The sequence below is a fragment of the Zea mays genome, chromosome 4 (assembly GCF_902167145.1).
Source record: "Zea mays cultivar B73 chromosome 4, Zm-B73-REFERENCE-NAM-5.0, whole genome shotgun sequence".
NCBI classification, from domain to species: Eukaryota; Viridiplantae; Streptophyta; class Magnoliopsida; order Poales; family Poaceae; genus Zea; species Zea mays.
This window is the reverse complement of record NC_050099.1, coordinates 21990782-22062870: the sequence shown is the minus strand read 5'-3', so window position 1 is coordinate 22062870 and position 72089 is coordinate 21990782.

The window sequence follows — 72089 nt, the reverse complement described above, 5'->3', positions numbered from 1 at the left end:
AAGCACGCGATGGACGGACCACGACGTCGTCCGACTAATGCTCAGGTCCTTTACCGTTCTTGATCCTCATTTGGTGAATAATATTCGTGAGAATCCCAGGTACACCAAAATGTCGCCCGAAGAAGTCCTAGGAAAATTCGTCAGCGGGCGAATGATGATCAAGGAGGCAAGGTATGTGGACGACGCCTTGAATGGACCGATCAACGAGCCGCAACCTTTTGCTCTCAAAGCCACAGGGAACAAGGAGGCGCTACCCAGCAAGGTGGCGCAAATTGAGGCGGCCGGTCTTAATGAAGAAGAAATGGCCCTCATTATCAAGAGATTCAAGACGGTGCTAAAGGGTCGCAATGGACAGCCGAGCAAGACTAAGACCAAGGGGAAGCGATCATGCTTCAAATGCGGTAAGCTTGGTCATTTTATTGCTAACTGTCCCGATAATGATAGTGACCAGGAAAAGGGAAACAAGAGGGAAAAGAAGAAGCATTACAAGAAGGCAAAGGGCGAGGCGCATCTAGGCAAGGAGTGGGACTCGGATTGCTCCTCGTCCGACTCCGACAATGAAGGACTCGCCGCCACCGCCTTCAACAAATCAACCCTCTTCCCCAACGAGCGTCACACATGCCTTATGGCAAGGGAGAAGAAGGTATGTACTCGCAACTCTACCTATGCTTCTTCAAGTGAGGAAGAATCTAGTGATGAGGATGAAGTAGATTATTCATGTTTGTTCAAGGGCTTAGATAGATCTAAGATAGACAAAATTAATGAGTTAATTGATGCCTTGAATGAAAAGAATATACTTTTAGAAAAGCAAGAGGATTTGTTGTATGAAGAGCATGATAAATTTGTTGAGGCACAAAAATCCTATGCTTTAGAAGTTAAAAGAAATGAAATGCTTTCTTTTGAACTATCTACTTGTCATGAAACCATTTCTACTTTGAAAGGTGTCAACAATGATTTAAATGCTAAATTAGAAGTAGCAAATAAATCCAATTCTTGTGTAGAACATGTTGAAATTTGTACTAGGTGTAAAGATTTTGACATTAATGCTTGTAGTGAACACCTAGTTTCAATTTCCAAGCTTAATGATGAACTGGCTAGTCTTAATGCTCAACTTAAGACTAGCAAGAATGATTTCGATAAGCTAAAATTTGCAAGGGATGCCTATACAATTGGTAGACACCCCTCAATTAAGGATGGACTTGGCTTCAAGAGAGAAGCTAAGGACTTAACAAGCCATAAGGCTCCCATTCCCGCCAAGGAGAAAGGGAAGGCCCCTATGGCTAGTAATGTGCAAAAGAACCATGCTTTTATGTATTATGATAGGAGACAAACTAGAAATGCTTATAGGAGTTATAATGCTTTTGATGATTTTGACTCTCATGCCATGTTTGCTCCTAGTTCCTCTTATGTGTATGATAGAAATGTTACTAGGAGAAATGTTGTTCCTAAGAGAAATACTATTCATCATGTGTCTAGAAAGAATGCTATTCATGCTCCTAGGAAAGTAGTGAATGAACCTTCCACAATTTATTATGCTTTAAATGCTTCCTTTGCTATTTGTAGAAAGGATAAGAAAATTGTTGCTAGGAAGTTAGGGGCAAAATGCAAGGGAGACAAAACTTGCATTTGGGTCCCTAAGGATATTTGCACTAACCTTGTAGGACCCAACATGAGTTGGGTACCTAAGACCCAAGCCTAAATTTGCCTTGCAGGTTTATGCATCCGGGGGTTCAAGCTGGATTATTGATAGCGGATGCACAAACCATATGACGGGGGAGAAGAAGATGTTCACCTCCTACGTCAAGAATAAGGATTCCCAAGATTCAATCATATTCGGTGATGGGAATCAAGGCAAGGTAAAAGGGTTAGGTAAAATTGCAATTTCTAATGAGCACTCTATCTCTAATGTGTTTTTAGTAGAGTCACTAGGATATAATTTACTATCTGTTAGTCAATTGTGCAATATGGGATATAACTGTCTGTTTACAAATATAGATGTGTCTGTCTTTAGAAGAAGTGATGGTTCACTAGCTTTTAAGGGTGTATTAGACGGCAAACTTTATTTAGTTGATTTTGCAAAAGAAGAGGCCGGTCTAGATGCATGCTTAATGGCTAAGACTTGCATGGGCTGGCTGTGGCATCGCCGCTTAGCACATGTGGGGATGAAGAACCTTCACAAGCTTCTAAAGGGAGAACACGTGATAGGTCTAACCAATGTTCAATTCGAAAAAGATAGACCTTGTGCAGCTTGTCAAGCAGGGAAACAGGTGGGAGGAGCGCATCACAGCAAGAATGTGATGACCACTTCAAGACCCCTGGAGCTGCTGCATATGGACCTCTTCGGACCCGTCGCCTATCTAAGCATAGGGGGAAGTAAGTATGGTCTAGTTATTGTTGATGACTTTTCCCGCTTCACTTGGGTGTTCTTTTTGCAGGATAAGTCTGAAACCCAAGGGACCCTCAAGCGCTTCCTCAGGAGGGCTCAAAATGAGTTTGAGCTCAAAGTGAAGAAGATAAGGAGCGACAACGGGTCCGAATTCAAGAACCTTCAAGTGGAGGAGTTCCTTGAAGAAGAAGGGATCAAGCACGAGTTCTCCGCTCCCTACACACCACAGCAAAATGGTGTGGTAGAGAGGAAGAACAGGACGCTCATTGACATGGCGAGGACGATGCTAGGAGAATTCAAGACCCCCGAGTGCTTTTGGACGGAAGCCGTGAACACTGCTTGCCATGCCATCAACAGGGTCTACCTTCATCGCCTCCTCAAGAAGACGTCGTATGAGCTTCTAACCGGTAACAAACCCAATGTATCTTACTTTCGTGTATTTGGGAGCAAGTGCTACATTCTAGTGAAGAAAGGTAGAAATTCTAAGTTTGCTCCCAAAGCTGTAGAAGGGTTTTTGTTAGGTTATGACTCAAATACAAAGGCGTATAGAGTCTTCAACAAATCATCGGGTTTGGTTGAAGTCTCTAGCGACGTTGTATTTGATGAGACTAATGGCTCTCCAAGAGAGCAAGTTGTTGATTGTGATGATGTAGATGAAGAAGATGTTCCGACGGCCGCTATACGGACCATGGCGATTGGAGAAGTACGGCCACAGGAACAAGATGAACGAGATCAACCTTCTTCCTCAACTATGGTGCATCCCCCAACCAAAGATGACGAACAGGTACCTCAAGTGGAGGCGCTTGATCAAGGGGGAGCACAAGATAATCAAGTGATGGAGGAAGAAGTGCAACCGGCACCTCCAACCCAAGTTCGAGCGATGATTCAAAGGGATCATCCCGTCGACCAAATTCTGGGTGACATTAGCAAGGGAGTAACTACTCGATCTCGATTAGTTAATTTTTGTGAGCATTACTCCTTTGTCTCTTCTATTGAGCCTTTCAGGGTAGAAGAGGCCTTGCTAGATCCGGACTGGGTGTTGGCCATGCAAGAGGAGTTAAACAATTTCAAGCGCAATGAAGTTTGGACACTGGTGCCTCGTCCGAAGCAAAATGTTGTGGGAACCAAGTGGGTGTTCCGCAACAAACAGGACGAGCACGGGGTGGTGACGAGAAACAAGGCTCGACTTGTGGCAAAAGGTTATGCCCAAGTCGCAGGTTTGGATTTTGAGGAGACTTTTGCTCCTGTGGCTAGGCTAGAGTCAATTCGAATCTTGCTAGCATATGCCGCTCACCATTCTTTCAGGTTGTTCCAAATGGATGTGAAGAGCGCTTTCCTCAACGGGCCAATCAAGGAGGAGGTGTACGTGGAGCAACCCCCTGGCTTCGAGGATGAACGGTACCCCGACCATGTGTGTAAGCTCTCTAAGGCGCTCTATGGACTTAAGCAAGCCCCAAGAGCATGGTATGAATGCCTTAGAGACTTTTTACTTGCTAATGCTTTCAAGGTTGGGAAGGCCGATCCAACTCTTTTCACTAAGACATGTGATGGTGATTTGTTTGTGTGCCAAATTTATGTTGATGACATAATATTTGGTTCTACTAACCAAAAGTCTTGTGAAGAGTTTAGCAGGGTGATGACGCAGAAATTCGAGATGTCGATGATGGGCGAGTTGAACTACTTCCTTGGGTTCCAAGTGAAGCAACTCAAGGACGGCACCTTCATCTCCCAAACGAAGTACACGCAAGATCTGCTAAAGCGGTTTGGGATGAAGGACGCCAAGCCCGCAAAGACTCCGATGGGGACCGACGGACACACCGACCTCAACAAAGGAGGTAAGTCCGTTGATCAAAAAGCATACCGGTCAATGATAGGTTCTTTGCTTTATTTATGTGCTAGTAGACCGGATATTATGCTTAGCGTATGCATGTGTGCTAGATTTCAATCCGATCCTAAGGAGTGTCACTTAGTGGCGGTGAAGCGAATTCTTAGATATTTGGTTGCTACGCCTTGCTTCGGGCTCTGGTATCCAAAGGGGTCTACCTTTGACTTAGTTGGATACTCAGACTCCGACTATGCTGGATGTAAGGTCGATAGGAAGAGTACATCGGGGACGTGCCAATTCTTAGGAAGGTCCCTGGTGTCATGGAACTCTAAGAAACAAACTTCCGTTGCCCTATCCACCGCTGAGGCCGAGTATGTTGCCGCAGGACAGTGTTGCGCGCAACTACTTTGGATGAGGCAAACCCTCAGGGACTTTGGCTACAATCTGAGCAAAGTCCCACTCCTATGTGATAATGAGAGTGCTATCCGCATGGCGGAAAATCCTGTTGAACACAGCCGCACAAAGCACATAGACATCCGGCATCACTTTTTGAGAGACCACCAGCAAAAGGGAGATATCGAAGTGTTTCATGTTAGCACCGAGAACCAGCTAGCCGATATCTTCACTAAGCCTCTAGATGAGAAGACCTTTTGCAGGTTGCGTAGTGAGCTAAATGTCTTAGATTCGCGGAACCTGGATTGAATTGTAGCATACATGTAGTTATGCTTTTGATCATGTTCCTTTTTGCATTATGTTGCTTATTATGGTGCTCAAGTTGTACAAACACTCCCTGGACCTCACAAGTCCGTTGCAAAGTGATGCTCATGTGTAGGGGGAGATGTGTTACAACTTGACCCTTTGAGACTAACCATGTGCTTGAGTTTGATAATTTAGTCTCGAAGGAGGATTGAAAGGGAAAAGGTGGACTTGGACCATGAAAGACTTCCACTGCACTCCGATGAGAGGGTAACTAATTCCAAGTTCATCTCATGAAATCTTATTGCCATTTACTCTTAATTGAAGACTTTGGTGAGGCAATGGGGTTAACAGGCCAAGATTGATCCCGTTTTGGTGCTTGATGCCAAAGGGGGAGAAAATAAAGGCCAAAGTGATAAATGGATCAGCTACCACTTGAGAGATTTTGAAAATAGTAGAATAGAGTTTTTGTTTTGTCAAAAGCTTTTATTGTCTCTTATTGTCTCTATTTTCAAAAGTTGGCTTCTTGTGGGGAGAAGTGTTGATTATGGGAAAAAGGGGGAGTTTTTGAAATCCGTGGTCAAATTCTTTTGAAATGACTCTCTTTATACTTCAATATGTGTGTTTGACTTATAGATAGAGATTTGAGTTTGATTTGCAAAAACAAACCAAGTGGTGGCAAAGGATGATCCATATATGCCAAAATTGAATCAAAACCAATTTGAGTTTTTATTTGAAGTGATTTTGCACTTGTTCCACTTGCTTTATGTTGTGTTGGCATAAATCACCAAAAAGGGGGAGATTGAAAGGGAAATGTGCCCTTGGGCCATTTCTAAGTATTTTGGTGATTGAGTGCAAACACAAGGGCCTAAATGTGAAAATATGCTCATGGATGAACAAAGTGTAAATCACAAGTAAAGGTATGTTTCTAAGCCTTAGTACATTAGTTTTGTGTACTAACATCTTGTCTAAGTGTTAGAAACAGGAGAAAGAAGAAAAGAAAAGAAGTGGAGAGTGGCTGTGTACAGCCAAAGGCTGCTTCGGGCTGGGGCACCGGACTGTCCGGTGTGCACCGGACAGTGTCCGGTGCGCCAGATCAGCGCAGCGCAAACCAGCCGCTCTCGGGTTTTTCTCCGGCGACTTCGGCTAAAATTCACCGGACTGTCCGGTGTGCACCGGACTGTCCGGTGAGCCAACGGTCGGCCGGGCCAACGGTCGGCCGCGCGATCGGCGCGCGACACGTGGCCGAGCCAACGGTCGGAAGGGAGCACCGGACTGTCCGGTGTGCACCGGACTGTCCGGTGCGCCAGATCTGCAACGGTCGGCAACGGTCGGCTTCGCTTTCTATGGAAACAAATCGGGCACCGGACAGTGTCCGGTGTGCACCGGACTGTCCGGTGCGCCACGAGACAGAAGGCAAAGATGGCCTTCCAGATTTGTTCCCAACGGCTCCTAGCTGCCTTGGGGCTATAAAAGGGACCCCTTGGCGCATGGAGGAGCATACCAAGCATTCCTACAACTCTTCTAAGCACCAAGACATCAATCTCACGCATTCGTTTCATTGTGATAGCATATAGAGCTCTTGTGGAGTTGTGAACTCTTTGTGTTGCGTTGCGAGCTCTTGTTGCGACTTGTGTGCGTGTTGTTGCTCTGATTTTCGAGTCTTGTGTGCGTTGCTCATTCCCACCTTACTCCGTATTCTTTGTGAACTTAATTGTAAGGGCGAGAGACTCCAAGTTGTGGAGATTCCTCGCAAACGGGAAAAGATCAAAGGAAAGAAAAACACCGTGGTATTCAAGTTGATCATTGGATCACTTGAGAGGAGTTGAGTGCAACTCTCGTCCGTTGGGACGCCACAACGTGGAGTAGGCAAGTTTTGTACTTGGCCGAACCACGGGATAACCACCGTGTCAACTCTGTGATTGCTTTCTTGTGGTTATCGTGTTTTGAGTTCTCTCTAGCCACTTGGCCATACTTATGCTAACCCTTAACAAGTTTTTGTGGCTTAAGTTTTGAACTTTTACAGGATCACCTATTCACCCCCCCCCTCTAGGTGCTCTCACCTATTCAACGAAGATAGATGGTATGATGATTTTAATCATGATACCTTTACTTTTGATGATGCTTCTCCCTTGGCAGCATAATTGCAGGCTATCCCATGGCCACAATCCTACAAGCCACCCTAGCTACCCATGTATGATGGGCACTCGGACCCAAAGCAATTTTTGATGAGCTATGAGGCAACAATATCCTCATACGGAGGAAATGCAGCTGTAATGGCAAAGTCCTTCATCATGGCAATCCGGAACGTAGCCCAAACATGGTATTCTTCTCTTCGGCCAGGGACAATCACGTCGTGGCAGAAGCTCAAGGACATGCTAGTTACCAGTTTCCAAGGCTTTCAAACGAAGCCAGTCACAGCTCAGGCCTTGTTCCAGTGCACGCAAGACCATGAGGAATACCTTCAGGCGTATGTCCGAAGGTTCTTGCGACTGAGGGCACAAGCGCCCACATTGCCTAATGAAATTGTCATTGAGGCCATGATCAAGGGTCTTCGGCCAGGACCTATGGCTCAATACTTCGCCAGGAAGCCCCCACAAACTCTGGAGAAGCTGCTTCAGAAGATGGATGAGTACATCCGGGCTGACAATGACTTCCGCCAAAGAAGGGAGGAAGCTTACATATTCTCTGAGATGACCAGGGGCTTCGGAGGAAGAATCCACCCTAGGCATGTCAGATCAATCCACAACTCCAGCCAGAATGATGACAAAGGAAGCCAGCTTCAGAGGCCACAATACACCTCACAGTCTTCGGGGCAGCAGCAAAGCTCCTTCAGGCCGCCAGCTCCAAGGGGCAGAGGCGCCAGGAGCTTCGGAGGAAGATATGGGGATCAGCCCAGGAAAATTTATTGCCTATTCTGTGGTGAGGACAAGGGCCATACTACAAGATTGTGCCAAATCACTATTTTGTAGCAAAAGGAGATCGCAGAATCCGAAGCTCAGAAGAATCAGCCGAAGCAGGTCTTGCACACTGCTTCGTGCCACTCTCCTTACATACGAGAATATGTGGGCAATCACCCTGCAGCCTCTGTTTCTTCGGCTAGCCATTCACAGGCTTCTTGGCCTCAGCTTCCACCGCCACCACCACTGCAACCTACATATTCCCGAAGCCAGCAGCCAGAAGGGCGCCAACACTCTCAACAACAACGTGAATTCAGGGAGGAATCTGAAGCTCGTACAGTCAACAGTACTGTGCCAGAATCAAAGCACATTTATTGAGCGATATCCTACCTCTGAAATACTTTTATGTTCTATGTCATTTTGTTTTTAATAAGGAATAAGCAATGTAAATCTAGTTTTAAGTTCTTGTAATAATTTTGCTTCTATCGAGATGGAATATATCTTCTTCACAGACTTACGAAGCTCAAAAATCGCTGAAGCTCAAAAGTCGTTCCTAAGGGAATGCAGAGCTAAAAATTGCCGAAGCTAAGAAAAAGTCATTCCTAAGGGAGCGCAGCGTAAGTTTTGCCGAAGCTACAAAAAAGCCATTCCTAAGGGAGCGCAGTGTAAGTTTTCTGCTCAAAAGTCGTTCCAAAGGGAATGCAGAGCCAAATACCGCCGAAATATAAAGCAAAGAAGTTCAAAAGTTGTTCCTAAGGGGATGCAAAACTTATACCGCCGAAATAGAAGGCGAAGAAGTTCAAAAGACGTTCCTAAGGGGATGCAGAACTTACACCGAAAAATAAACGGTGAAGCCGAAAAATAAACGACAAAGAGATTCCAGTCGTTTCTAAGGGAATGCAGAGATTGTGTGTTCCAGAGTGGGAGTGTGAGTATGTGTCTTCGGCATCATTATCATTTTGCATCATATTATCACATCATTTCGCATAGCATCACATCATACATCATATCGCATCAATGACACAAGAATGGAATACAGAGCCGATTTTTGGAAAATATTGTCAAAGTTACATGAAGTAAGCTTCGAATTACAGCTTCGTCAGCCTTGACACAAAAGAGGGATCTCTCTTTCTGAAGCATGGATATATTTATTTTTACAAACTACGGATTTTCTTTGTTTACGAAGCATGAAAAGAAGGGAAAGTGTTTTTTCGCCGAAGGCTCAAAAACGGTATGTATGTAAGTTTCATGCATCGTAAAGAAATAGATTATAATAATTTACATGTTCGATCCAAAGTTACACACATCAAATATTACAACTTCATTACAATAAAAAGCACAATGTCCATTCTAGTGTCTCTTACATCGACCATTTAAAAATGTTTTTACAATAAGTGCTAGTCTTATTTCAGGATTTTCTCCGCAACTTCATTTAGCAATTTATTGATGACTTCGTCAACAATAGATTCAGCCATATTAATGATCTCCAGTGCTTCCTTCGTTTCTAGATCAGCCAGGGGATCAAACGGTTCCGGCGACAGAGATAATTCAGCTGAAATAGGAAAAAGTTAATCAGTCCGAAGCCATAAAAACCAATGCCGAAGCTAAAAGCCAAGAAACAATACCTATACGTTTTTCGCGCTCTGCAGTTTCTTCAGCTTGTCTTACTTCTATCCGGGCGTCATGGGTGTCTTTTTCACTTTTCTTTATAATTTCATGAGCCATCTCTCGGCCACCATTCACCCAGACTTCATTATAGAATTTTCCGCCCATCAAGGTTGCTTCAGCTGAAGGATCCTTTGTGTCGTCTGCGGAGAAGGCAGCTTCGGCCTGGGCCATCATCTTGATGTGATCACATCCCGCCTTCTCCAAGATAGCTGAAATCCCCCGTGCACCGGAAAATGCACAGACATCCCCGTGATCACTTAAGATTTCTTCGAATCTCTTGGCCTCTCCACTTATCCATTCAATAATGCCTTCGGGGTCGCCTCGTATGAAGTTTTCTTCGGTAGAGTAGGCGCCCACGTTGGCGAAACTGGTTTTTATTTTCTTCACACAGTCCAAGGATTTTTCAAAGCATCTTTCCTTGGATGTGCGAAGTTCTTCAACATTTTTCTCTAAATGATTTTTCCAATATTCGCTGATTTATCGGTTAGCTTCTGCAAGCGCACATTTTTCTTTAGCTTCGACCAGTTGCCTCCGAAGGTCTTCAATTTCAGTCTTTTGGGCTTCGACCTGGGCTTTGAAGCTAGCTTCATCTTCTTTGACTTTGTTAACCAGAGAGAATAAGATTTTGTCTTTTTCAAGACCTTCGTTTCTCAGTTTAATTACCTCTGAACGAAGGTTGTTCAGGGCCATTATATAGCCTTCGTCCTCTATATTTTTCTGTGCCCTAAGGGCATTACTAAGAATCAAGCCCTGCAAGTGGAGGAAAGAATAAGTATGACAAATAAAATACCTCATTTTCAAATTTATAGGTAGTTTTTATACCTTTACGCTATTGTATGCTAAGCTGTCAGCAAGTTCGTCCTTCGATAAAATCGAAAGACCGTCTTCTAGCTTCGGGAATCCGATGCTTTTACCTATCTCCCGGCAAACAGATATTTCTTTGTTATCCGGGAGACAGTACAAAAAATCTTCTTCGCCACTTTCATTAAATACGAACGCCCCCTTCGGATATTTCAATTTTTGGGCATAGTGTTGTGCTTCTAACATTTCTTCTTAGGATAGTACCTTTCCCGAAGCATGACGAATAACGTAGTCAATACTTTTGTTCGATGCTTTGGGACCAGGAGCTTCGATCTTTTTAGTCGCAATCCGCTCTGTTGATTTTTCCTTAGGGTCAGCACGCTCCATCTCAGTGGGCACTGAAGGCCCAGCTTCGGTTTCAGCCTGAATTGTTGTAGCTTCGACTTCTGCCTGCTTAGTATTAGCTTCAGGTTGCGCCTTAGAAGCTTCAACAACTTTCCTTGCAGGAGCGGGACTCAAGGTTCTTGTTGTTCCTAACACAACATCGAGCACATTCGCCATCCTTCTCCTTTTAGGAGTTACGGCAGAACCCATTTGTACCTTCGGTACTGTTGCCTCTGTTGGAGGGCTCAAAATCTCTGGCATCTTCTTTATTTTTTCAATTTTTGGCTCTTCAACCTTATCAACCTTCGTTTCAACCAGCTCAACTGTAAGCATCTTAGGCATTACAGCTGGCTCTTCGGTGCTCTACACAGTTGGAGCAGTTTCTTTTATTTCGGTAGCAGAAGAGGTCCCTGCGCCAAACTCAGGCACCACGGCCGGTTCAATGTAACGCGGCCGGTGGGTAAGAACCTTCACCTTTTTGCCCTTCGGCACAGGCTCAACTGCGGTGGCCGAAGCAGCAGTTTTCCTCTTTTTCCCTTGTCCTCGCAGCGGGTAGCAGTAATCAGGGTATACGAAGCCGATGGCATCAAAAACTATGTTCAGTCTTTTCTTTCCCCGACCTCCGAAGGCTGCGGACAGAGCATTATCTTTCGCCTTGGAATATAATCCAAGCAGTTCATCACTTGTAGCTTCGATACACTTCAGCCAGTCGTCGTTTGGCTCATCAAACTTCTCCCTGAATCTGAAGGTATACTTCAGCCGGACCAGTCCACCTTTGCTAGAGTCGGTGGTGGTCTCCTTCGGCATTTCCCAGCTGTCTACAAGCGGCCATACCCTGAAGGCTATATGTTCTTGAATTAAATCTCTTGTCCCAATAAAGGAGCAAACAGTGCTGAAGGCCCTTTGACACGCTTCGACTGTCTCATCAATTTCTATCTTCGGCCTTCCGAGGCCGAAGCGGGACCAGATGGGGTGCATGATGACTTCCTTAATGTCTTCCCTCGCTTTTAAATCATTCTTCACATAAAACCATTCTTCCATCCAAGCTCCGAGCCATCTCTTCTGAGATGTTGGCACCGGGTGGCTTGCATTGGGGCGAGCGATAAATCCATAACAACCGAAGTTGTTGTGGTACTGTTCTTTACCCATGGCTTTCGTCTCATATAGAAGTTCGTGCATACCGCAGAAGCACTTCGCGCTTGGCTCTAGCCCTTGACTCCTTACTGCATAGACAAAAATCCCCATCCTTATTATAGCTTTAGGGGTAATCTGATGGAGGAAGATCTGGAAGATTTTCAACACTTCAACTACAAACTTGCTCAAAGGGAACCGAAGCGAAGCCTTGAAGAAGCTTCGGTAAATTACAACTTCGTTTTCCTCAGGGGCAGGGACGTTGTTGTCTTCGCCAGCCCTCACAATAGACATGTCCCGAAAGTACCTTCTTCTCATGTTCTCAAGATGACTCTGTTTGATGGTCGATTTTCCGAAGATTGAATGACTTGGCCGCCAGGGCCGATCCTCAGAATCTTCATCCCCACTTTCCACATCATAGCTATCGCTGTCACCAGTATCTTCAGATAAACCTTCCAGTATCTCTTTAGTAATTTTCTCTGTGTTTGTTTTTGCCATCGACTCAACAAATCCAGCAACATAAGGATCCACAACCTTCTTCTCCTCAAACAACTTTGCCTCTTCGGTCAGCTTCGTTTCCACAACAACCTTCTTTTCCTAGGACATCTTTTCACCAGACATGGTAAAAATGCGTCTTTTAAACCGAAGCTCAGAGAACTTGAAAATCCAGTGAGCAAGGGCTAAAAGATTGAGAAAATAATGCAAATGGCAGAAATAGTGTATCAAATGCAGCTGGTGTGAGTCCATATTTATACGCCCAGTGCGCTGCAAATTGGAGGGCCCCGTTTGTCATTGATTATTGCTATTCTAGCAAAGGGAAGGTGTTTTTTAGACCTTCGGCTTTAGGTCTTCATCCACATCGTAGTCTGAATTCATTATCTTAACAAATTAATATTGCGAGGGGCTACTATTGGGGGCCTTCGTCTTTCGAATGTCCTCAAAAACATGATTTAACAATGTTTCCCAAGTGTAATATATGAACAGGTACCTTCGGACTCGGGTTAAAACAATACACGATGTCAAAAGCATGGTCGAGACGAAGGCTGATGTTGCTCCGAAGCTACGCACAAGGTAGCTTCGGTCCAATGGCGGAAAAAGGATCCGACTTAAAGGGGAAAAGGCTATCTAGTCCTCATTGGGTTGTCCATAAGTCAATAGTAAATATGAAGGGCATGAATGTAAATTTACACAGGCTGCGCCCTGTTCCTATAAATAGATGAACAGTACTCCCGTACTGTTCACGCTGACTTGTACTCGCTTGTGCGTCACGCTTGTACTTTTACCTTCTATCAAGCCAAAGGTACAAATGTAATCCTGTGTTATTCTGATTCATTCATGATTATATAATAAAAGATATATTATGATAGCATATGATTATCCATGTTGTTTCCCATGTTTCATATGCTTTGTCTTTCATTGATATATGCTGTGATTATGAAGGTAAGTCCTTCATAACCTTCATCCGAAGATCATTATATCCTTAGGGAAATAATGCTTCGAAGGACGAAGAGCATTAATCATTAATCTATTTTTGTGTTGCATTGTTCTTAATTCATAGCCTTTGAGAACAAGTCCCCAATAGTTGTGTATAAGGTATCGCCGCACGGAAGATTACCTGTTCCTAACGATGAAGATTATAACTTAGACCCAGACACATATGATGGAGAGTTCTTCCAAGAAGATGGGCTAGAAGGGCGATTTGAGATAGACTTAACCAAAGCTATTGGAATGGACGTAGATATTGAAAATGGTTGTTGATGAGGAGGATGATGAGGTGCAAAATGATAATGACTTAGTAATCCTTGAAGGCAATGACATTAATGACGAACTTGCGCCTTCCGATGGTGTTGACTATGAAATGGTTGATAGTGATGATGAGAGTTATGATCCGGCTAACCCCGACACATATGAAGATTATTTTTAATCGATGTAATTCTATATGACTTTTTATTTCGCACCTGTTTTTAAATACATCTTTTTATATGTGCTTATTTGTTTACTCTTAATTGCAGGTTTTTGTACAAATATGGTGGGCGGTTGGCTGAGGAGGACGAGGGGGAGGAGGAGCAGGACGACGGACGAGGCAGAGCAGGACGAGGCACAGTAGGCGGCGCAGCAGGACGACCTTGTCCAGCAGCAGGCGGCGTAGCAGGACGATGACGACCAGCAGCAGGACAACGACGAAGCTCAGCAGTCCGCCTCAGGTTCAAGGAGCGTCTACCTGCGAGGTCCCGCGAGTCTCCCTCAGCGTCCCATACTTCGGGACAGGCGACCGCTGATTCGGCCGTATGGGGAGAGGCATGTAACTTTATGTTCTTCATTCTTGTTCATATTATGTATTCAAAATCATAATATAAACTAATACTTTTTATTTATCACTTGGACAGGTCTTGGATGGTTGTGGATTATGCTGGGGGTCATCGTCGCAACCCCAATGGCATCCTCGGCCTGCTGTGCAGGGAACAATTCCCTGGACTGGTTGAGTACGCTGGAGTGACGGGCCCAGCCTACAGCTTCGACCACTACGCCGTCGCCCCCGATGCAGTAGACCGGGACGACCGAGAATTTAATAACAAGGCGGAGCAGGTGAAGCAAGAGCTGTGGGTAAGTCTTAGTATAATGTAAAATATGTCGCATTTGTTGAACATTCTTGAAATAATGTATGGATACATCATTTTTGTATGCAGGATTTCTTCAGATGCGAGGCTGGATACGAGGCTAGGGCGGATGTGGTGGCCACCACGAGCTGTAAGAAGCTCGTCATGGACATACACTATGAGGCCCGAATCTAGGCCATCGTCAGCTACCACGGCGCCGTCCTTGGGGAGAAGGTGACCAAGCAACAAGTCCGAACCATGTCGTTGACCAGGGACTAGTACCTGCAGGTAAAGTCATGCATGTTTGGTACCAGTACTCCATGCATGAATTTTATTTTATCTTCTCATATGCACTTTACATGTTTACTTTGTAGACGATTCCACATTGGTGCGCCGCACATCCTCTGTGCTGGGAGAAGATGGTGGATAGGTGGTGCTCGCCTAAGTGGGACGAGGCGCACAACGCTAGCCAGGAACAACGTCTAATGATGCAAGGTCCCTCCCACCACCAAGGCAGCCGGAGCCTAGGCCAATATGCAGAAGCATGGGTAAGCCCTCTTTTTTATTTAGGTATATACCACTAGATTAGATATTATTTCTAACTATCTCGTTGGTTTTCTTGCAGTCGGCGTCACATGGTGGCCGGCCATGCTCCATCTTCTCGGCCTATGCTATGGCCCATAAGGGCAAGGCGACGTCCGACGTCACCTACAACCCGGATGATGGGCCTGAGGCCTACAACAACCCCGCCGTCTACAGCCGCCTTCATGACTACACCGCCATGGCACAGGAGGTCCATGGCCCAGAATATGACCCGAGCATCGAGTAGATCGACCCCAATGTGCTCATGAGGGTCGGAGGAGGCAAGAGACATGGGCGGTACTGGATTGCCGACGGGGCAATCGACTCGTCCTCCACTCCCACTCTGTCTCAGGTGCGGGCAAGGAGCACGGGGTCGAGTCCAGCCATACGACCTCGGCACGACAGCTCACAGCTTCGCATACAACAACTCGAGGTTAGTGCTACTATAACTCGTCATTCCTTGAGTTATATACCTTCTCTTTGAGTTACTATAACGTTGGCTTGTAATATTACAGACCCAGCTAGAAGAAGAGAGGAGGGAACGCCTGGCAGATCAGCAGAGGATGGCGGAGATGTTTCAATACATGCAGAGCCTTGGCGCCGCACAGGGTTTCGCTCCGCCACCTCCATTGTTCCCTACAATGGACCCTGTTCTGTTCCATACTCCTGTGAGTATCAAAATTGTAGTTAGATGTTGGTAATGCATCTGGTATAACACATGCAATCTCTTCTCTGTGCAGGGCCAATCTGAGGCGGCATCCAACAACCCTCATGAAGCGCCCAGCCCAACGCAGCACCAGTCCAACCGCCCACCTCGATGAGAGTTATGTTTTTAGTGTTCAGACTACAAAAGTTATGTTGAACACTTATGTTAGAGCTTGAGACTTATGTGTTGATACTTCTAAACTTGTGTTGATACTGTTTGTGTTGAGAACTTGTATATTAATGTTTATGTTGGATATTTATGTCTGTGATGATATCTGCGATGTATATATGTGATATATATGATGTATCTTTTGTTTGTCTGGATGGAATAGAAAAACAAATTTCAAAGGTGTGTACTAGTCACTTTGCCGAGTGTTACACTCGGCAAAGAGGTGGTTTGCCGAGTGTCTGTGTCATAGCACTCGACAAAGAACCAAGACCTGGACACCGGTATAGGTTCTTTGCCGAGTGCGGTGGACGTGGCACTCGGCAAAGAGGAAGGCTTTGCCGAGTGCCCCGCACAACACTCGGCAAAGAACCTGACAAAGGGACCTGCTGACAGATCCTTTGCTGAGTGCTGGCCGACAGACACTCGGCAAAGAGTAAGTGTATTAGGAGACACTCGGCAAAGACATCGTCTTCGTCACTCCCGCGCTGTTGGGGGCCTTCATCTTCCTATGGTCCTCAAAAACACGACTAACATGTTTTCCAAGTATTATACATTCACAGGGACCTTCGGCCTTGGGATGAAGCTGTACACGATATAAAAAGCGCGGTCTGGGAGAAGGATGAACCAGCTCCGAAGCTACGTGTGGAGAAGCTTCAGCTTAGCGGTTGTTGGGGGCCTTCGGCTTCCGAAGGTCCTCAAAAACATGATTTGACAATGTTTTCCAAGTGAAATATGTGCAGGTACCTTCGGAATCGGGTCACGAGTATACAAGAGTATGGTCAAGACGAAGCTTGAGTAGGACGGAAGGCGATCGTGACGAAGGATAGGACGATCACGAAGCTATGCGCAGAGAAAGCTTCGGTATGACAGCAGAAAAGGGGAACCGACTTATATGATGAAAAGCCAAGTTAGACCTCGAAGAATCACTATAGAGTTATTGATAAATGTAAAGGGCATTAATGTAATTTTCCACGGGCTGCGTCCTGTGCCTATAAATAGATGAACAGTACTCCCGTACTGTTCATGCTGATTTGGCATTTTGCTTTTCGCATCACGCCTGTACCTTTACTCTTCGTCAATCCGAAGGTACATTTGTAATTTGTTATTATGATTCTGATAATGCAAAATAAAAGTAAATTGATGATAATATCTGTATTATTATTCATATTTCATATATGTATTCTTCTTCATCATCTATCGGACTTACGAAGGTCTCTTCTTTCATAACCTTTGTCCGGAATTCATTATATCCGAAGGGACATAATGTCTTGAAGGACGAAGGACTTTAATATTTAACACTTTTTATGTTGCCTTGTTCTTAACCCTTAGCATTTGAGAACAAGTCACCAACATTGGCGCCCACCTCCGGTGAACTCACGTCCATTTTTTGAGTTTTGAACATCTTCGGCAAGCATCACCTTCGTCATGCCGCCGAGGAAAGCTTCAGCCACAGGGGCTGCCACTCTGCAGCCACTGGATCCCAATCAGGATGTCCTTTCTCTCCGGGAGGCCCAAAGCCAGAAGAGGAAGGCCACCAGTCCAACGCCTCCGGAGGACGACTTGGATCAAGAAATCCAAAACTTTGAGATGCTCCATCAACAGGTCCAACGGAAGAAGGAAAAGATGGCTCGTCTAGCTAACCTACATAGGCAGATAGACGAAGCCTCTGAAGAACTTCGTCATCTTGCTCAAGATGACCAGAACCGAAGGCCTCCGCGCAGAGAGCTTCATCAGGAGGGCTTCTACAACGAGGATGACTGGTATGAAGATTTCCATCATGGAAATTTTGCTTTTGATGATTCTTCTCCTCTGTCAACAGAACTGTAGGCTACAGCTTGGCCACAGTCTTACAAGCCACCCCAGCTCCCCATGTACGACGGTCATTCAGACCCGAAGCAATTCTTGATGAGCTATGAGGCAATCATATCTTCGTATGGTGGCAACACGGCGGTCATGGCAAAGTCTTTCATCATGGCTGTCAGGAGTGTTGCACAAACCTGGTACTCCTCTCTTAGGCCAGGGACAATCACCTCATGGCAAAAGCTGAAGGATATGTTGATAACTAGCTTCCAAGGGTTTCAGACGAAGCCAGTCACTGCTCAAGCTTTATTCCAGTGCACCCAGGACCACGAAGAATACCTTCAGGCGTATGTCCGAAGGTTCCTGCATCTGAGGGCACAGGCACCAACAGTGCCCAATGAAATTGTCAATGAGGCCATGATCAAGGGGCTTCGGCCGGGACCTTCAGCTCAGTACTTTGCCAGGAAGCCTCCTCAAACTTTGGAGAAGCTGCTCCAGAAGATGGACGAGTATATTCGAGCTGACAATGATTTTCGCCAAAGAAGGGAGGAAGCATTCAGGTTCTCTGAAATGACCAGGGGCTTCGGAGGAAGATTCCATCCGAGGCACGTCAGGTCAATTCACAACTCTACTCAAAGTGATGACAGAGGGAATCAACAGCAAAGGCCACAGTGCTCCTCGCAAGCTTCGGGGCAGCAGCAAAGCTCTTTCCGGCCGCCAGCGCCAAGGGGCAGAGGCGCCAGGGGCTTCGGGGGAAGATTTGGGGATCAGCCAAGAAAAATTTATTGCCTATTCTGTGGTGAAGACAAGGGCCATACCACCAGGATGTGCCATGTTACCATCCAGAAGCAAAAGGAAATAGCAGAAGCTGCAGCGCAACAGAGTCAGCCGAAGCAAGTCATGCATACTGCTTCGTACCATTCGCCTTACATTCCAGAATACGTAGGCAATCACCCTGCAGCTTCTGTTGCTTCGGCAAGTCAACCCCAAGCATCTTGGCAACAGCTTCCACCGCCACCACCAATACAACGAGGTCAGCAGCCAGAAGGGAGTCAGCACACTCACCTTCAGCGGGACTTCAGAGAGGAGTCCGAAGCTCGCACAGTCAATAGCACTGTGCCGGAGTCGAAGCATATTTACTGACAAATATCCTACTTCGACAGCGGTTTTTTGCATTTTCGCATTTCAGTCTTACTTTCTTTTTAATAAGGAACAATTGAGGGAAGTTTAAGTGCTTTTTATCGTTTTTTAATCTCTTGTAACAGTTTCGTTCTCTACCATAATAAAAATATGTTTTCTCCATAGGCTTAAGTTGCCGAAGCATAATAATTTATGGTGGCAAGGAGGACCTTCGAATTATCAAAAATTTGTTCTAAGGAATACAGTGAAATTTTTTCGAAACAGCAAAAAGTCGTTCCTAAGGGAGCGCAGCGTAAGTTTTTTGCTCAAAAGTCGTTCCAAAGGGAATGCAGAGCTTACAGCGAAAAATAAACGCTGATTCCGCTGAAAGTAAAAGGCGAAGAAGCTCCTAAGGGAGGCTTACAGCGAAAAATAAATGCTGATTCCGCTGAAAGTAAAAGGCGAAGAAGCTCCTAAGGGTGGCTTACAGCGAAAAATAAACGCTGATTCCGCTGAAGTAAAAGGCGAAGAAGCTCCTAAGGGAGGCTTACAGTGAAAAATAAATGTCGACCTTCGGCAAATATCATTTTGCATAATATCACATCATTACATCATTTGCATAGCATAACTGAAAGGGAAATGTGCCTTTGGGCCATTTCTAAGTATTTTGGTGATTGAGTGCAAACACAAGTGCTTAAATGTGAAAATATGCCCATGGATGAACAAAGTGCAAATCACAATTAAAGGTATGTTTCTAAGCCTTAGTACATTGGTTTGTGTACTAATATTCTTGTCTAAGTGTTATAAACAGGAAGAAGAAAAGAAGTGGAGAGTGGCTGTGTGCAGCCAAAGGCTGCTTCGGGCTGGGGCACCGGACTGTCCGGTGTGCACCGGACAGTGTCCGGTGCGCCAGACCAGCGCGGAGCAAACCAGCCGCTCTCGGGTTTTTCTCCGGCGACTTCGGCTAAAATTCACCGGACTGTCCGGTGTGCACCGGACTGTCCGGTGAGCCAACGGTCGGCCGGGCCAACGGTCGGCCGCACGATCGCCGCGCGACACGTGGCCGAGCCAACGGTCGGAAGGAAGCACCGGACTGTCCGGTGTGCACCGGACTGTCCGGTGCGCCAGATCTGCAGTGGTCGGCAACGGTCGGCTGCGCCTGTTAAGGAAAGAAATCGGGCACCGGACAATGTCCGGTGTGCACCGGACTGTCCGGTGCGCCCGACGACAGAAGGCAAGGATAGCCTTCCAGATGTGTTCTCAACGGCTCCTAGCTGCCTTGGGGCTATAAAAGGGACCCCTAGGCGCATGGAGGAGAACACCAAGCATTCCTTGAGCACTCTTGATCACTCACACATCAATCTCGCGCACTTGTTCGACATTCTAGTGATTTGAGCTCCGTTCTAGTGTGCTAGTCTTTTGAGCTCAAGTCTGGGTCTTGTGTGTGCGTATTCGCTGTGATCTTTGTGTCGTGTGTGAGTTGCTAATCCCTCCCTTGCTCTGTGATTCTCTGTGAACATCTTTTGTAAGGGCGAGAGGCTCCAAGTTGTGGAGATTCCTCACAAACGGGATTGAGAAAAGAAAAGCAAGAACACCGTGGTATTCAAGTTGATCATTGGATCACTTGAGAGGAGTTGAGTGCAACTCTCGTCCGTTGGGACGCCACAACGTGGAGTAGGCAAGTTTTGTACTTGGCCGAACCACGGGATAACCACTGTGTCATCTCTGTGATTGGATTCTTGTGGTTATTGTGTTTTGACTCCTCTCTAGCCACTTGGCATAAACTGTGCTAACGCCTAATCAAGTTTTGTGGCTATAAGTTTAAGTTTTTACAGGATCACCTATTCACCCCCCCCCCTCTAGGTGCTCTCAATTGGTATCAGAGCCGTTCTCTTCAAGAAAGGGACTAACCGCCCGAAGAGATGGATCCTAAGGGGAAGGGAATTGTGATCAACGACAAGGAGAAGGAGTCCTTCGTCAACGAGCCAAGGGATGACAAGTCCAATGACTCGGGCTCGGGCCACAAGCGAAAAGATGGGAAGAAGAAGAAGACAAGACGCATCAAGGAGATCGTCTACTACGACAGCGATGAGTCCTCTTCTTCCCAAAAGGACGACGACCACGACAAACAAAAGACGGTTAACTCAAACTTTTCTTTTGATTATTCGCGCATTCCATATAGCTCAAATGCTCATTTGCTCCCCATTCCACTTGGCAAGCCTCCTCACTTTGATGGAGAGGACTACGGATTTTGGAGTCACAAAATGCGTACTCACCTATTTTCTCTCCATCCAAGCATTTGGGAGATTGTGGAAAGTGGAATGAAATTTGATAGCTCGGATAGCCCTTCATTCATTAATGAGCAAATCCATAAGAATGCACAAGCTACCACTGTTCTTCTAGCTTCATTGTGCAGGGATGAATATAACAAAGTGAGCGGCTTGGATAACGCCAAGCAGATCTGGGACACCCTCAAGATCTCTCATGAAGGGAATGACGTTACCTTGCTCACCAAAACGGAGTTGGTGGAAGGCGAGCTTGGACGGTTCGCGATGATAAGGGGCGAGGAGCCAACTCAGACATACAACCGGCTCAAGACCCTTATCAACAAAATAAGGAGCTACGGAAGCACGCGATGGACGGACCACGACGTCGTCCGACTAATGCTCAGGTCCTTTACCGTTCTTGATCCTCATTTGGTGAATAATATTCGTGAGAATCCCAGGTACACCAAAATGTCGCCCGAAGAAGTCCTAGGAAAATTCGTCAGCGGGCGAATGATGATCAAGGAGGCAAGGTATGTGGACGACGCCTTGAATGGACCGATCAACGAGCCGCAACCTTTTGCTCTCAAAGCCACAAGGAACAAGGAGGCGCTACCCAGCATGGTGGCGCAAATTGAGGCGGCCGGTCTTAATGATGAAGAAATGGCCCTCATTATCAAGAGATTCAAGACGGTGCTAAAGGGTCGCAATGGACAGCCGGGCAAGACTAAGACCAAGGGGAAGCGATCATGCTTCAAATGCGGTAAGCTTGGTCATTTTATTGCTAACTGTCCTGATAATGAAAGTGACCAGGAAAAGGGGAACAAAAGGGAGAAGAAGAAGCACTACAAAAAGGCCAAGGGCGAGGCGCATATAGGCAAGGAGTGGGATTCGGATTGTTCCTCCTCCGACTCCGACAATGAGGGACTCGCCGCCACCGCCTTCAACAAATCGGCCCTCTTCCCCAACGAGCGTCACACGTGTCTCATGGCTAAGGAGAAGAAAGTAAGTACTCGAAACTCTACTTATGCTTCTTCTAGTGGTGATGATTCTAGTGACGATGATGAAATAGACTATTCTAGTTTATTTAAAGGTCTAGATAGAATTATGATTGGCAAAATTAATGAATTAATTGATGCATTGAATGAGAAGGATAAACTCTTAGAGAAACAAGAGGATTTATTGTATGAAGAGCATGATAAATTTTTAGAAGCTCAAAAATCTCATGCTCTAGAAGCTAAAAGAAATGAAATGCTTACTTGTGAATTATCTTCATGCCATGAGACAATTTCAAAATTAAAGAGCATTAACGATGAGTTGAATGCTAAGATAGAAATAGCTAGTAAATCAACAACTTGTGTAGAAAATGTTGTTATTTGCAATAGATGTAAAGACTTTGATATTGATGCTTGTAGTGAACACATAGCTTCTATTGCAAAGTTAAATAATGAAGTGGCTAGTCTTAATGCCCAACTTAAGACTAGCAAAAGTGAATTTGATAAGTTAAAATTTGCAAGGGATGCTTACACAATAGGAAGACATCCCTCAATTAAGGATGGGCTTGGCTTCAAGAGGGAAGCCAAGAACTTAACAACCCATAAGACTCCCATCTCCACCAAGGAGAAAGGGAAGGCTCCTATGGCTAATAGTGTTAAGAAGAATCATGCTTTCATGTACTATGATAGGAGATATTCTAGAAATGCTTTTAGAGGTCATGATGTTTTTGATTCACATGCTTATGACTCTTATGCTATGACTGCTTCTAGTTCTCATGTTATGCATGGTAGAAATGGGCTTAGAAGAAATGTTGTTCATCAAATGCCTAGGAGAAATGTTGTTAGGAAAGTAGTGAATGAACCTTCTACAATTTATTGTGCTTTAAATGCTTCCTTTGCTATTTGTAGAAAGGATAGGAAAATAGTTGCTAGGAAGTTAGGGGCAAAATGCAAGGGAGACAAAACTTGCATTTGGGTCCCTAAAGATATTTGTGCTAACCTTGTAGGACCCAACATGAGTTGGGTACCTAAAACCCAAGCCTAAATTTGCCTTGCAGGTTTATGCATCCGGGGGTTCAAGCTGGATTATCGACAGCGGATGCACAAACCATATGACGGGGGAGAAGAAGATGTTCACCTCCTACGTCAAAAATAAGGATTCCCAAGATTCAATTGTATTCGGTGATGGGAATCAAGGCAAGGTAAAAGGTTTAGGTAAAATTGCAATTTCTAATGAGCATTCTATCTCTAATGTATTTTTAGTAGAGAGTCTTGGATATAATTTGCTATCTGTTAGTCAATTATGTCATATGGGGTATAACTGTCTATTTACAAATGTAGATGTGTCTGTCTTTAGAAGAAGCGATGGTTCATTAGCTTTTAAGGGTGTATTAGACGGCAAACTTTATTTAGTTGATTTTGCAAAAGAAGAGGCCGGTCTAGATGCATGCTTAATAGCTAAGACTAGCATGGGCTGGCTGTGGCATCGCCGCTTAGCACATGTGGGGATGAAGAACCTTCACAAGCTTCTAAAGGGAGAACACGTGATAGGTTTGACTAACGTGCATTTCGAAAAAGATAGACCTTGTGCAGCTTGTCAAGCAGGTAAACAAGTGGGAGGAGCGCATCACAGCAAGAATGTGATGACCACTTCAAGACCTCTGGAGCTGCTGCATATGGACCTCTTCGGACCCGTCGCCTATCTAAGCATAGGAGGGAGTAAGTATGGTCTAGTTATTGTTGATGACTTTTCCCGCTTCACTTGGGTGTTCTTTTTGCAGGATAAGTCTGAAACCCAAGGGACCCTCAAGCGCTTCCTCAGGAGAGCTCAAAATGAGTTTGAGCTCAAAGTGAAGAAGATAAGGAGCGACAACGGATCCGAGTTCAAGAACCTTCAAGTGGAGGAGTTCCTTGAAGAGGAAGGGATCAAGCACGAGTTCTCCGCTCCCTACACACCACAGCAAAATGGTGTGGTAGAGAGGAAGAACAGGACACTCATCGATATGGCGAGGACGATGCTAGGAGAGTTCAAGACCCCCGAGTGCTTTTCGACGGAAGCCGTTAACACTGCTTGCCACGCCATCAACAGGGTCTACCTTCATCGCCTCCTCAAGAAGACGTCATATGAGCTTCTAACCGGTAACAAACCCAATGTATCTTACTTTCGTGTATTTGGGAGCAAGTGCTACATTCTAGTGAAGAAGGGTAGAAATTCTAAATTTGCTCCCAAGGCAGTAGAAGGGTTTTTGTTAGGTTATGACTCAAATACAAAGGCGTATAGAGTCTTCAACAAATCATCGGGTTTGGTTGAAGTCTCTAGCGACGTTGTATTTGATGAGACTAATGGCTCTCCAAGAGAGCAAGTTGTTGATTGTGATGATGTAGATGAAGAAGATGTTCCGACGGCCGCTATACGCACCATGGCGATTGGAGAAGTGCGGCCACAGGAACGAGATGAACGAGATCAACCTTCTTCCTCAACTATGGTGCAACTCCCAACCGAAGATGACGAACAGGTACCTCAAGTGGAGGCGCTTGATCAAGGGGGAGCACAAGGTGATCAAGTGATGGAGGAAGAAGCGCTACCGGCACCTCCAACCCAAGTTCGAGCGATGATTCAAAGGGATCATCCCGTCGATCAAATTCTGGGTGACATTAGCAAGGGAGTAACTACTCGATCTCGACTAGTTAATTTTTGTGAGCATTACTCCTTTGTCTCTTCTATTGAGCCTTTCAGGGTAGAGGAGGCCTTGCTAGATCCGGATTGGGTTTTGGCCATGCAAGAGGAGCTCAACAACTTCAAGCGCAATGAAGTTTGGACGCTGGTGCCTCGTCCGAAGCAAAATGTTGTGGGAACCAAGTGGGTGTTCCGCAACAAACAGGACGAGCACGGGGTGGTGACGAGAAACAAGGCTCGACTTGTGGCAAAAGGTTATGCCCAAGTCGCAGGTTTGGATTTCGAGGAGACTTTTGCTCCTGTGGCTAGGCTAGAATCAATTCGTATCTTGCTAGCATATGCCGCTCACCATTCTTTCAGGTTGTTTCAAATGGATGTGAAGAGCGCTTTCCTCAACGGGCCAATCAAGGAGGAGGTGTACGTGGAGCAACCCCCTGGCTTTGAGGATGAACGGTACCCCGACCATGTGTGTAAGCTCTCTAAGGCGCTCTATGGACTTAAGCAAGCCCCAAGAGCATGGTATGAATGCCTTAGAGATTTCTTAATTGTTAATGCTTTCAAGGTTGGGAAAGCCGATCCAACTCTTTTTACAAAGACATGTGATGGTGATTTGTTTGTGTGCCAAATTTATGTCGACGACATAATATTTGGTTCAACTAACCAAAAGTCTTGTGAAGAGTTTAGCAGGGTGATGACGCAGAAATTCGAGATGTCAATGATGGGCGAGTTGAACTACTTCCTTGGGTTCCAAGTGAAGCAACTCAAGGACGGCACCTTCATTTCCCAAACGAAGTACACGCAAGATCTGCTAAAGCGGTTTGGGATGAAGGACGCCAAGCCCGCAAAGACGCCGATGGGAACCGACGGACACACCGACCTCAACAAAGGAGGTAAGTCCGTTGATCAAAAAGCATACCGGTCAATGATAGGTTCTTTGCTTTATTTATGTGCTAGTAGACCGGACATTATGCTTAGCGTATGCATGTGTGCTAGATTTCAATCCGATCCTAAGGAGTGTCACTTAGTGGCGGTGAAGCAAATCCTTAGATATTTGGTTGCTACGCCTTGCTTCGGGCTCTGGTATCCAAAGGGGTCTACCTTTGACTTAGTTGGATACTCAGATTCCGACTATGCTGGATGTAAGGTCGATAGGAAGAGCACATCGGGGACGTGCCAATTCTTAGGAAGGTCCCTGGTGTCATGGAACTCTAAGAAACAAACCTCCGTTGCCCTATCCACCGCTGAGGCCGAGTATGTTGCCGCAGGTCAGTGTTGCGCGCAACTACTTTGGATGAGGCAAACCCTCAGGGACTTTGGCTACAATCTGAGCAAAGTCCCACTCCTATGTGACAATGAGAGTGCTATTCGCATGGCGGAGAATCCTGTTGAGCACAGCCGCACAAAGCACATAGACATCCGGCATCACTTTTTGAGAGACCACCAGCAAAAGGGAGATATCGAAGTGTTTCATGTTAGCACCGAGAACCAGCTAGCCGATATCTTTACCAAGCCTCTAGATGAGAAGACCTTTTGCAGGCTGCGTAGTGAGCTAAATGTCTTAGATTCGCGGAACTTGGATTGAATTGTAGCATACATGTGTTTATGCCCTTGATCATGTTCATTCTGCATTTTGTTGCTTATTATGGTGCTCAAGTTGTACAAACACTCCCTGGACCTCACAAGTCCGTTGCAAAGTAATGCACATGTTTAGGGGGAGATGTGTTACAACTTGACCCTTTGAGACTAACCATGTGCTTGAGTTTGGCAATTTAGTCTCGAAGGAGGATTGAAAGGGAAAAGGTGGACTTGGACCATGAAAGACTTCCACTGCACTCCGATGAGAGGGTAACTAATTCCAAGTTCATCTCATGAAATCTTATTGCCATTTGCTCTTAATTGAAGACTTTGGTGAGGCAATGGGGTTAAAAGGCCAAGATTGATCCTGTTTTGGTGCTTGATGCCAAAGGGGGAGAAAATAAAGGCCAAAGCGATAAATGGATCAGCTACCAGCTACCACTTGAGAAATTTTGAAAAAAAAGTAGAATAGAGTTTTTGTGTTGTTAAACTCTTTTATTGTCTCTCTTGTCAAAAGTTGGCTTCTTGTGGGGAGAAGTATTGATTATGGGAAATAGGGGGAGTTTTTGAAATCTTTGATCAATCTCTTTTGGAATGACTCTCTTTATGCTTCAACATGTGTGTTTGACTTAGAGATAGAGATTTGAGTTTGATTTGCAAAAACAAACCAAGTGGTGGCAAAGGATGATCCATATATGCCAAAATTGAATAAAACTCAAAGTTAGTTTTTATTTGAAGTAGTTTTGCACTTGTTCCACTTGTTTTATGTTGTGTTGGCATAAATCACCAAAAAGGGGGAGATTGAAAGGGAAATGTGCCTTTGGGCCATTTCTAAGTATTTTGGTGATTGAGTGCAAACACAAGTGCTTAAATGTGAAAATATGCCCATGGATGAACAAAGTGCAAATCACAATTAAAGGTATGTTTCTAAGCCTTAGTACATTGGTTTGTGTACTAATATTCTTGTCTAAGTGTTAGAAACAGGAAGAAGAAAAGAAGTGGAGAGTGGCTGTGTGCAGCCAAAGGCTGCTTCGGGCTGGGGCACCGGACTGTCCGGTGTGCACCGGACAGTGTCCGGTGCGCCAGACCAGCGCGGAGCAAACCAGCCGCTCTCGGGTTTTTCTCCGGCGACTTCGGCTAAAATTCACCGGACTGTCCGGTGTGCACCGGACTGTCCGGTGAGCCAACGGTCGGCCGCACGATCGCCGCGCGACACGTGGCCGAGCCAACGGTCGGAAGGAAGCACCGGACTGTCCGGTGTGCACCGGACTGTCCGGTGCGCCAGATCTGCAGTGGTCGGCAACGGTCGGCTGCGCCTGTTAAGGAAAGAAATCGGGCACCGGACAATGTCCGGTGTGCACCGGACTGTCCGGTGCGCCCGACGACAGAAGGCAAGGATAGCCTTCCAGATGTGTTCTCAACGGCTCCTAGCTGCCTTGGGGCTATAAAAGGGACCCCTAGGCGCATGGAGGAGAACACCAAGCATTCCTTGAGCACTCTTGATCACTCACACATCAATCTCGCGCACTTGTTCGACATTCTAGTGATTTGAGCTCCGTTCTAGTGTGCTAGTCTTTTGAGCTCAAGTCTGGGTCTTGTGTGTGCGTATTCGCTGTGATCTTTGTGTCGTGTGTGAGTTGCTAATCCCTCCCTTGCTCTGTGATTCTCTGTGAACATCTTTTGTAAGGGCGAGAGGCTCCAAGTTGTGGAGATTCCTCGCAAACGGGATTGAGAAAAGAAAAGCAAGAACACCGTGGTATTCAAGTTGATCATTGGATCACTTGAGAGGAGTTGAGTGCAACTCTCGTCCGTTGGGACGCCACAACGTGGAGTAGGCAAGTTTTGTACTTGGCCGAACCACGGGATAACCACTGTGTCATCTCTGTGATTGGATTCTTGTGGTTATTGTGTTTTGACTCCTCTCTAGCCACTTGGCATAAACTGTGCTAACGCCTAATCAAGTTTTGTGGCTATAAGTTTAAGTTTTTACAGGATCACCTATTCACCCCCCCTCTAGGTGCTCTCAATAACATCATACATCATAGTGCATCAACAACGCAAGAAGGGGGGGGTCTCAATATTGATATTCGAAGATCGTTTTGAAGAAATAGTGACACAGTACAAACAATAGCCATTGAAGAGTTATATCTTCGTCAAACTCTGAGATGGAAAGATCTATTGATTATTGATTTTACGAGGATTGGCTACTGATTTTATGAGAACACGGATATTATTTACGAAGCATGAAAAGAAGGGAAGGTGTTTTTTCGCCGAAGGCTCAAAAACGGTATGTATATAATGTTTCATGCATCGTAAAGAATAGAACTATAAACAGCTAATATATTACATCCTAAGTTACACAATATTACACATGATTCTCAACAAACATTACATTTTAAATGTTTTTGCAAACAACATCTAATCTTCCCTTAAGACTACTTCTGCAGCTTCGTTTAGAAGCTGATCAACAACTCTATCCATGATGGCTTCGGCCATTTGTCTAATTTCGTCATCCCCCTTCGTGTGGGGGCCCGCAGATGACTCAGCAGGTTCTGAGGGAAGAGTAGATACGGATTTATTACTATTACAAACCGTGAACAAGTTCGAAAACAAAAAATTACAACAAAGAGTCAAAAACCACTAGTTAATACCTATTTGCCCTTCGGGCTCTGCGCTTTTCTCAGCGGCCTCTGCTACTTTCCTAGCATCATGAATGCCTTTTTCACTCTTTTGAATAATTTCTTGGGCCAATTCCCGGCCACCATTGTCCCAGATGTCGGTGAAAAATTTTCCACCAACCATGCTTGCTTCGGCCGAGGGGTCTTTTATATCTTCGGAGGATAAGGCAGTTTCGGATTGTGCCAAAGATTTTACATGTTCATAGCCTTTCCTCTCCAAAATAGTAGCAATCCCCCTGGCACCCGAAAAGGCACATATGTCTCCGCGGCTATTCAAAATTTCCTCAAAGGCCTCAGCTTTGTGATTCATCCATTCAATCGGGCCTTCGGGGTTACCCCTTGTGAAGTTTTCCTCGCTCGAGAATGCGCCAATGCTGGCGAAGCTAGTTTTTATTTTCTTAACGCATTCTATATATTTGTCATAGCACCTTTTCTTGGATGCACGAAGCTCTTCAACGTTTCTTTCTAAATGATTTGCCCATTGATCGCTAAGTTCTCGTTTCGTTTCTTCAAGTATGCGTTCTTCTTTAGCTCGGGCTAACTGTTTCCGAAGATCCTCGATTTCGTGCTTTTGAGCTTCAGCTTGAGCTTTAGAAGTAGCTTCGTCTTCCTTTATCTTATCCACCAATGTAAGCAGAATTTTGTCTTTTTTCAAGGCTTCGTTTCTTAGCTTGATAACCTCTGTTCGAAGGTTATTGAGAGCAATAGTGCAGCTCTCATCTTCAGCATTCTTTTGTGCCCTTAAGGCATTGCTGAGTATTAAGCCCTATACAAAAGAATGAATGGATTAACATAAGAACAAAAGACTAATTCAAAATTCATAAACTTCAAAATTCACAATTTTTGTACCTTCAGACTATTGTATGCAAGGCTATCCGCAAGATCGTCCTTCGTCATGGTGCAGAGGCCAGCTTCGAGCTTCGGGAACCCCATACTTCTAGCCATCTCCCAGCAGACGGATAATTCCTTGTTATCTGGGAGATAGTATAAGAAGTCGTCTTCGTCTGTGCCATTGAATACTAAGGCCCCTTTTGGATACCTCAGTTCTCGGGCATAGTGATTAGCTTCAAAAATCTCTTCTTTAGATAATCTTTTTCCCGAAGCATGTCGTACAATATAATCGAGGGCTTTGGAGGATGCTTCGGGGGCAGAAGTGCTAGTTTCTTCAACTAAAATTGGCTCTGTCATTTTTGTTTCTTCGGCTTCCAAGGATTTTACCTTGGTGGGTTCTGAAGGCCCAGCTTCAGTTTCAGATTGTTGCTTTGAAGCTTCGGCAACAAAGGCTTCAGTATGCACTTCGGAAGTTTCAACAATTTTCTTCGGAGTTGTGCTTGAAGACTTAATTGTCTCCAAAACATCCAGCACATTAACCATCCTTTTTCTTTTCAGGGTCACTGCTGGACCCTTTTGGCTTTTTGCTGCCTCAATTTTTGCTGAAGGACTTAAAATTTCTGATGTCTTTGTTTCTTCAGTCCTCGGTTTTTCTATTTTTTCTGTTGCTGGCACTTTGGCCAGCTCTTCGATTTTTGGCAGTGGAGTTGGTTCTTTAGCTTCGGTGGCCGAAGAGGTCTCACCAATAAACTCAAGCACTGTGGCCGGTTCAATATAACGTGGCCGGTGTGTGAGAACCTTTACCTTTTTCCTCTTCGGCGCCGGCTCGCTAGGAGCGGCTGAAGCAGTTTCCTTTGCAGAAGATGTATTCTTTCTTTTTTGACCCCGCGTTGGATAATGGTAGTCGGGGTAAACAAACCCAATTGCATCAAATACTCGGTTGAGTCTCTTCTTCTTTCGGCCTCCGAAGGCCGCTGATAATGCAGTATCTTCGGCCTTTGAGTATACCCCAAGCAATTCGTCACTTATGGCCTCAATACTTTTCAACCAGTCATCGTCTGGCTCAACGAACTTATCTCCGTATTTGAATGTGTATTTTAGCCTGACTAGTCCACCTTCGTCAGTTTCTTTAATGGTCTCCTCCGGCATTTCCCACTTTTCCACAAGTGGCCAACTCTGAAAGCAATGTGTTCTTGGACCAAATCCCTTGTCCCAATAAAAGAGCAAACAACGCCGAAGGCTCTCTGGCATTCTTCGGCTGCTTCATTCATTTCCACCTTCGGTTTCCGGAGGCCGAAGCGTTGCCAAATAGGGCGCATAATGATACCTTAATATCTTCTCGAGATTTCAGGTCATTTTTCACATAAAACCATTCCGTCATCCAGTCGCCGGGCCACCTCTTTTGAAAGGTTGGCACGGGGCAGCTTGACCCAGACCGAGCGCCGAAGCTGTAGCAGCCAAAATTGTTGTGATACTGTTCTTTACCCTAGGGTTTTGTCTCGTACAATAGCTCATGTATGTTGCAGAAGCTTTTTGCATTAGGTTCCAAACCTTGGCTCCTCACGGCCCACACAAAGATGTTCATCCTTATGATTGCTTCGGGGGTAAGTTGGTGAAGGTAGATTTCAAATATCTTCAGTATTTCCACGACAAAACTGCTCAAGGGGAATCACAGTCCAGCCTTTAAGAAGCTTCAGAATATCACGACTTCATTTTCCTCGGGAGTCGGACAAGTCTTCTCTCCTTAGTCAACCCTCACAACAGACAAGTCCCGAAAATATCTGCCCCTCATATTGACAAGATGATTTTCTTTAATACTGGATTTACCAAAAACCGCATGGCTTGGTCGCCAAGGTCGATCTTCGGAATCTTCACCACCACTATCCACATCATAACTGTCACTGTCACCAGTATCTTCATATAAACCCTCCAAAATCTCCCTAGTAATCTTCTCTGTATTAGTCTTTGATATTGATTCAAGAAAGCCCAGATGCATCTCCTCAGAAAGGCTTAGCTTTGAATCACCAACAGCCTTCTTATCTTCAGACATCTTCGTAAACGCTGAGAAAGTGATCTATAAACCGAAGCTTAAAAATCTAAAAAGCCAAGCAAGTGTTGTGGCGCGTAGGCTAAAAGTTGGGTGAGTAAAAGCAGATGGCAAGGAAGCGTGCCAAATAACTGGTGGTGAGCTCTTATTTATACACCTAGTGCGTTGAAAACTGGAGGGTCCCGCTTGTCAAAGACTGTTGCTATTCTAGCAAAGGGAAGGTGTTTTTTCGGACCTTCGGTTTAAAGCCTTCGTCCATGTCGCAATATGAATTTATCATTCCAGCAAATTAATATTGCGAGGGGCTACTGTTGGGGGCCTTCGACTTCCGAAGGTCCTCAAAAACATGATTTGACAATGTTTTCCAAGTGAAATATGTGTAGGTACCTTCAGAATCGGGTCACGAGTATACAAGAGTATGGTCAAGACGAAGCTTGAGTAGGACGGAAGGCGATCGTGACGAAGGATAAGATGATCACGAAGCTATGCGCAGAAAAAGCTTCGGTATGACAGCAGAAAAGGGGAACCGACTTATATGATGAAAAGCCAAGTTAGACCTCGAAGAATCACTATAGAGTTATTGATAAATGTAAAGGGCATTGATGTAATTTTCTACGGGCTGCGTCCTGTGCCTATAAATAGATGAACAGTACTCCCGTACTGTTCATGCTGATTTGGCATTTTGCTTTTCGCATCACGCCTGTACCTTTACTCTTCGTCAATCCGAAGGTACATTTGTAATTTGTTATTATGAGTCTGATAATGCAAAATAAAAGTAAATTGATGATAATATCTGTATTATTATTCATATTTCATATATGTATTCTTCTTCATCATCTATCGGACTTACGAAGGTCTCTTCTTTCATAACCTTTGTCCGGAATTCATTATATCCGAAGGGACATAATGTCTTGAAGGACGAAGGACTTTAACATTTAACACTTTTTATGTTGCCTTGTTCTTAACCCTTAGCATTTGAGAACAAGTCACCAACAGCGGTGGAAAATGAAATCGACTTAAAGGGGAAAAGGCTATCTAGTTCTCGATAGATTATCCTTAAGTCAATAACAAATGTCTAGGGCTTGGATTTAATTTTACACAGGCTGCGTCCTATGCCTATAAATAGATGAACAGTAGCACCGTACTGTTCACGCTGACTGGTATTCACTCACACGTCACTCTTGGACTCATACCTTCTGTTAAGCCGAAGGTACAAATGTAATTTACTGTTATCAATGTTTGTCCATGATGAGATAATGAGAAATGAATAACCTAACGATTCAATATGATTGTTCATGTTATTTTCCATGTTTCGTATGCTTCTACTTTCATTATTACATTCTGAGATGATGAAGGTATGTCCTTCATAACCTTCGTCTGAAGATCATTATATCCTAAGGGAGATAATGCTTCGGAGGACGGAGGTCTTTAACCATTAACACTTGTGTTGCCTTGTTCTTAATTCATAGCAGTTGAGAACAAGTCCCCAACATTGGCGCCCACCTCCGGTGAACTCATTCGACCACCTTCGGCAAAGCTGTGACCTTCGTCATGCCGCCGAAGAAGTCTTCAAGGCTAGGGGCTGCACTGCAGCCACTGGACATCAACCAAGAAACACTACACGAAGCCAGAAGCCAAAAAAGGAAGGCTACAAGTCCAACGCCTCAGGAGGAGGAGTTGGACCAAGAAATAAGGGACCTCGAAGCCATCCATCAACAGGTCCAGAGGAAGAAGGAGAAAATGCTTCGTCTCTCTGATCTACAGAAGCAGATCGATGAGGCTGCTGAGGAAATGCGTCACCTCACTCAAGATGACCAGGATCGAAGACCTCAACGCAGAGAGCTTCGTCAGGACAATTCCTACGATGATGGTGAATGATATGATGATTTCCATCATGGAAATTTTGCTTTTGATGATGCTTCTCCTCTGTTAGCAGAACTGCAGGCTACCCCATGGCCTCCATCGTACAAGCCACTCCAGCTCCCCATGTATGATGGACACTCAGATCCGAAGTAGTTTCTGATGAGCTACGAAGCAACCATATCTTCCTATGGGGGCAATATTGCAGTTATGGCAAAATTCTTTGTCATGGCAGTCAAGAATGTTGCACAAACCTGGTACTCCTCTCTTCGGCCAGGAACAATCACATCATGGCAGAAGCTGAAGGACATGCTGATCACCAGTTTCCAAGGGTTCCAGACGAAGCCAATTACTGCTCAAGCTCTGTTCCAGTGCACGCAAGACCACGAAGAATACCTCCAGGCGTATGTCCGAAGGTTCTTGTGTCTGAGAGCACAAGCGCCCACAGTGCCCAATGAAATCGTCATTGAGGGCATGATCAAAGGGCTTCGGCCAGGACCTATGGCTCAATACTTTGCCAGGAAAACCCCTCAGAATCTGGAGAAGCTGCTTCAGAAGATAGATGAGTACATCCGGGACGATAATGATTTCCGCCAGAGAAGGGAAGAAGCTTATAGGTTTTCTGAGATGACTAGGGGCTTCGGAGGAAGAATCCACCCTAGGCATGTCAGATCAATCCACAACTCCACTCAGAGTGATGACAGAGGAAGCCAGTTTCAGAGGCCACATCATAGCTCACAATCTTCAGGACAACAGCAAAGCTCTTTCGGGCCACCAGCTCCAAGGTGTAGAAGCGGTAGGGGCTTTGGAGGAAGATATGGGGATCAGCCCAGGAAACTCTATTGCTTATTCTGTGGTGAAGACAAGGGCCACTCTACAAGAACATGCCAGGTCATCATTCAGAAGCAAAAAGAGATTGCCGAAGCAGAAGCGCGGCAAAATCAGCCGAAGCAGGTTTTACATACTGCTTCGTGCTACTCTCCCTATATACCAGAATACGTGGGTAATCAACCTGTAGCTTCTGTTGCTTCGACAAGTCATTCACAAGCTTCTTGGCCTCAGCTTCCACTACCACCACCATTGCCACCTACTCATACCAGAAGCCAGCAGCCAGAAGGGCACCAGCACGCCCAACAGCAGCACGACTTCAGGGAGTCCGAAGCTCGTACAGTCAATAGCACTGTACCAGAATCGAAGCATATATACTAAGGAATATCCTACTTTTGATGTACTTTTATCTTTTATGCCATTTTATTTTTTGTGTGAGAAACAAGTAATGAAGAACTTAATTTCAATTTCTTGTAATAATTGTGCCTGCACCATAGTGAAATATATCTTCCTCATGGATTTACAAAGCTCAAAAGTCGTTCCTAAAGGAATGCAGAGCCAAAAATTATGATCCGAAGCTGCAAAAAAGTCGTTCCTAAGGGAGCACAGTGTAAGTTTTCTACTCAAAAGTCGTTCCTAAAGGAATGCGGAGCCAAAAATTATGATCCGAAACTGCAAAAAAGTCGTTCCTAAGGGAGCGCAGCGTAAGTTTTCTGCTCAAAAGTCGTTCTTAACGGAATGCAGAGCCAAATACCACCAAAATATAAGGTGAAAAAGCTCAAAAGTCGTTCCTAAGGGGATGTAGAGCTTAAATTCCACCAAAATAGAAGGTGAAGAAGCTCAAAAGTCGTTCTAAGGGGATGCAGAGCTTAAAGACTCAAAAGACGTTCCTAAGGGGATGCAGAGTCTTGTGTATTCCAGTGTGGGCGCGCGGGTGTGTGTCTTCGGCATCGTCATCATTTTGCATCATATCATCATATCATTCCGTATAACATTACATCATACATCATATTGCATTAATGGCACAAAAATTGAATACAAAGCAAACCTTCGGCAAATGCTTTGTCTAAATGAAGATGTGCTGAGGCACGAAGTAAGCTTCGGGAAATACAGTTTTATCAGACTTGCCATAGAAGGGGTCTCTTTCTTTATGAAGCATGAAAAGAAGGGAAGGTGTTTTTTCGCCGAAGGCTCAAAAACGGTATGTGTGCAAATTTCACGCATCGTAAAGAAATATATTACAGTAATTTACATGTCTCATCAATTGTTCCATACATCAAATGTTACAAAGTATTCTTACAATAAAGTTACAAAGTATTATTACAACAAAGTCTACTCTTCTCTAAGGATCTTTTCTGCGGCTTCGTTTAATAACTTGTTGACAACTTCGTCGATAATAGAGTTTGCAATGCTTATAACATCCAGTGCTTCCTTCATCTCCGGATTAGCCAGGGGATTGTACGGCTCCGGCAGTGGGGATAGCTTAGCTGTAGTAGGTAAACTATTAGTTCGAAGCCACAAAGTAAGTACTGAAGTTAAAATTTAAAAAATAATACCTATGCGCCTTTCGCGTTTAGCAGCCTCCTCAGTTCGCCTAGCTTCTTCTCAGGCGTCATGGGTGTCTTTTTCATTCTTTTTTATAATTTCGTTGGCCAATTCTCGGCCACCATTCACCCAGACATCAGAATAAAATTTTCCACCCATCAAAGTTGCTTCGGCTGAAGGATCTTTTGTATCGTCTACGGAGAAGGCAACTTCGGCTTGGGCTATAGTTTTGACGTGATCGCATCCAGCCTTCTCTAGAATAGCCGCAGATATCTCCGCGATCATTCAGAATTTCCTCAAAAGCTTCGGCTTCCCTGCTTATCCACTCAATAACGTCCTCGGGGTCGCCTCAGATAAAATTTTCCTCAGAGGAATACGCACCCACTTTGGAAAAGCTAGTTTTTAGTTTCTTCACACAATCCAAGGATTTTTCAAAACATCTTTCCTTGGATTCGCGAAGCTCCTCAATATTTTTCTCTAGCCTGACCTTCCACCATTCGCTGATTTGTTGGCTGGCCTTTGCGACCTCACAATTTTCTTTGGCTTCGGCAAGTTGTCTCCGAAGGTCTTCAACCTCGGCTTTATGAGTTTCGACCTGGGCATTGTATTTCGCCTCATCCTCCTTCACCTTGCTCACCAATGAAATTAAAATCTTATCTTTCTCCAAACCTTTGTTTCTCAGCTCAATTACCTCTGAGCGAAGGTTGCTGAGAGCTATTGTGCAGCTTCCGTCTTCGGCGTTCTTTTGTGCCCTCAAGCATTGCTAAGAATTAAGCCCCGCAAGAAAAAGAAAGAATTAAGCATGACAATGAAGTACTTCATTTCCAACTTTAAAGTTAATAGCTTATGTACCTTTATATTGTTGTATGCAAGGCTATCAGCAAGATCATCATTCGACATGGCCGAAAGGCCTTCCTCAAGCTTCGAAAATCCCATACTTTTGGCTATCTCCCGGCATACAGGTATTTCTTTGTTCTCTGGGAGACAGTATAGGAAATCATCTTCGTTAGTGCCATTGAACACTAAGGCCCCCTTCGGATATTTTAGTTTCTGAGCATAGTGTCTGGCTTCTAAAATTTCTTCTTTGGATAATTTTTTCCCCGAAGCATGTTGAATAATGTAATCAACATCTTCGGCCGGAGCTTCAGGGGCAGGAGATTTAGCCTTTTCTATCATATCTTGCCCCACTGCCATGCCAGTATCTGGAGTTTGTTGCTTAGCTTTATCCTTAGGCGCGGCAGCCTTCGTCTCAATGGGCACTGAAGGTCTAGCTTCGGCTTCGTCCTGGACTTTGACAACTTCGGCAACTTTCTTAGTAGGAGCAGGGGTCAAGGCTTTTGTGGTCTCCATGACAGCATCTAGCACGCTGTCCATCCTCCTCCTCTTGGGAGTTGCGGCAGGAGCCTTTGCCACTTTCGGCAATTCTGCCTCTGCTGGTGGGCTCAGAATTTCTGGCATTATCACTGTTTTTTCCAATTTTGGCTCTTTGGCCGCATCATCTTTGGCTTCGGTTGGCCCGACTGTAGGCACCTTCGGCACTACAATAGACTCTTCAGCGCTCCGAACGGCGGGAGCGGCTTGTTCTGCTTCGGCAGTGGAGGAGGTCCCCTCACCAAATTCAGGCACTACGACCGTTTCAATATATCGAGGCCGGTGCGTCAAAACCTTCATTTTCTTGCCCTTCGGCACAACGGTGGTGGCCGAAGCGACAATTTTCCTATTTTTTCCTTTCCTCAAGGGGTAGCAGTAATCAGGATATATGAAGCCAATTGCATCAAAAACACTGTTTAATCTTTTCTTGCCCTGACCCCCGAAGGCTGCGGACAAGGCATCATCTTCGGCCTTGGAGTATGTCCCAAGCATCTTGTCGCTGGTAGCTTCAATGCATTTCAACCAGTCATCATTTGGTTCGTCAAACTTATCTCTGTATCTGAAGGTATATTTCAATCGAACTAGGCCACCTTCACTGGATTCAGCAGTAGTCTCCTTCGGCATTTCCCAGCTATCCACAAGTGGCCACACCCTATAGGCTATGTGCTCTTGGATTATATCTCTTGTGCTAATGAAGGCACAAACATTTCTAAAGGCCTTCTGGCATGCTTCGACGTCACTTTCAATAGCCACCTTCGGCCTTTGGAGGCCGAAGCGAAACCAGATGGGGCGCTGGATGATTTCCTTGATATCCTCCCTTTCAATCAGATTATTTTTAACATAAAACCATTCTTCCATCTAGGACTCGGGCCATCTTTTCCGGTATGTTGGCACCGGGTAGCTTGCATTAGAGCGAGCAATGACTCCGTAACAACCAAAGTTGTTGTGATACTGTTCTTTGCCGGTGGCCTTCGTCTCGTACAAAAGTTCATGCATACTTCAGGAACACTTCGCGCTCGCTTCCAGCCCTTGGCTTCTTACAGCCCAAACAAACAAGCCCATCCTAATTATAGCTTCGGGGGTAAGCTGATGAAGAAAGATCTGAAATATCTTCAGCACTTCAACCAAAAATTTGCTCAATGGGAACCGAAGGCCTGCCTTCAAAAAACTTCGGTAAACAACAACTTCATTTTCCTCAGGAGCAGGGGCGGTGCTATCTCCTCCAACCCTCACAATAGACATGTCGCGAAAGTATCTTCCTCTCATGGTGTCAATATGACTTTGTTTAATGGTCGATTTTCCGAAGATGGTATGGCTTGGCCGCCAGGGCCGGTCCTCAGAATCTTCATCTCTACTTTCCACATCATAATCATCACTGTCATCAGAATCTTCAGACAAATCCTCCATTATCTCCTTGGTAATTTTCTCTGTATTTGTCTTTGCCATAAATTCATAAAAACCAGCAATAAAAGGATCCGCAACTTTCTTCTCTTCATACAACTTCTTCTCCCCAGTTATCTTCGTCTCCTCAGTCATCTTATTCTCCTCAGACATGGAGCAAGCACGTCTTTAAACCGAAGCTCGAAAATCAGGCAAGGGCTGATAAGTAAGAGTTAAAAATTTGAGAAAATAGCGCAAACAGCAGAAATGGCGTATCAAATGTTGCCGTTGTGGGTTCCTATTTATACGCCTAGCGCTTTGCAACTTGGCGGGCCCCGTTTGTCATTGACTTTCGCTATTCTAGCGAAGGGAAGGTGTTTTTCGGACCTTCGGCTTAAGGCCTTCGTTCACGTCGGAGTCTGAATTCATTGTTACAACAAATTAATACTGAGATGGGCTACTGTTGGGGGCCTTCATCTTCCGAAGGTCCTCAAAAACACGACTAACATGTTTTCCAAGTATAATAGATTCACAGGGACCTTCGGCCTTAGGATGAAGCTGTACACGATATAAAAAGCGCGGTATGGGAGAAGGATGAACTAGCTCCGAAGCTACGTGTGGAGAATCTTCGGCTTAGCGGTGGAAAATGAAACCGACTTAAAGGGGAAAAGGCTATCTAGTCCTCGATAGATTATCCTTAAGTCAATAACAAGTGTCAAGGGCTTGGATGTAATTTTACATAGGCTGCGTCATGTGCTTATAAATAGATGAACAGTAGCACCCTACTGTTCACGCTGACTGGTATTCACTTGCACGTCACTCTTGGACTCATACCTTCTGTCAAGCCGAAGGTACAAATGTAATTTACTGTTATTAATGTTTGTCCATGATGAGATAATGAGAATATAAATAACCTGACGATTCAATATGATTGTTCATGTTATTTTCCATGTTTCGTATGCTTCTACTTTCATTATTACATTCTAAGATGATGAAGGTATGTCCTTCATAACATTCGTCTGAAGATCATTATATCCTAAGAGAGATAATGCTTCGGAGGACGAAAGTCTTTAACCATTAACACTTGTGTTGCCTTATTCTTAATTCACAGCAGTTGAGAATAAGTCTCCAACACGCGCCGTGATGGCGGCTTTTCTTTGCTGAGTACTGGCTGACACTCAGTAAAATCTGTGCCGAGTGCCCGAAAAAGTACTCGGCAAAGAAGGCTTTGCAGATGTACTGTTCGCCGAGCCTTTTTTGCCGAGTACAACACTCGACAAAGCCTATGCCGAGTGTTTTTCAGGCTTTGCCGAGTGCTTTTTTTGGCACTCGGCAAAGAGGTCGATTCCGGTATTGAAATGAACTAAAAAATGGATAGATGTCTAAAAATAACTCCTTGATTTTTATAAAAAAATTGGTTGTGATATACTACCTCTGTTCTTGAATATTTATCGCCCGCTAGTTACTTTTAAACTAAACCGCGACAAATAAAAAATAACAGAGAGAGATTTATTTTCACGATAACTCATGTGTAGTATGCTAGTACGAGACACATGGAAAAAAACTGCTAGTTGTTAATTAAAAAACTGCACTGGTACTGTTTAGTATTGCATACACTATGCGATGAATGAAAAGAAGTCTTAACACGCATGTCGCATGTTATGTTTTCTAGAGTTAAGGAAATACTCCCTTCTTAAACTACCGTTTATATTATTTTGCGCTGAGCCAAACATTTTCAGTTCGATTAAGTTTATAGAGAAGCGCATAAAAAATATCACACACCAAGTAGACACACTATAAGAACATATTTCACTATACTATTTTGATATTATAAATGTTGATACTGTGTTCTTTAGTATACTTTATTAAATTTAACATGTTTTATTAAACTTAAAATAGTTCGACTTATGACATAACTTGAAATATTTTTAAGATAAAGGCAGTAGCTCCTTAAGCTGTCTCCAGCAGGAGACTGTAAAGGGTCCTGTACTCTAAATGTAGGGGACGGTCAGGTCCTTTATCCCTCCAGCAAGGAACTCTAAAGCGTTCTCTAAAATTTAGAGGATGACATGCGTCCCCTATCTGTAGAGGGTGCTCTATACACTGTACACCATTTTGTGTCTGTACGCTCACGTGGTGACGAGTAGTAAAAAATAATATAGAATGTCAAATCTAGTACACTGTTGATATAGGGGATGAAATTTAGGGGATATTGCTGGAGATGAAGAAGATATAGAGTACAGAATCTTTTAGAGAGTGCTGTAAAGGACAAAGAATATTCCTTTAGGGATCAAATTTAGGGGACGTTGCTGGAGACAGCTTTACATTTGTGGTACTGTCCTATTTACAATCAATCTTTTGTAATACATGTTTACAATGATAAAACTAACAAAGCGACTGTGAGAAAGTTAAAATCTATTTGGTTGAAACAGTTGTCAACTATAGATCCTGTAACATTATGATGGCTTGGCAATATAACACGAATGGCATCGTCATGGCCTCTTGAACAAGCTGACGTGACAGCATGCCAACATCGGCAAGGAGGCACTATGCCATGTCGTGGGGGACACTACGTCCGAAGCGCTATGCCCAAATAGAGTGGTTGTAATCATTCCCAGTCCAACATATACATGTATGGTGCCCTACACGAGTAGTGTGTATGTCGGTGACAGCAGCTAAAGTGATAGGTGTTGTAGCATCGTTTCCACAGGGATGAAGCCTCGTGGTCATCGAGCATCAAAGTAGGGGTTGACGAGATGTTGAAGGGCACAACGACATATGTGGATGGACATGGATATTAGGCATTGAGCCGATGAGCAACATTGGAGGGTTAACGAGAAAGAAGTACAATGGTTTAGGGACAGCTAAGCCACGTCTATAACCTCTGAAGTCAGGCGCAGGAAAGCGATGGCAACTCAAGCCATCGCTAGGAGGTCTCATCGGGTGAGATTCGAGCGATCGAGTCAAGTGGGGACCTTCAAATTGAAAATAAAATGATTTGAGCATATAAATAGTGGTAGTTGTGTAATATTTTCAAAAATCTAGACGACAAGAAGGAAATTCTGGATTGAACTAAAAGAAAATATAGATTTTCAGGAACCTATTCAACTACTATACCTCTTTGATTAAGATTCTAGATTTTTTACAGCGAATCTGTCTCGAAAAACTGAACCAAACAGATCTTTAGTCACGAAGACCAATCAAAGTTGGGCAAAAAAAAAAGGAAACCTCGGCTTCGAGTCCTGTTTCGTGGTAAAGTTATGTTACCGTGAAATTACTTGTTGAAACATTTTTTCAAAATTTGATTTCCATTCTCAACCAACAGATTGTTATTATTCACAAACAAGAACGATACTTATTTCGACTGTAGATAGGGCCGGGCACCGTGCGTGTGTACTGCTGCACATCGATTTGATCAGCCAGCGCAGCAGCTTCATTAGACAAGATCTGCACGCTTCCTTGTACCGTGTAGACGGATGGTTCGTTGGCGCGCCAGCGTTGGCCATTAATTCTACCGTAGCTTGTCGCGCATGCAATTGCAATGGCCGGGCGTGGGGGCTGTTCGGTGGCCATTAATTGAACTTTTGTAGGATTAAGAATGGTTCTTCACATTATTAGGCTATCTTTTAGGGATAGCAATGGGTCAGGTTCGGATTGGGTAGAGTAAATACCCACCCGTGATTATACCCGTGGGGATTATCCATATCCGCTCATGACTATATTCACGGGTAAAATTTTGTACCCGTGCTCGTACCCATTGGGTATCGGGCGGATATCGGGTATCCGTCGGGTATAGCAGCTTGGTGCATTCTCCCTAAATGAAGTCTAGTGCAATTCTGAGCGTCGCACATCGCCATGATCAACGGAGGCACATAATGTTGTTGCACAGTGCTGTCGTGTAGATGTAGCCCTGGACATGTGTTGCTAATGTTTTTTTTTGTTAATAAACTTCCAACTCGTCAAAATCGGAGAGTAGCTAGCATAGTCGTATGGTGTATTAACACTCTCTTAGCTCAAGTACTTGTACTAGATAGCACTGGTACTACGTACTGGCACTTTATCAAACGTACTAGCACTAGTACTAGAACTAGATCAGAAGCATCAGCAGACAGGGAGGGATGACAGTAGGATGAGCTGTCGAGGGTGGACGGCTAGCTAGCGTACTGGTAGGTTGAAAAATCTAAAATCACTATTTTCGGATATCCGTCGGGTACCTACGGGTAAGAAATCAAATCCGTACCCGACCCATAATAAAATCGGGCCGGGTACGGGTAAGACCCACGGGTCAAATTTCGTGCCCGAACCCGTACCCGACGGGTCGGATATCCGACGGATATCTGAACCCGCGGGTAAAATTACCATCCCTACTATCTTTAGTAGCTCTCCTATCTTATTCTTTGTCATACTTCCTATTTTAAACTTCACTCTACAAATAGTGCTATCTACAGTACAAAACAGTGTTTTGCATTATACATATGCACAATCTGCTGGACATAGTGTTAGTCCCATTCAAAAACGTGAATCTCCGGCCTTTTTCGTTAAGTCTTGTCTTTCAGTCAAGTATTTATTCCTAAGTCACTATCACCATAAGCTATTGTAGTGTCAAGATGATGGACTAGGGGGTTTGAATAGTCTATTCTAAATCTATATTGTTGGCTAACTAAAACAAACTAATTGGTATAGCCAAGACCATACCCCTCTGTTTATGTCATAAGCAACTTATAAGAGATCCTAACTAAAGAAACTTAAGGTGCAGAACTAGTGGGGACTTACCTAAACAACACTGGTTACCAAGACCATAGAAATCTATGTAACTAGTCAACTAAGCACAAGCCATCTCCTAAACACACTAGTAAGTGTAGGAAACGGGTAACACCTAAGAGGGGGTGAATTAGGACTTTTAAAACTTTCGCTAAACTAGGCCACAAATAAATCCCTAGAGCAAAACCTATGCAAATAATCAAACTAGAATGTGCAAACTAGGTTTTGTCTAAGTGTTGCTATCTCTACCGCAATGGCTAAGTTTAAATCTACACTATATAAGTATGAATACAAGATTGAAACTTAAATGCTTAATATAAATGCGGAAACTTTAAAGAGCAAAGTAGAGAAGCAAACTCTCGTGGATGACGCCGGTTGTTGGTCACTTGTTCTCAAAAGCTTCGGATCAAGAACAAGGCAACACAAATGTTAATGATTAAAGGCCTTCGTCCTTCGTAACATTATTTCCTTTAGGATATAATGATCTTCGGACGAAGGTTATGAAGGACATGACTTCATCATTTCAATATGCAAATATATAAACATGGACATGTTGGGGGTCAGCTTCATCGCCGAAGGTCCTGTAAGAAGAAATACATTTGGAAGATCAACACAGAAGCAACGCCGAAGCTACCATCCAGGGAGCTTCGGCATAGTGACACGCCTTGAGACGAAGGGTTGCACCAACTTAAAGATGAAAAGACCGATCGACCCATGATAATATGTGTCATGATTGTAACCAGTTATAAAGGACATGAATGTAAATCCACACAGGCTGCGCCCTGTGCCTATAAATAGATGAACAGTACCCATGTACTGTTCACGCAGATTTGTATTCACTTGTGCATCACGCTTGTGCTTTTACCTTCTGTCAAGCTGAAGGTACGAATGTAACTCAATATTGTTTTTACTCATTCATAATCATATAATAAAAGATACATTATGATGTCATATAATTATCCATGTTATTTTTCCATGTTCCGTATACTTCGTCTTTCATTGATTTATGATATGATGATAAAGGTATGTCCTTCACAACCTTCGTCCGAAGATCGTTATATCCTTAGGAAATAATGCTTCGAAGGATGAAGGACATTAACCATTAACCTATTTTTGTGTTGTCTTGTTCTTAATTCATAGCATTTGATAATAAGTCTCCAACATTGGCGCCCACCTCCGGTGAACTCACTTCCACTTTTGAGCTGATGGCTTCGTTCAACAACCAAGCCGAAGCACCTTTGGCTACGAAGCTAGTGCTTCCGATAACAGGCGGCTCAGGTTCAGAGCCGGCTAACAAGAAGCAGAAGGAAGAAGCACAGGGAAGGGTACAACATGTTGGGGTGCAGGGACCCTTCATCAAATCAAAATGGTCCCATATCCCAATCATCTTCTCCCAGGATGACCTTCAGCTCAAAGATTACCCTCACAATGATGCTATGGTCATATCTTGTGTCATCAAGTGATTTCCGGTCCATAATGTTCTGGTTGATACAGGCAGCGCAGCGGATATCATATTTGCTAAGGCCTTCAGACATATGCAAGAACCAGAAGATAAGATTCATGATGCTACACATCCTCTATGTAGCTTTGGAGGAAGGCAGATTGTAGCACTCAGCAAAATCACAATGCCAGTAACCTTCGACTTCGTTCATAACACAAGGACTGAACAGGTCGTATTTGACATTGTTGACATGGAGTACCCCTATAATGCAATCATTGGCCGTGTGACACTTAATGCTTTCGAAGCAATACTTCATCCAGCATATCTATGCATGAAAATACCTTCGGAACAAGGGCCCATTGGTATTCATGGGAGTCAAGAAGCTGCCAGAAAGGCCGAAGGAAACTGGATAGATTCAAAGGCAATCCATAATATAGATGGATCTAAAGCCTACGAATAGTATAGATACAAAAGAGAGAAGGCTGCTTCGGTGGATCAGCCGATGCCTATGCTTTTGTGTGAGGATATAGCAGAACAAAAGGTACTGTTGGGATCTCAGTTATTTGAAGAGCAGGAGAAGAATTTGCTAATATTTTTATTCAACAACAAAGATGTCTTCGCTTGGTCAGCCAATGATCTTTGTGGTGTCAACAGAGATGTCATTGAACATTCGCTCAATGTGGATCCATCTTTCAGGCCAAGAAAACAAAGGCTTCGAAAAATGTCTGACGACAAAGCTGAAGGTGCTCAGAACGAAGTAAAGAGGCTTCTTAGTGCTGGCGTTATCAGAGAGGTGAAATACCCAGAGTGGTTAGCCAACACTGTTATGGTGAAGAAGGCCAACGGTAAATGGAGAATGTGCATTGATTTTACAGATCTTAACAAGGCTTGTCCAAAGGATGAGTTCCCATTGCCAAGAATAGATTCTCTAGTAGATGCAGCAGCTTCGTCAGAGCTCATGAGTCTACTAGATTGTTACTCAGGCTACCACCAAATCTAGATGAAGAAGGAAGATGAGCCGAAGACTAGCTTCATAACCCCCAGTGGTACATATTGCTATCTTCGAATGCCTGGGGGGCTTAAAAATACTGGAGGAAGTTTCAGCAGAATGACAGCCACAGTCCTTCATTCTCAAATAGGCAGGAATGTGCTGACCTATGTTGATGATATCATAGTTAAAAGCACGAAGTAAGAAAATCACATTGCTGATTTGCAAGAGACATTCGCCAATTTCAGGCAAGCTGGTTTGAAGTTAAATCTAGAAAAGTGTGTTTTGGGGGTAAAGAAGGGCAAGTTCCTTGGCTGTCTAGTATCAACGAAGGGAATTGAAGCTAACCCAAGCAAGATTGAAGCTATCCTTCGTAATGAACTGCCAAGTACAAAGAAAGGGGCTCAACGGCTGGCAGGCAGATTAGCATCATTAAACAGATTCATATCTAGGTCAGCAGAAAGAAATCTGCCATTCTTTGAAATACTGAAGTCAGCCGAAGTCTTTCAATGGGGCCCGGCTCAGCAAAAAGCCTTCAAAGAATTGAAGCAATATTTGATTGATTTAACAACATTAACTCCACCTTCACCAGGGGCTCCATTGCTCTTATATGTTGCAGCTTCGCATTCTGCAGTAAGTGCGGCACTTGTGCAGGAGAAGCTAGATGGCCAAGTGAAAAAGCAAGCTCTAGTGTACTTCATCTCCAAAGTTTTAAGTCTGTCAAAGAAAAATTATACAGAATTGGAGAAGGTGTTATATGCTGTGTTAATGGCCTCCAGAAAGCTTCGACATTATTTTCAAGCATATTGCATAATTGTTCCTTCGTCACAGCCTCTGAACGACATTATGAGGAACAGAGAAGCTACTGGAAGGATTGGGAAATGGGCTGCAGAACTTAATGAATTCACCATTGATTATGTGCATAGATCCTTAATTCAGTCCCAGGCGTTAGCAGACTTCATTGCTGATTGGATGCCAGGGGCTCAGGAAGAAGAAATAAACAAAAACGTCGAAGCTTGGACGGTGTTCTGCGATGGATCCTGGGGAACCTTCGGTGCAGGAGCTGCTGTTGTCCTAGTGGCACCTTCAAAAGTCAGAACATGTTATGCAGCCAAGCTTGACTTTAGCTGCACAAATAATATTGCTGAGTACGAAGCACTTCTGTTGGGCCTTCGAAAGTTGAGGGCAATGAGAATAAGAAGGGCCATCCTGAAAACTGATTCTCAAGTCATTTCTGGCCATGTAGACAAAAGTAGCAAGGCAAGAGATCCGAAGCTTGAAAAATATCTGGATACAGTTCGAAGGTTGGAGGCTTCTTTCGAAGGTTTTTCTGTCAAGAATATTCCAAGAGGTGAAAATGAGCATGCAGATCTGTTAGCCAAATCAACGGCTCAGGTGTTTCCTCTACCTTCGGAAGTATTTTTTTGAGACAATAAAGGCACCTTCGGTTGAACTCATGGAGAGAGCGGTGCTTGCCATTTCTCCAGTACATAGTGAAGATTGGAGGACTGAAATTATATCTTTCCTCCAAGGTAATTGCCTTTCAGATGACGAAGCTTATAATAAGAGGATGGAGGCAAGGACAAGACTGTATGTGATAATAGGAGGGGAATTATATAAACATGGAGTTTGTTCTCCACTTCTCAAGTGTTTATCAAGAGCTGAAGGTGTTGAATTAATGAAGGAGATACATGTAGGTCTGTGTGGATCTCATATTGGGTCTAGGCCATTGCTAGGAGAAGTGTTTAGACAAGGATTCTACTGGCCGAAGGCAGCTTCAGATGCAGCAGAGTTAGTTCAAAAATGTGAAAATTGTCAAAAATGTGCAAGAGACCAGAAACAACCTTCATCTCTCACTCAGTTAATACAGCCCACCTGGCCGTTGCAAAGATGGGGCCTGGATTTGCTAGGCCCACTTCCACCAGCGCAAGGCAATTTGAGATATGTTGTGGTGGCTGTAGAATATTTTTCTAAGTGGATTGAAGCGAAGCCTTTGGCAACAATAACTTCGGTTACAGTCCATAAATTCTTCTAGCAGAATATTGTTTGTCGCTTCGGCGTGCCGAAGGCTATAACTGTGGACGATGGAACACAGTTTGATGCCAAAAATTTCAAGGATTTCTGTGATCAGATTGGCACGAAGATTCATTTTGCATCAGTTAAGCACCCAGAGTCAAACGGGCTGGTCGAAAGAGCAAATGGCATTATAATGACGGGAATAATGAAGCTAATCTTCAATCAGCCCAGATGAAAGTGGCCAGATGAGTTGATTAAAGTGGTGTGGAGCCACAATACAACCATATCAAGATCAACAGGTTTCCGTTCAAATAATTATTTGGCGATGAAGCTATAACCCCAGAAGAAGCTAAAGCGGGGTCAATAAGAATAGCAGCTTCGGCAGAAGACGAAGCTGATTATCACGTGGCAAAAGATACTATAGAAGGGACCAGACTTCAGGTTGTGGAGAATATCATTAAACATCAAGCCGAAACAATAAAATGGCGCGATAGAAAAGTTCGGTTGAAAAATATTAAGCCAGTGCATTTGGTGCTTCGGAGAGTGGCTAATCCGGACATGGTAGGCAAACTAACAACTGAAGTGGGAAGGACCTTTTCTGGTGGTATCTTCATCAAGGCCCGGTTCTTATAGATTAAAGGATATGGATGGCAACGACATTCCTAGATCCTGGAATGCGGATGAGCTTCGACGATATTATGTGTAATTTGATGTAATCTTTTTTTATTTTTTCCTATGACACCATTTTCCTTTCTAAAGGGGGAGAAAGGTTTTTAATGGGGCCATAGCTTGTAATTTTTCTTTTCTTATTCAGCTCTACGAGAGCAAAATCCCCCAAAAGAATGTAAAATGTAAAATCTGAGCATGCACCATCGAGTGCAGAAAAAGGAAAAAAACCAGGGAGAAGCTCAAAAGTCATCCCTAAGGGGATGCAGAGCATGACGAAGCTACAAAAAGTCGTTCCCAAGGGAGCGCAACGTAAGTTTTCTGCTCAAAAGTCGTTCCTAAGGGAATGCAGAGCCAAATACCGCCAAAATATAAGGCGAAGAAGTTCAAAAGACGTTCCTAAGGGGATGCAGAACTTATACCGCCGAAATAGAAGGCGAAGAAGTTCCAAAGTCGTTCCTAAGGGGATGCAGAACTTACACCGAAAAGTCAACGGTGAACACTGAAAAATAAACGGTGAAGAAGACTCCAAAGTCGTTCCTAAGGGGATACACAGTCTGGGTGTGGCTTCGTAAGCGTGTGTTTGGACATTCATTTGCACATTACGTCACATCATTCATTGCATTCATACACATTAATTTAGACATTCATAGGATCATCATTATCATATCATAGTGTACAGACAGTTGCTTCGGCTCTAATGACAAGGCTTCGATGAATACAAAAGAAGCAAATTTACGCTTCATTGTGTACGAAAAGAAGGGATGGTGTTTTTCGCCTTCAGCTCAAAAAATACAAGTTTCGTCCACATCAAAACAGTTCATACATGGATGGAAAGGTAAAAATATATTACAAGGTATGGACAAATTTACAGAGTAATGTTTGATTCCTAAATTACAGTGTATTTTACAAGGTTAATTCAAAAATTCCTCTAGAGCTTTTTCACAGCAGTGTCTTCAGCTTCATCACTTCATCACTATCCGCCAAGCTTCGGATCATTGCTCTTCAGCTTCGGCATCCTGTACATAACAAAGCGGTATAAGGTAAACACAAATCTCAAGGACAAGGTAAGCAATAGGTACAAGTGTATTACCGGCTTGAGATGACTTCGAGCTTCGTCACCAGCTAAGTCTCGCCCACCCTTCGTCCAGATTTGAGTTATGAATCTATTTCCAATGCTTCGGGCTAGACTAGGGATGACAGTTAAATCCGCTGGTGACAGGCTGAAGTTTGGCCTATTCACGATCTTCCCATGCGTGCAACCAGTCTTCATGAAAGCAACAGCTGTGCCCCGAGAAGCTAGCAGTGCATCAACTTCGACCTCAATATGTTCGAAGGTGCTTGGCAGGTCTTCAACCGAAGGTTCAAATTTTTTAGAACTGACTCCAACTGAGTTGAAGACTTGCTTCAGCCGTTGCACACACCGGTTGCCGAAGCTTAGGCATTTGTCTTGAAGCTCTTTCAAGGATTTTTGCAAATTAGAACTCTTTTCAACTTCGGCTTTAAGCTTCGTATCGAGATTATTCTTTTCTTGCTCGAAGTATTCTGATTTTAGGAGAAGTTCACTGTTTAATCTGGCAATCTCGGCTTGGGCCTCTACCAGTGAACTCACCATCGTTTGAAGAACAAAATCTTTGTTTTCAAGAGCAGCTTCATGATCTTTAATTTTGCTTTCCAAGCCTTCAATTATAACCTCATTTTTCTTATCTTCGAGGTCCTGTTGCATCCTCAAGGCTTTAGTTAGTAGCATACTCTATGCAAAATAACCTTCATCAGCAATCACCTTCATCGTAAAACAATGAAAAGCTGAAGGAAAAAAATTTACCTTGAAATTAGAATAGAATAAACTATCGACGATATGCTGTCGTCGGTAGCGACTGATGTCAGCTTCAAGCTTCGGGAAACCAACACTCTTCGACAGAGTACTGGTAACCTTTGCTCCACTTCGATCTCGGATGCATCCTAGGCTTTCTTCGTTAATGTCACCGAAGAGTAACGCTCCTGGCTGATAGCCACAGGATATAGCATAATCCCGCAACTCCTCTTTCTCACCCTTAGATAACTCTTGACCAAATATATTTTGAAAATTGAAGTCTTTTTCCTCCGAAATATCTTCGGCAATCTCCTTCCCTTTTCTAGGCACTGTGGCCAGGGTTTCTTCAGCAGCTGCAGCAGCTTCTTCTGCGGCCATATCCAAGAGTATTCTATCAATATCAGATAATGTGCTCTCCAGATTCGTGGCTTCGACTGTTGCAGCTTCGGAAGTTGTAGCTTCGGTGGGAGCAGCTTCAGTAGCTCTAGCAACTTCGGCAGCTAGTGTTATTTTTGCGCTGGGGCCGGCGGTGCCGTTTCTTCAATTGCTTGTATAACAGTAACAATCCTTTGCTTTTTTTTGCCCAACCGCCTTCTTCACTGCAGAAGGCTCGTCCTTCTTCTGTAAAAGCTTTGTCAGTTCTGGCCCCAGGGGACTTAGCAGCTTGATAGGTAAGGATTCGGTCATTACCTTTAAATTTTCTTCCACTTCAGTAGCAGAAGGTGTCGAAGGAGCTCCCTCTTCTATCTCTGCCATCTTCGGCTCTGGAGTTGCTATTTTCCTCTTCTTCGAGGTTGTCACCTTCGGCTCAGGACTAGACTTTTTCTTTTTCAAAAAATTTTCATCTTCTTTTATCATCCTAGCAGCCTGTCTGTTCATAACACTGACAACCCTTTTTCGCTTTGACCCTTCGGCACCCTTGCTTAATCGTTCATAGTCAGGATATTCAAAGTTCAGCGCATCCATTACTCGATTAAGCCTTCGCTTCGGTCGGGTACCGAAGGCCGCAGTCATTAGTTGATCTTTTTTTAGTATAGTTGCCCAAAATCTCATTGCGCATAGCCTCAATCATTTCTAGCCACTCTTGGCAAGGCTCTTTGAATTGTTTCTTGAACTTGAAGTGATATGGCAATCGAACAAGTTCATTCTTTTTCTTTTCTCCTTTCAGCTTCGGCATATTCCATTCACTCAACATCGGAAAGACCCCATAGGCTAAGAATTCTTGCACCAGATCTCTAGTGTTGATCTACTTAGTCACAACTCTAAATTCTGCCACAGCTTGTTGGCATGGTGACCCCGACGACATACGGCACAAGGGCCTAGTCAACCCGTAGCTCAAACTCAGCGGGCTCAGTACTAACGTCTTCAGCTTCTCCCTTTTCTTCTCATCAACTTTAATATAGAACCACTCACTTTTCTAGCCAGTTGGCCACTTGGTGCGGTAGCTTAGCACCGGGGCCTTCATATCCTTGCGGTAAGCAAAGTTGTAACGGCCAAAATTCTCATGAAGCCCATCTTCTCTAGCCTTCGTCTGATAATGTAGCTCATGTACTCGGCAGAAGGCTTCAACATTTGGATCCATTCCTTGGCTTCGAAGGGCCCAAATGAAGATGTTGAGCCTAACGATAGCGTTAGGAGTCAGCTGATGAAGATAAATTTCATAATTATTCAAAACTTCCCCAATCATCTCATGAAGCGGAAACCGCAATCTAGCTTTGAAAAAGCTTTTGAAAACTACCACTTCGTCATCTTTTGGCTCTGGGATGGTTTCTTCGCCGGCAAAACGAAGAAGCTTCTTCTTTGTCTCCCCGAAGTAATCGAGCTTCATCATCATCAGCACATTAGCCTCAGAGACAGTAGATTTTTCAAAATCTAAGTGGCTGGGCTTTGATGGGACTAGAGTGTTGTAGTCTTCTTCTTCTTCAGTATTTCCTTCCTCAATATCAGCTTCTTCAGTCTCAGCAGTATGTACATCTTCGTCAACAATCCCCTTTGTCACAACCAATCCAGACTCCTTCATAACTTTGGAAATCGGGGCTGTTTCGGTGGCTTTGGCCTCCTCTCCGTCACGGGTCACTCTAGCAGTTGAACGTACTCTGGCCATCAGGTGTTGAATTTCTTGCAGTTCTTACGAATGTTGATGATTTTTACAGTTTTGACGAAGCTCCCTCTTATGCCGAAGCTAAATCAAAATGATGCTTTGCTTGAGAATGTGATGAGAAAGCTTTGGCTATGGTTAAAATTTTCAGCAGCACAACAGTGCAATGGCAATGAATGTTGTGGTAACTTCACACCTACCGGTCTGTTTATATAGTGCTGCAGGTGTGAAGGTGAATCGTCAAGTCGCCCGCACCCGTTCAACAGTCACCCGCACCCACTGAACGGTGGACCACGGCGCATGGGAGATGAATCGCCAGATCGCGTGTACCCGCCGCATGGTGGGGCCACCTCGCGCTCGGAATATTTTAATCGTTTCTCGGCAACGAGCTCAGGGAAGGTGTTTTTCGGACCTTTGGCATTCCGAAGCCTAGGACAAGTTTTCACGGATCAAGCTCGTTACGTAAAACGATCTAGCACCGCGAAGGGGCTACTGTTGGGGGTCAGCTTCGTCGCCGAAGGTCCTGTAAGAAGAAATACCTTCGGAAGATCAACACAGAAGCAACGCCAAAGCTACCATCAAGGGAGCTTCGGCATAGTGACACACCTTGAGACGAAGGGTTGCACCGACTTAAAGATGAAAAGACCAATCGGCCCATGATAATCTGTGTCATGATTGTAACCAGTTATAAAGGACATGAATGTAAATCCACACAGGCTGCGCCCTGTGCCTATAAATAGATGAACAGTACCCCGGTACTGTTCACGCTGATTTGTATTCACTTGTGCATCACGCTTGTGCTTTTGCCTTCTGTCAAGCTGAAGGTACGAATGTAACGCAATACTGTTTTTACTCATTCATAATCATATAATAAAGGTTACATTATGATGTCATATAATTATCCATGTTATTTTTCCATGTTCCGTATACTTCGCCTTTCATTGATTTATGCTATGATGATGAAGGTACGTCCTTCACAACCTTCGTCCGAAGATCGTTATATCCTTAAGGAAATAATGCTTCGAAGGACGAAGGACATTAACCATTAACCTATTTTCGTGTTGCCTTGTTCTTAATTCATAGCATTTGAGAACAAGTCTCCAACAGGACATATGAAACACAGAAAGAGCATGAATAATCATTTTAAATCATTAGATTATTCACATTGTCATTATATAATCATGAACAAACATCAATGATATTTAAATTATATTTGTACCTTCGGCTTGACAGAAGATAAAAATCCGAGAGTGACGTGCGAGTAATTACAAGTCAGCGTGAATAGTACGGTGTTACTGTTCATCTATTTATAGGCACAAGACGTAGCCTGGGCAAAATTACACTTTTGTCCCTGACATTTACTGTTAGCCAAAAGGTAAGCTGTCAAGGACTAAGCAGTCTTTTCCTTTTAGGTCGGTTTCATCCTTGTGCTAAGCCGAAGCTTCTCCAGCCACAGCTTCGGAGTCGGTTCATCCTTCCTCCAGATTCACGCTTTTTCATACCATGCACGCCTTCATCTTAAAGCCGAAACTTCCTGTGAGAGTATACTATACTAGAAAACATGTTAGTTGTGTTTTTGAGGACCTTCGAAAGATGAAGGCCCCCAACAGTAGCCCCTCGCAGTATTAATTTGTTTTTGCTTTTAACAAATTCAGACTGTGACGTGAACGAAGGCCCTTAGCCGAAGGTCCAAAAAACACCTTCCCTTCGCTAGAATAGCGAAAGTCAATGACAAATGGGGCCCACCAAGTTGTGATGCGCTAGGCATATAAATAGAAACCTGCAGCGATGGCATTTGTTGTGCTTTTCAGTTGCTTGTGCTATTGTTTCAAGCTTTTAATTTCTAGCTATCAGATCTTGCTTGATTTGTGTGCTTCGTCATTTGCACAAGTGCTCGCTATACGTCTAAAGAGAAGATGTCTGAGGAGAAGAAGATTGTGGACCCTGCCCTAGCTGGTTTTACGAAGCAATGGAAAAGACAAACACGGAAAAGATTACAAATGACATATTAGCTGGGCTGTCTGAGGATTCTGGTGATAGCGATGACTTCGATGTGGAAATCGGGAATGAAGATGCCGAAGATCGGCCCTGGCGGCCAAGTCATACCATCTTCGGAAAGTCATCCATTAAAAAGAGTCAGATTGATGCCATGAAGGGAAGATATTTTCGTGACATGTCTATTGTGAGGGTTAGGGGAGACAACGCCGCCCCTGCACCCGAAGAAGATGAAGTTGTTGTTTATAGAAGCTTTATGAAGATAGGTCTTCGATTCCCATTGAGCAGATTTTTGGTTGAAGTTTTGAAGACATTTGAAATCTTCCTTCATCAAATCACTCCCGAAGCTATAATCAGAATGAGCATTTTTGTTTAGGCCGTGAGAAGCCAAGGGCTGGAACCGAGCGCAAAGTGCTTCTACAACATGCACGAACTGCTGTACGAGATGGAGGCCACTGACAAAGAGCAATATCACAACAACTTCGGTTGTTATGGCTTCGTGTACCTAGACTACACTTACCCCTTGCAAAAGTAGGGGAAGAAAAGGAAAACTGCCGCCTCAGCCATCTCTGTTGTGCCGAAGGGCAAGAAGATCAAGGTCTTGACCCACCGGCGAAGATACATTGAAACGACCATAGTGTCGAAGCTTGGTGAAGGAACATCTTCCACTGCTGAGGCAGAACAAGCTGCTCCTGCCGGCCGGAGCATCGAAGAATCGGCCGCAGTGCCGAAGGTTTCTGCAACCGGATCGGCCAAAGTGCCGATACAAACTGCCGAAGTCGAAGGAAAGATGGCCGAGAAGCCAGACCGAGAGGAAACGGCAGGACCACCAGAGCCAGAATTGCCGAAGGTGGCAAAGACTCCTGTAGTAACTCCCAAGAGGAGGAGAATGGCAAGCATGCTAGACGCTGTCATGGAGACGACAAGGGCATTAACTCCTACCCCTGTGAAGAAGGTTGCCAAAACTGTTACGGCTCGTGCTGAAACTGAAGTTGGGCCCTCAATGCCCGCGGAGGCAGAGCCTGCCGCAACTGAGGAGAGAGCTGAGCAAAAATGTCCAGATATTAGCATGGCTCTGGAGAAGGATGTGGCCAAAAAAGCTAAATCTCTTGTTCCCGAAGCATCGTTCGAGGATCTTGACTTTATTATTCGACATGCTTCGGGAAAAAGACTATCTGAAGAAGAAATTGCAGAAGCCAAACACTACGCCCGGGAACTGAAATACCCGAAGGGGGCCTTAGTGTACAATGGCACAGATGAAGATGACTTCCTATACTGTCTCTCAGATAATAAGGAAATATCCGTCTGCTGGGAGATGGCAAAAAATATGGGATTTCCGAAGCTTGAAGCTGGCCTCTCTGCCATGTCAAAGAATGACCTCGAAGACAGCCTTGCATACAACAGTCTGAAGGTACGGAAGTGATGAACTTAAAAGTGGATTATCTTGTCTTGTATTCTCGTGCTTATCCTATCTTTTTGTAGGGCTTAATTCTTAGGAACGCTTTGAGGGCACAGAAGAATGCTGAAGATGAAAGCTGCGTGATAGCCCTCGGCAACCTTCGGTCAGAAATTATCAAGCTGAGAAATGAAGCCGTGGAAAAAGATAAAATTCTGCTTTCATTGGTAGATAAAGTGAAAAAAGACGAAGCAAAATTTAACGCTCAATCCGAAGCTCATAAAGCCGAAGTTAAAGACCTTCGGAAAAAACTTGCCAAAGCTAATGAAAATTTTGAACTTGCAAAAGTGAAGCAAGAAATAAGTGAATGGTCGAACACTAGGCTGGAGAAAAATGTTGAGGAGCTTCGCGAATCCAAGGAGAGGTGCTTTGAGAAATCCTTGGATTGCGTACGAAAATTGAAAACCAGCTTTGCCAAGGTGGGTGCTTATTCTTCTGAAGAGAATTTCATTCGAGGTGACTCCGAGGGCATTATTGATTGGATAAGCGGAGAAGCCGAAGCTTTTGAAGAGATCCTCAGTGATCGCGGGGACATTTGTGCCTTCGTCGGCACTCGAGGGGTGGCAGCAATTCTAGAGAAGGCTGGTTGTGATCATGTTAAAGCTGCAGCCCAAACCGAAGCCGCCTTCTCCACAGACGACACGAATGACCCCTCGGCCGAAGCTACTTTAGTGGGCGGAAAATTTTACTCCGATGTTTGGGTGAACGGTGGCTGAGAATTGGCCAATGAAATCATAATGAAGAATGAAAAAGAAACCCACGATGCTCGAGAAGAAGCTAAACGAGCCGAAGAAGTTGCCGAGTGTGCAAGGCGTATAGGTATTATTATTGAATTTTAGCTTCGATGTTTATTTTCTGGCTTTGGACTAACGGTTTGTCTACTATAGCTGAACTCTCACCGCTGCCCGAGCCATACGACCCCCAGGCCGATCCTGTCATGAAAGAGGCGCTGGATGTAATGAGTGTCGCTAATTCCATCATCGACAAAGTCGTCGATAGGCTGCTAAATGAAGCTGCCGAGAAAATTCTTAAAGAAGATTAGACTTTATTGTTATGATACAATGTAACATTTGGTGTATGAAACAATTAACAGACATGTAAATTAATGTAATATATTTCTTTGCGATGCATGAAATTTATGCACATAACAATTTTGAGACTTCGGCGAAAAAATACCTTCCCTTCTTTCCATGCTTCGTAAAGAAAGAAGCCCCTTTTATGATGAATCTGTTGTGTGATAAAATTGTATTGGCCGAAGGTTTGCTTCGTGCCTCATCACATTTTCATTCAACAAATTATTGTCGAAGATCTGCTTCGTACCTAATCTTTGTTGTTGATGCGATATGATGTATGATGTAATGTTATGCGAAATGATGCGATGATATGATGCAATATGATGGTTATGCCGAACACACGCCCACGCCCACACTGGAACACCCAAGACTCTGCAGCCCCTTAGGGACGTCTTTGGAGTCTTTAAGCTCTGCATCCCCTTAGGAACGACTTTGGAGCTTCTTCACCTTCTATTTCGGTGGTATCTAAGCTCTCCATCCCCTTAGAAACGACTTTGGAGCTTCTTCACCTTCTATTTCGGTGGTATTTAAGCTCTGCATCCCCTTAGGAACGACTTTGGAGCTTCTTCTCCTTTTATTTCGGTGGTATTTAAGCTCTGCATCCCCTTAGGAACGACTTTGGAGCTTCTTCACCTTTTATTTTGGTAGTATTTTGGCTCTGCATTCCCTTAGGAATGACTTTGGAGCCTTGGAACTTAGTCTGCGCTCCCTTAGGAATGACTTTTGTAGCTTCGAAACTTACTCTGTGCTCCCTTCAGAATGACTTTTTGTATCTTCGGAACTTACTCCGCTCACTTAGGAACGACTTTTGTAGCTTTGGAAGTCTATTAGGAAGAAACATTTTACTTAATGATATGGGCACAATTATTACATGAGACCAAAATTCAGTCCTTTGTGACTTTTTTTCATACAAGAAAAATAAGGTGACAGAAAAGATAAAGATACATTAAGGGTAGGATATTATTTAGTAGATGTGCTTGGATTCAGGCACAGTGCTGTTGACTGTGCGAGCTTCGGACTCCTCCCAAAAATCGCGCTGTTGTTGAGTGTATTGGTGCCCTTCTGGCTGCTGGCTTCGGGTTAGAGTAGGTGGTAGCGGTGGTGGTGGTGGGAGCTGAGCCCAAGAAGCTTGAGAATGGCTCGCCGAAGCAACAAAGGTCGTAGGGTGTTGATTACCTACATACTCTAGGACATATGGAGAATAGCATGAGGCAGTATGTAGGACCTACTTTGGCTGATTCTGCCGTGCCTCAGCTTCGGCAATCTCCTTTTGCTTTTGAATTGTGACTTGGCATGTTCTTGTGGTGTGGCCCTTGTCTTCACCGCAAAATAAGCAGTATAGTCTTCTAGGCTGATCTCCGTATCTTCCTCCGAAGCTTCTGCCGCCTCTACCCCTTGGGGCTGGTGGCCTGAAGGAGCTTTGTTGTAGCCCTGAAGACTGGGAACTATGTTGCTGCCTTTGAGATTGACTTCCTCTGTCATCACTTGGGTTGGAATTATGGATCGATCTGACATGCCTGGGGTGAATTCTTCCTCCGAAGCCCCTAGTCATCTTAGAAAATATGTATGCTTCTTCCCTTCTTTGGCGGAAATCATTATCAGCCCGGATGTATTCATCCATCTTCTGAAGAAGATTCTCTAGGGTTTGTGGGGGTTTCCTGGCAAAATACTGAGCCATAGGTCCTTGCCGAAGCCCCTTGATCATGGCCTTAATGACAATTTCATTAGGCACTGTAGGCGCTTGTGCTCTCAGACGCAGGAACTTTCGGACATACGCTTGAAGGTACTCCTCGTGGTCTTGCGTGCACTGAAACAAAGCCTGAGCAGTGACTGGCTTCGTCTGAAAGCCTTGGAAGCTAGTGATTAGCATATCCTTGAGCTTCTGTCATGATGTGATTATCCCTGGCCTGAGAGACGAGTACCAAGTTTGTGCGACACTTTTGCAGCCATGACGAAAGATTTCGCCATGACTGCAGTGTTGCCCCCATATGAAGATATGGTTGCCTCGTAGCTCATTAGAAATTGTTTTGGGCCTGAGTGCCCGTCATACATAGGAAGCTGAGGTGGCTTGTATGATGGGGGCCATGTGGTAGCCTGCAACTCTGGTGCTAGAGGAGAAGCATCATCAAAAGAAAAATTTCCATGATGGAAGTCATCAAACTATTCATCATCGTTGTATGAACTCAAGGTCCCTGATTTCTTGGTCCAACTCCTCCTGAGGTGTTGGACTGGTAGCCTTCCTTTTTTGGCTCCTAGCTTCGCGTAATGTTTCTTGATTAACGTCCAGTGGCTGCAGTGCAGCACCTGGCCCTGATGACTTCTTCGGCGGCATGACGAAGGTCAAAGCTTGCCGAAGGTGGTCGAGTGAGTTCACCGGAGGTGGGCGCCAATGTTGGTTACTTGTTCTCAAAAGTTTCGGATCAAGAACAAGGCAACACAAATGTTAATGATTAAAGGCATTCGTCCTTCGTAACATTATTTCCTTTAGGATATAATGATCTTCGGACGAAGGTCATGAAGGACATGCCTTCATCATTTCAATATGCAAAGATATAAACATGGACATATGAAACGCAGAAAGAGCATGAATAATCATTTTAAATCATTAGATTATTCACATTGTCATTATATAATCATGAACAAACATCAATGATATTTAAATTACATTTGTACCTTCAGCTTGATAGAAGATAAAAATCCGAGAGTGACGTGCGAGTGATTACAAGTCAGCGTGAACAGTACGGTGTTACTGTTCATCTATTTATAGACACAAGACGCAGCCTGGGCAAAATTACACTTATATCCCTAACATAGACTGTTAGCCAAATGGTAAGCTGTCAAGGACTAAGCAGTCTTTTCCTTTTAGGTCGGTTTCATCCTCCACCATCGTCCTTGTGCTAAGCCGAAGCTTCTCCAGCCACAGCTTCGGAGTCAGTCCATCCTTCTTCCAGATCACGCTTTTTCATACCATGCACGCCTTCATCTTAAAGACGAAGCTTCCTGTGAGAGTATACTATACTGGAAAACATGTTAGTTGTGTTTTTGAGGACCTTCAGAAGATGAAGGCCCCCAACGCCGGTATTTTTACCAAGGTATCCGGAACCGCACAAGGTCCCGACAAATCCTCGATGGCGCCCCTACGCAAAGGGAAGCCCATGCGAGGGCCAAGCACCTCGGTCGAGTAACTCCATAGAGAGTCGCGGGCCTTCTCCACACGCAAGTGGTGCTCTGCTTCCGGCTCCTCTCGGACGCTCCCTGCCGTCTCCACTATCGAGCTTCCGGTCGAAACGCCGCGGGCCTCGTTCCCTCCGGTACACGATGGCGACCGTGACACAAACACGGTTGTGACAGTCTCACAAGACTCTCGCCCCACTCGGTATAATTATAACGGCTCACGCAAGAGTCGAGGGGTTGTGTGGTTTTACAAAACTCACTCAACTAACTAGGGTTCACCTAGAGCAAGTGCTAGAGCGGTCTAACTAACCTAAGCACTTCGCAAAGAACCTACGCTAGTCACGAGTGATTCTATTAAGCACTTGGGTGTAAGAGCACTTGGGAATGACTATTATATGCCTTGGTATGTCTCTTGGGCTCCCACCGTTGGAAATGGCCGGTTGGGGGTGTATTTATACCCCAACACAAATCTAGCCGTTGGAGGAAAGCTGCTGCTTTCTGTTGTCACACCGGACAGTCCTGTGGTGCACCGGACAGCGCACTGTTCCTTGTCCGGTGCGCCTAGCCGTTACCCTGTCAGAGCAGGTGACCGTTGGCGCCACAGGCTTTCACACCGGACAGTCTGGACTTCACACCGGACAGTCCGATGGTCTTCCCTCCGAGTGCCACCTGGAACTAGCCGTTGAGGCTGAGGTTCCTGGTGCACCGAATAGTCTGGCGTGTGGGCACCGGACAGTACGGTGCTCCTCGCACAGACAGTCCGCAGGCAACACACATCTTCATTCTTGGACTTCTCTTGGATCTTATTAATGTCTTTTTTTGAGGTGTTGCTTTCCTCAATTCCTTGGTCCAAGTAATTCTAGCATCATGTGAACTACAAACACAAACAATAGGAAATTCATTAGTTCATAGATTGTGTTAATCATCAAACACCAAAACTCATTAAGCCAAATGGCCCGGGGTCCATTTTCCTTACAGTAAGTACAAGCACAAAGCAAGCAACACTAGCACTACACTAGCATTACTCAACTAGTTATACTACAGAAGCATAGCTACAGAACAACAACTACTTAGATACACAAGCTAAGCTAAGCTACATAGCTAGCATAAGAGAGTAAGTAGTTAACTACAAAAGCTAACTAGCTACACAAGAGATACAACACATGCACAAAGAAAGCACAAGTAAAAACGAACTCGTGTTACAAAATTGCAAATAAATAGTATAATGATGACATAATGATTTTAATCTCGAGGTTTGGTAGTTTGCCAATTACTTAATCCCTTTTGAGGCAAGCCCAATATTATCATCAATCATCTTGCTAGTGGTGGCCCACAAGCCCACTAACACCCCTCAATGTGTGCTCACATAAGAGACTTAGCACTTTGATCTATCTGTACCACTTGATGCTTTTTGCACCATACTTTTACTAGAGTTATTCTTCGTGTTCTCTCATGGAGCGCGTACAACATCCCTCACACTTCTGGTCACTTTCAAAGCACTGTACAGTCTTCATGCATGCTATGATGGAGCACACAAGCCTCCAAACCATCTAGGAGATGGTAACCTCCTAGAGTAATTAGCACCACCATCTTGCAACACAAACACCTAGTGTCAATCAATGCAATTTCTCAATGCAACTCACTAGGAATAGATTACTCACTCTCAAATATGATCTCCACTAATCATAATTGAATTAAAGGACCAAGGGTAAGCACCACACTTGAGCAACATATCCCTAGGGTTCTCAACACCTCACATGGTCGGTCGCCCCTCTTTATATAGAGGGGGAGGCCAAACTAGTCATTTAGACCTTACAGCTCATGCTGACACCAGTTGTGATCTGACCGCTAGGGCCCAACACCTACCATGTCTCTTCAATGGTCACATATAGTTGGGCCCTATGTATTATCCTGAGTACGCTAGTCCAGCTATGTGTGACTATGGTCCAATCACTAGGTTGAAAGGGTAGCCACAAGAGAATTCCTAAGAGCTCTACCCCCACTAAACAAAGTGATCACCTCTTTTAAAACTTTTGTGTGCTTTGCTCCATGGTCGATCTGATCGTGTCTCTGAGCAAACTCATCACAGGCTTAGCTGAGCTAGCCTTGCATGAACTATGACTTTGCCTTGTCTAGTACCTAACCCTAGGTACCAATGGACTCATGTGGTGCCCTGGAGGTTCCATCTCTAGGCACACCTAATGCCCATATTCAACTCCTTGGTGCACTCCCACTTCTATAAACTGGATTGGCCTATTGTCTAAGCGTTATTTCAGTTAGATAGTGCATTAAACATGGCTCCAAGCTCCCCCATGAGATTTGATTCAAACCATTTTAAAACCTTTTCAATCTCCACCAAGTCCAGTGTTGTCACACAAGACAACCACCACCTTTTATGCGAGTTAGCTTTTTTAGAACATTTAATAATGGTTTTACACTCTTTTCAACTGACGCTTAATCCTAGAAACAATAGTAATGTTAGGTAGCTCAATTGGTACTATATGACTAGATGCAAACAAGTTTGCCCCTACTAATAGTAAGGCCATCTATTCTAAGATTGGTCAAGCACTTCTCTACTCATCCTTAGACCAATTAAATGAAATTGTCTGCAAATATGCTTTTGCTTTGTGCATTCTATTTTGTCTCCATTATCAGTGATAATATACAAGCATTGAACCTCCATCTTCTTTAAATGACGAACAATTATATTCCATAGTGTAGCCAATCATGCCAGCTTCAATCATTTCCCATAGCATGAACTTCCTTCATTTTCCATCAATCCACTTGATCATTGACTAGAATCACCACTTGGTTGCTCTATTGAATGATGATCCACTTCATGTCATCATTTGGTCTTATTGGTTCAATGATTGCAACTTAACTAGCTCTTCAACATTACACTTAGCACATCAATGCCAATTCCTTGATATAGATTCACCACCTTGATGGTCCATCTCACCTGAGTCTCTTACTTGATCTTCACACTAGGAATCTGATCCTTTATAGCCAAAGCATTGTCTCTTGATCTTTTCCACCTAGACACATTACATCATGTAATGCCTCATATGTAATGACTCCTTCGAAACACTAGTTGAGCACTACCAACATAACCATGATGGCTTTAAGTGTTGCTCACACCGGTGTACATGTGAACTAATCACCTATGTATCTCAACATAAACACATATTAGTCCACTAAAGTTGTCACTCAATTACCAAAACCAAACTTATGTAGTTTAGCTATCGTCATTACAAAGTATAAACAACCATTTACTTAATGAACACTTGTCTATGTCAAGGTGTTGGATGCTTAGACCTCCCCATTATCTAGGTTGGCAAATATAGATCATTCTGCTAATTTATGTTTCTTTGTATGTTGAAAATACTACTATAGAAACCTTGAACTACTATTTAATTTTCTTGAGGGACACTCTAGGTATCTCAAAAATGACATTATAAACATAACTAAACTAGGTAAAATATAATTAATCATCACAAATTTGTTCCCAAAGAGAACATTTTACCATTCAATTCCTTCCTAATCAAAAGGAGTGAAAGGATCAAGATGCCTAAGAGGGATGAATTGGGCTTCTTAAAATTTATTTCACAAATTAATAATTACTCCCTCCGTCCCAGTATATAAGGCCTACCCACCTTTGGATCAAAGACCAAGAAATGCATTAAATTCTCTCTATGCCACTGCATCGATGTATGTGTGCATAGAGAGAGCACGACTTATATTGTGGAACAAGAACAAAAAGTGGTTACGCCTTATATTTTGGGACGGAGGGAGTATTAGCAAGCCCTATCAATCAAAAGTTCTAGACCCTAAGTTTTAATCCTATACTATCATGGCAATTCTACTAATGTAAATACTTGAAATAAATTACTGAAATGTAAATTATCAAAGTAAATAAAGGATTAGGAATGCCTTGATGCTTTGCTAAGGTATGGGAGAGTCGACACTCCCCACTACTTCTTATTGCAACATCCACACAAGGGTGTCCCTCTCGCTTATCTGCACTAGGACCAAGCGCCGTCTACAGGATTTTTATTTGCCTCTCACCATGGTGAACCATGTACACCTTTGAGTTGGGTCACCCAAAAACTCTCTGGATGATCATCAAACTCCCAATCATCACCAAACCTTCTAGGTGACGCTAATTACAAAATGTAACAAGAAAGAACTCTCACTTGAACTGTCCAAGGCTATTGAGAATGGTAGATGCATAGATGATTAAATGGGAAATAGAGCTACAATGGATGAGTTGGGTGTATTCATAATTTCTAACTGATCGAGTAGCCATTATAGTAACTATAGGGAAATATCAGTCGTTAGACTATCTGATGGTAGGGCCTCGGACCATTGACCTCGGTCTGACAAGACACAATGGTCAAAGTGACCTCATTGTGTCACATATAGTCATTAGAGTGTACTACATGGAGTGTATGGTATAACACCCTTCATCAAACCAATCTGGTGTTCATGAAACTATTTGGTCATTTAATAGAGGGCGTTAGACTAGGACCCATTGGGCCGACGATCACCCTATTCACAAGGTCTGGCACTCATGTAGGAAGAATCCTAACTGCTACAATTGCACCATTTTGTCCAATGACTCACGTCAAACCAATTCGACGCAACCTAGAGCTCTCTAATCTATTTTCACATACTGTTGAACTCATGCATATTAATCCGATAACCATATTCATAGGGTCTGATGATCATGTTTTCGCTAGCGTTACACATGAAGGCATCAAACCATTTGCATTGATCCAGTGACACTATTTCTAAGAGTTCAATGCATCTGAAAACTTTCAAACTATCTCTAATTAATTTTTTTGTGAATGCAGTTTGTTCCAAATGACTTTTCGGCCTCATCTGAGCTACATATAGCTAAACATAACTAGTGTGCACCATACCTTAACTCATTAGACACGCCTAGGTCAAGCTACTAGTTCATACCCCTTTTATAGTATGGTCACTAAAAATTCATAAACCACTTTAAAAGGGTGTTTAGTTCAGCTTTCTAAACTAGATTCGCTACCAAATCTAGAATCTGGACCAAAATAGGTATAACAACATAATATATTCCTAAAAAGCTAAAAATTTCACTAGTCCAATTTAGAATCACCTCCTACCCTAGATTTTCTAGATTCTTGTAATCCATGTTAGCAAGATATCATGCTCTTGCATATTATACAGTTGACAGTTGTCTCAACCCAACATATTTTATCTTTTCCACAACCGTTAGCTCACAACAACTTTCCCATAGCTCACGGCAAGAATCAGATTTTCGGGAATCTACAGCCGAACCAAACAAACCCTAAGTGTCTCTCAACTCCAATTGATAGTTAGAACTAATTTATCCTTAATGTTACCATCCATCCTTTGAAAACCAAAATGAATTCCATACATAGGGGCATGAAAACAATCGATTTCTCAAACAAACTTTATTACTGTGACCTAACTCAATTTTCCTCTACAAGACACACAATAGTCAAAATAATCATATGATAATATTAATCGCCAAAACCATTAACAACCTAGATTTTCAAGGTGCTTGTGCTTGTTTATTATGTAATGCAATTGGAATGTAGTCCTTAGATCCATGATCTAGTGGATCTAAACTAGAAGTTTAAAAGGTTATTAATTTGCAAAATCTTCCAAATAAGTTGTCAGATGCCTTTGTTGGACATAAAGGAGTGGCAAGATTGCACATACCTCGGTAAATGCATCGAAGAACGTATAGGCAGTGGCAGATCTAGGAATGGATCAAAGGAGGGGCTACTAAGTCGACCAACACTGATGCTTGTGGTCTAGCGTTAGGTGGATGGTACCTTGTAGTGGGCAACCTAGCCGATCTGGAGCTTAGGCATGGGCACGGGTGCCTGTCAGATGTGGCCTTGCTATGGAGGAGATGGAGTAAAACCGCTAGACAGATAGTGATGAGTTGACGATTAACTAGTAGCGCGGGTGCTAGACATCAGACGACTAGAGTTACAACACGAACTAGAATAAGGCCAATGTCATAATGCAAGTGTGTCGGATGAATTCATTTAGTGTTTTGCCATATTTATAGATGACACTAAACTACCTGTCACTAACAGCTGAGTCATTAACATATCATTTTATGTGACATCCACCCTTAAAAGATGACAAAAGATTAGATTGTTCTTTTAGGTGTGAACGTAGTTGATACATGATAGGATAAAAATAGGACATTTGAACTGATTTGAAGACCTGACCCTGCTAATTTTAACTCACGGTCGGGCGGGGCTGTAGCCCCGGTAGCCCCCTTTGGATCTGCCCCTATGTATAGGCACACTAAAAGGTTATCAACTATCTTGTGATCTCCTCCAATCATAAGAAGATGAGAGACCTCTATTTGCTCAAGAGAAGGTTGTGCAGATGGGTAGATGATAGAGAGTGAATAGCCTAATTATTTTTTCATACACAACACTAAAAATCTAGTTAGATAACAATATATCCCTAATATGCACTACACCTAACTAATGAGCAAGCTAAGCAAGAGCAAGCCCTACAGTACTCTAGTAGCAAGAACTAGCTAAGAAACTAGAATAAGTAACATAGGCTAAGATCAAGCACACCTACACAATTCTAGTGAGAAGTAAACAAGATACCCCTAGAACAACCAATTACACAAGCATAAGAGTAACAAAGTAAAGTACAAGCGTAGACAGGTGCAAAAACAACAAGGGACATAAAGAATTAGAGATATATCCGCAAGGTTCAGTGATTCACTAATCACCTACATCCTCATTGAGGCATGTCCAAGTATCACCACTCCTCTACTAGCTCCACAAGCCCTCAAGCTTGGCTCTAAAGTTAACTCTAGTGTATGAGTTGACTGATCATAAGGTACACCACAAGACTTGAATCCACAAGAGCTGTTCTTCCCCTTTCCAGCGGGGATGACATAAGTTCTCCTCACAAATCCTTCTTGAAGACACTTCATAATCCTAGAATTGAGTGATTCACAAAGTCTAACTACTACAAGTAGTCTAGATGATGGCAACCACAAAAATTTATATAAATCTATAACAAACATAAGGCACTAGTGTCGTTAGATGCAAAATCTCTATAAATGCACTAGATCAAGTCCAATCTTACCAAAATGCAATCTCAATAAAGTAAATATGACTTGAGAATAGGACTGGATGAAAAGCTCGTAGCATGCAACTCCCTCAACTTGGCTCATTAGCGATTCAGCTCGGCTCATTTATATTTTTCATGAGTTGAGCCAACATTTTACCTTAGTTAATAAGCTAGCTCCTGAGGTATCTCGTGAGCCTAACATGACAAATTTGTTGGTCCTAAACTTATATTAGTTTTGTATTACTTCATATCTTGCACTTCACAATTGGTGATGACTAGTTTAGAACATGCAAACTTGGGATTATTATGACTTTATCACTTTGTTTCTAATGGATGTATGGATAATCATGGATGCATTATATATAGTATGGAGTATCGACCATGGATGTATGGTGTAATGCTATAGGCTTATGGTATAAATTACACTTATACATATTATAACACATATTTTTTTATTTGATTTAATGCTATTGGATATATTGCATTTTGTATTATTAGTATTCTCAATTTTTAGACAAATGCAAATATTATATTTTTTATTTTTTAATACCAGTCTTGTGAGCTTAATTGAGAAAGATGTCACTTCCTTAAATGGGTTACAATCAAGGTCTAGTTACAAGAGCGTGATCATGTTAATTGAATCTCCAGGTGCATTGTTTTTTAGTCAATTTTTTCTAACCTTACGATTAGTGAAGAACGTGTTTTATTGATTAATAACCTAGGAGCAAACTAAAATGGACTTCAAATTTTCAAAGAGTCAAGAAGAATTAGCTAGGGCATAAACATCATGTGGGGTTCAAGACCAACTTGAGTTCAACTCCACCTCAGACTCTAGGACTAGTGTGCACCAAACTTGATGTTGAAGACACATACAGACTCCATTTTTATAATCCACATATAGATGGAAAGCTAATTTCATTATCTTACTAATTGCATTGGTTTGAGGGTCTGGCTAAATTCCTTCAAAATCAATGGAAATTATTGAAACAAGACATCATCTAGATTATATATGTAACACCTCGTCCACTCCCGGATAGACGGTACTTACTCATGGCAGACATCTAGGATCATAAACCATCCCCACAGACGAACACAAGTCTTTTGTGCACACTTTGTCCTCACTCATATGCACCTAAAAAGACTTCCCGATCAGCCACCCATCCCAAGATTTCTCTGGGACAGTACGCTTAACCCAGAGGTTCTTTTGAGACAGGTTTTCGAGAAAGAAGACACACCTTGTTGGTATGAGTATTCCATCAATCCAATTATGCTTTGGGCCAGGATATCACATAATCCACCCGGGCCAGGATATTAGACTATCATGGTACTGCATTACCATATTTTGGCTCATTGGACCATGTATCGTGTTGGAGTCCATTAAGGATGTGTCCATGGGTCTTGCATGCCTCTTAGACTATATATTCAGCTATCGCCACCTACATTAGAGTTAGAGCTCGATTTAGTTTTATATTCAAACTATCAAGACTAATATCATTGAGCATCATTTTGTTGAACTCCACCTTTTGTAATCGATTCAGTTGATTGCAACTTCCCTATTATTGTTTGTGTTCTTGATTGCACTTGCAGGAATAAATCTTATTGGAAAGGTCATTCATGTGGAACATGTGATAACAAATAGAGCACTGGTGTAGTGATTCTGAGAAGTTGTTTGCTTGGAGCCTTGAATCATCAACATAGAGATCACCACATTGATCTACCTTTTAGAAGATTAGGCCTAATACTTGTATCATTAATGAGCTATATCAAGCTCATAAATGAGTCAAGATGAGACACCCTTCTTACTTTTTAAAAAAACTAAGCCGAGTTGAGCGGGCTTGTTGTCTTGACAAGCTAGAATGAATCAAGCTGGTTATTATTTGATCCTAGTTGAGAGGTTTCTCGAGATCAGAAGGGAGGGCCAAGAGAGCTTAAAAGCCCGATTCATAGTGTGTTTATTGTAACATATTTTGTCTAATACAAAAATATACTCTTTGATTTTTTTGCTTGCACGTGTGTTTCATGTTAACCTAAGTAGACTTTTCCCTCTTTTCTTCTCACATTCAAATTACAATTTTAAAACTTTTTGCAACAAGCCATTGTGTTGAAGTTGATGAAATAAAAAAATACAACAAGAAATGTTATCAAAATAAAGTGTTTTGCACATCCATGTGCACGGTCCTCCAACGGTTCCAAAAACACTCCGCACTGTATCTATACAGAGGCTCAGCGATGGAGGGCCAATGTGGCTCTGTATTGCCTAAGCAATACCTTGGTCTGGTCCAATACAAGTACTATACCACAAAAAACTAGCCCTAAGCACCAAGCATCCAAGCTCGCACTCTCTGCTCAGCTCGTCGCTGACCCCTACTGCTCAATTCGCCTACAGCCGCTTCTTGCTGCTTTTCCCACGAACGATTTCTGTTGCTACTCCGCCCATCACCGGCCCCTGTTTCTCCACCTATCGCTGGTTTGCGCCTACATAGTGTCCCGACAGCCTAGTGTTGCGTGACCTGTCAGGTCGCCATCCTGTTCTACTTCGCCCGAAAGAGTCATGGTTGAAAACAAGCGGGTGAATAAAAAGATTACACAAAAGGTATAGCTTTACTTTTTAAGATTTTATAGGGTGCAATTGTTGATGTTAAGACTAATTCTACAATTGATTACTCTAAAGTCTAATACAAGATTAATGATTGATAATTGTTAGATTTAAAGAGTTGTTTTAGTAAAGGATATAGTGAAACTGGACCAAGTACTCGGGCTAGTTTCAGTCAAGGTTATAGAGCTATTTTAGTCATGAACTTGAAGTAGAGATGGAAGGAGAGATTGCACATGTTCTAGAAAATGCAAATGTTTAAAAGGACAATGGTGAGGGAGTTAACGGTCAAGAAATAGAAGGTATATCATTATTGACTCTGTAAGGAAAATGGACCCTGGGCTATTTGGCTAAGTGATTTTTGTGTTTGATGATCAACATAACCTATGGACTAATGTGTTTGCTAGTGTTTGTATTTATAGTTCACAGGATGCGAAGAGGATTAGACTATGGCACTAAGGATGCAACACCTCAAAAGAAAACATAAAAGAAGCGTAGAAGTCCAAGACTCAAATACAAAAGAAGCTCAAGGAAACAATGAAGAAATCCATATAGTGGGCACTCAGCTAGCGCACGGTGCACCGGACAGTGAACAATACCTATATGGTGTGCACGGACTATCCGGTGGGACACCGGACAGTCTGCGTAGAGAGGCCCGCAACCAGGCGCTCTCGGGCTATAGCACCGGACTGTCTGGTGTACACTGGACGGTCTTGGTAACGGTCGGATCCAACGATCGACTGCTATAGACCCCAACGGTCGACTGCTATAGACCCCAACGGTTGGCTGACGTGGTCAGGACACTAGACAGTGAACAGTAGATGTCTAGTGCACCGGACTGTCTGGCATGCCCGACGATAGAAGCAGCAGCTTTTCTGTCCAACGGCTAATGAAAGCATCTAGGCCCCTGGTTGGTTTTAGTGATTAATGACAATGTAATATTATATGTGACTAACGTGCGTTTTGCAGAGCAAATGGTAAGTTAGGTCGCATTACAGGAAGTTGTACTACAACGGTGAAAACAATCCCTGAGATGAGAACTTGAAGCGACGGCTGAAACAACGAATCAAAAGATGTAGGTCTTCGTATTCCGAGTGTCGAAGGAGTTGCGGACACTCGGTATAGAGTTAGGTCTTCTATTTTATTTTAGTTGTACTATAAAGAGGGGTTGTGGATGAGTCGTTTGACCAAGAGAATTCTAGTGTAGTGTTGGTGCATATTCACACTCACATCTAGTGCTAGGTGTCACTCTATAACACACTCACGAGTTAGAACCGGACAGTCCGGTGTGCACCGAACAGGAACTGTTCACTGTCCGGTGTGCCATCAGCCCAACGGTTAGGTGTCAGAACTAGCCGTTGGAGTCGACCGTTGGCGCACTGGACTGTCTGGTGCGCCCATGCACAGGAAACCCTGGTAATGGCTAGTTTGGTGGGTGGGGCTATTTATACCCCCTCCACCTACCATATTGAGTGTCTTGTTGCCCACATTGATGACCATACATTGCTAGAGCATTGCAAGCACCACAAAGCATAGTGAGGTGATTAGAAAATCTTAATCCCGCATTATGACCTCATTATTGCAAGTGAGAGCCACCTAGAGCACACACCACATGCATTAGGCTTCTCTTGGTCAAGTGAAAGTCTATGACTTGTTACTCTTGGTGATCGACATCACCTAGACGACTTGGTGGCGTTTGGAGCACAGTGATCACCTCGGAGGATTTGTTGGTGACCCGGTTTGAGATTGTAAGCGATCATGAGGGATCCACCATGCCGGAGTGGTTAAGGATCATCTCATAGTGAGCACTTGGTTCTTGCAAGGACCAAGGGGGAGCGATACCCTTGCGCGGGTGCTCCAACGAGGACCAGGGAAGAGTGCCGATTCTTCGATACCTCGGCAAAAAAATTAGATGAGTCTTCTAAACCTTGCTTTACATTCCACATTTAATTCAAGCATTTTACATTGTTTAATTGTTTAGCAAGTAGTTGAAGTAATGTCTTAGTATTGTTGTCTTTCTAGTAGTATTCTCTTATTGATAGTAGTTGGGTGAAGTTGGGCTCTTGCTTAGGGTTTAATTGT